The sequence below is a fragment of the Lethenteron reissneri genome, chromosome 43, assembly GCF_015708825.2.
Source record: "Lethenteron reissneri isolate LAM-NWPU_2019-01 chromosome 43, ASM1570882v1, whole genome shotgun sequence".
In the NCBI taxonomy this organism is placed as follows: domain Eukaryota; kingdom Metazoa; phylum Chordata; class Hyperoartia; order Petromyzontiformes; family Petromyzontidae; genus Lethenteron; species Lethenteron reissneri.
In genome coordinates, this window is record NC_083821.1 from 4,664,049 (window position 1) to 4,724,633 (window position 60,585).

The following is a 60,585-nucleotide window of genomic DNA, read 5'->3' on the forward strand; positions in this document are numbered from 1 at the left end:
GGAGGTTGTTCTGCGGTGTCCGCTTCTGTGGGCCGGTTTACCAACAACACGAAGCTTGGCACTGCTCTGAGTACTCTTAGTTCTTTCGGTAAAGTCACGTAGGTAAAATTAATAAAAATAAAACAATAAAAATCACGACGTTTCGGAGGCAACACAAGCTTCCGTCTTCAGCTTGTGTTGCCTCCGAAACGTCGTGATTTTTATTGTTTTATTTTTTATAAATTTTACCTACGTGACTTTACCGAAATAACTAAGAGTATGAATCTTTGCAGTCACGAAAGCTTCAAATCTAGAACTGCTCTGAGTCTCGTGACGAAGGGAGAGACGATAGCACAATGGGGGGGGGGGGGGAGGTTATAAATGAGGTACAAATTCGCCACTTGGGAGACAAAGGCGCGTGGTGCTGGTCACCCACCACCTCGTGTGCCGTGCCGGCATTCATAGGTGCTCGCGAGCAGCACTTGCCCCAACAGTCTGTTAAGGCTATACGGGGGATCTTTGCCTTTGTTCACATGACCCATTAAATGGACCCACCACAATCACCACGACGTTTAAACAATCGATTCTTGAATCGAATCACGACCCCATGATTCATTATATCACTACGTGACTACTATTTGTGGCGTCAAGCAACAGGGCGCTGAGAAAGCCTTGCGTGTGATTGTTAAGAGTTAGGGGTACGGGCCACAGGCAGGGCAGCATGCCTATTGGTTGACGGTGGAGACCGCTCACGGTTTGGTAGAGCTTTGTTGGGAATCAATGCACAATATTTATTCTCAAGCTTCTGAGTGTGAAACAAAACGTTTTTTAACGTTACAAGTCCAAGGACGGGGCTGACCAAACTCCACTCCCTGTGCGTCATTGTACGGATTCTTTCACTTTACAATCTCTAAATGGTGACAAAACTGTGGCGCTGGGCTGGGCGTGGGAATGAGCGTGTGGGAAGCACTCTATCAGACAGAGGTTATTTTATCTTTTTAATTCGCTATGCACTTTCAAATTTAGATTGAAAACCCAGTCCTTTCGAACTGCTTTTTTGCGTTCTGTTTGTTGTCCTTCCCCCGCACCTCCGACCAGCACGGTTTAGCTATGTACGGTGCGAAAGAAGTTCAACATCCACACGTGCACGAACAATACACACATTCGTCATTCGCCTTGTTCTCCCGGCACGAGCAACTGCCACGTCTTGTGTTTTTTGACGACGGAGACGGACTGCCGCCGCCGCCGACGACGACGGCACAACGACGATGAAGAGGCCGACGTTTTCACCCTCCAGGAGGTGGAGTGGGGGGGGCGGTGGAGGCCTTTCACTGGGCTTCTCCCTCGCACGCGGAGCCCTGCAGAGACACGCCGAGCAAAACGCGTCAATTACTCGCACCCGAACGCCGTCGCGTAAGAGCCGGCGCTGGTGGCGCGCGCGGCGGGCCCAGCGGTAGCGCTCGTTCGCCGCTCGTTGCCCAGAGGTTGGCGGTTTCGGATCCAGCGGCCGCCCTGGTTACTATTTCTGTGGCATGAATTAACCGTGATAACACTGCTACCGCTAACATCTACGACGCGCAACGATTCGGGATCCACGTTTGCCAAATTACGAATGACTCAATCGGGATTGTACACACAGCAGCAATCATCGACTCCTACTGGCAGACTATTTTACAAACAGCTTCCCGTGATCTTTAACGCCCACTGTGAAGCAAGACATCACCTCCTGTTCGGTTAACACACCCGCAGTATTAACCAGGGCGGCCGCCGGGCTTGAACCCATGAACCTCCACAAGAAGCGGCACACGTGCTACCGCTCGGCCGTGTCTCAGCTCGAGAATCATCCGGCTTTGACATTTTTTGGTGCTCACATTAGGCAGAGTTGATCTGCAAGCCACCCCCGATCAGGCGTTCATTCAGTCCAGGCGTTCATTCCAGGCATTCATTTCAGGCTGAGTCAACCTAGCGGCAAGTTTGGCGAGCGCCGCGGGTGCGCAGTGCGCCGGTTGCTACGACGGCCGTGTGCCATCGAGAAATGGAAGCAATATCAGCGAGCGAATGTCGTGTTTATGGCCCCAACACCCACATGAAGGGGCACATGAACATGAATCTGCTGGATTAAAACAGAAAAAATCTGCTGGATTCATGTGTCGCGAGCATGGATCGGGTAATATGAAATGTGTTATCATTATTATGCCTCTTGTCAAATTGTGGCCACCGGCCTTGACCAGATATTGAATTTTCTTCTTGCCATTTCTTCTACACTCGTAAATATAGTTCAGTCAAAAACAATAATTAGCAAGAAATAATGATGATGATGATAATAATTCGAACCTGTGGAGCGCCCTTCATCCAAGGATAAGAAATATCCGTATATAATTACCATACAACAACAGAACGAACATATAAACATTTCGCTGAAAACAGAAAAAAATGTCATGCGTAGTCGTTTTTGCGCCACCAATATTTTTCACGATGAAGTTTTTTTTTGGTGAAATTAATCCCTGATCGCTGTTACGCCACCCAATATTACCCTTGACTCATTGTCCGTACGTCACAACGCTAGGGCTCTGCCCACTTGGTCACGCATCCCTTACAGGGGCACAGAATAAGAGATAATGATAATAATAATACCCTTCGTATACAGAGCAATGTCTCGCAGAGTCTCAATTCCCTTTAACAAATCCCCTCCTGCCGACCCCACCTCGGGACACATTACAGGGGGGGGGCAGGGGGAGGTTAACACTCATCAGTTCCACACAGATGGATTCAATTCACCGCCGCACTTACATCTCCCGGCTGCATTGTAGCACCCCGAGCAGGCTGGCAGGGCGATGGCTTACATTTTTTTTAACCGTCCACATCGGAATTGCCGCAGATTTCTCCGCGGCTGCGCCGTGGGGGGGCAGCAGTCGCGGGGGTGGACATCGCGAGGACGCCCGGATGAAGGCCGCCGCTAATGGCATCGCCGCCGAGGGGAGCTCAGCGGCCGCCTACGGGGAGGCCCGAGCGATTGCTCCGCGGGCGGCGAGGGAAAATAACGAACGGAACGAAGCAATATTCTGAATTATTTATGGCCCAAGCGGAACCAATATGCAGGGGGAAATGGAGTTTCTAACAAAATGAGTGGATGACAGAAAGTAGTTCCTCACCGATTTTCATACTAAATTACGCTGCTCAAACATTTATTGGAATAGCGATGGAGATATACCAGAGATGAGTTTCGGATTCAACAATGTATGTATGTCTGGATATTTAAGAAAGCTTTCGGATATTTTACGTGTTTTTAGTTTTTGATTTTTTTTTTTTATAAATGTATCTGCCTGCCTGCAGGTGACGAAAGTGACATCACTGTTGGCAGGGAAACAGCGCAGGTGACGTCGCATGGGTGAAGTAGCTTCTCTTTTCGGAAATAGTAATCAGAAGTAAAAAAAAATCCGATATTTTCATAGCCTGATTTTCGGATACGTCCAACAATCTGGAGCCCATCCGCAAAATATGAATCCAACTTTAAGAGACTCAGTTTGTGCGATAAAAAAATTAGCAGCACGTGCATGAACTTTTTCTTATCTCTTCTATATTCATTATAACGTGCAGTTTCCACCGTTAAAAGTTAAAAAAAGACTAAATTTGCACTTTGAATGCTACGTGCTTTTTCGATTACAGTTTTTCCAATTTGATCTCGCATCATTTGAGTTTGTTGTCAGTGCCTCAATCGATAAACTAATAGAACCACGGCTACGTAAAGAGCGCCCACAAAAACGCAAAAGACGAAGCACCTCTCAAAAACGTGAACACCGGTCATAAATCACAACCTGCCGTGTGCTCACCTTAAAAAAGGGGCAGCATTCCGCACTATTACCTGTTACCTGACACGCCAAATCAATCTCGCTGCGACTGGCCACTCGCTCAATCAAACGCGCGCAGTTCGCACGGAGCAGACGTGTCACAAACTACAAACACACTACAGGACCTACGTATGTTCAAAGTGCTTGCCACAAATGAACCACAATAAGTAGCTTGCTGATCTCGTCAAGGAACATAAACCAGGCCATCCTCGCAGCGGATGTTGGCTAGCCGTCGAACAAAGACGGTCACAGCATCGCTCGTTTTCAGATGTGCTTCTGCGGCCGTCTGGAACGCTCTTCCTTCCGATACTAGGAAGCCACTGGAGCTGTGCACTTTTAAATCTCGATTGAAAACTCATTTCTTGAAAAGTTATTTTCGTATTTAGTTTGTTGTCCTTCCCCCGCACCTCCGATTAGCACGGTTGGCTACGTACGGTGCCAACGAAGGTCAACACACATACACACGGAATAACTTCAACATACGTGTGCTGAACTTCTTTCGCACCAGACGCAGCCCACCGTGCTAATTGGAGCAACCGAGACGAACACGACCACCGACCACCACGCTGCGGTTCCTCGCCAGGGCAGAGGGAACCAGGGCCCTGTCCTTCGGCCGCTCTCTCCGTCACGACGCTCGCTTCCTTCCGGCTGCAGCCTCAACGTCGTCGGCGACATCTCTGCGAGCGGCCGTGAGCAACTGGTTGCTTAGAAGTCTAGTGACATAGGTCGTCACTACTGTGTCGGCCCGTACGAGGGCTGGGGGCCCCAAGGTGGTGCCTGGGGTGTCACGTGGTGGAGGGACCCTGACCTTCCCAGAGGTGGGGGAAGGGAGGCGTGGCCTGGGAAGGGAGGCGTGGCCTGGGCGGAGCCGGCCACGCCGGAGCGGATATAAGCGGGGTGTGGATGCAGAGCGGGGCTGTTGAACTCCGAAGTGAAGACGACATCATCGGTCCTCAAGTCCCGGGTCGTCGTCCTGGACCAGGCAGCCCGTTGCCTGCCTGGTCCACTCTGTGTCGTGTTCCAGAGTGTTAGTGAGTTGAGGAAGGTGGTCACCACCTCATGTACAGTGTTATATTACTTACCGTTTAATAAATAGTGTTGCCTGCAAGCTGTGTGTGTGTGTGCACCTAATTCGAACCCACTACACAAGTGCAGAGAAGACTCGACAGGGTGGTCCAGATGTCTTGTGACGCCACTTTAATTTTCTAAAACTGAATACGTTTTAAGTAAAGTTAATTTAAACAAATGTTTGGGGTCAATTAATGGGGGGGGGGGGGGGTCACAGTACATCTAGACCACCCTGTACTTTCGAGGGACCCCCGCTCGGCGATTTGTAGCAATGCGTTGCATTCATCGCACACACGTCTTGTGAACTATGAGTGATTGTCACAATCCCACCATAGGTAGGACGGAGAGAAAGGTGGTGGGGAGGTGGGTGCTAACCATATAAGGGGCAGGGTTCTGCTGTAAAGGGCGTTGTCAGATGCCTTGGCCACATCCTTGCTGCGCAACTACTCACTCAGATGTGGACAAAGCAGTTGCGGGCAATAGTTATAACGATTTGGTTGCCAAACTGATTGCTCAAGTCTGATGGACCTGCCTCGAAGCTTTGGTTACTGGTGCACCACTTGCCGTATTAAAGGAGCAAGCAAGTTCTTGATCAGTTTCCGAGCGTTGAAGACGCAGAATCTGCTGGCCCCGTATGATACATGGGGACAACACAAGCCTCGAGCAATTTCAGTCCCGCTCTGAATTGTGTCAGTCCTTCGGATCTTCATCATGGGTCGAGGTACGGCCAGCTGCCCACAATCCAGCATTTTAATCCGACCCTGTTGCTCTATCAATGAGCAGTAACCATGCCTTGTGATGAGCCACATCCGTGGAAGCAGCATGAGTAATTGAACCTGCGCGTGGCTCTATCGTCGAGCAGCAATCATATCTCGTGACGAGCCGCACCTGCAGAGCCAGCCAGAGGTGGCCGAGGCAAAGGCTCCAAATCGGAGGTCGGTGTGATCATTGCAGGACCGTCAGATTAAGAGTATTCTCGAAGTGACTGCAATTATGACACACGAGTGCACCTGATGATTGCTTCAATCTTTACTTTTCCCATCAAGGACTTTTCAGATCTGTGCCAGACTGCTCGGCACATGCAGTCTTGGTACAAAACAACAACAACGAATTTATTACAAGGACTGCCCTATATTTTATTTAAAAATATATACAGAGTTGAGTGACGTTGCAGGCAATGGCTCCTTATCTACAGCGGAGGGATAGCTTCTCTCTGCTTTTGAAAGAGGACCATTTGTCGGAGTGTGCAGTGTTTTGTTTTCTTTGCTTGTGCACGACCTCCAACACACCATCACAATAAAAAAATGGGCCTGTATGATTTTGTTTTCGCACCTCCGATTAGCACGGTTGGCTACGTACGGTGAGAAAGGAGTTTAACACACGTACCATGGTTACATTTCCATTTATGGCTTCAATGAACAGCTGTGGCTGTGGGCTTCTCGGGCGGTGCAGTGCCAAAGGTGAGAACAAATGAATAAAAAAAGCGAGTTCAGTTGCTGAAATGTTTTGGGAAGAGGTACATCAATAATGAATTGGCAATAAATACTAAATGCCGATCCAGATTGGGTTAGTGAGACCAAGGGACCTTGCTCTGGGGAGATGGCGACAAATACAAGTATCACGAGTTACGTGCAGAATGGATTGGAACTCATCTAGCAGCGGATAGATAATGACAGGTGATGGCTGTGGCGGCTGCTCAAAGACATGGACGGGTGAGAGCGAGGTAGAGAGGTCGGTGGAGAGATGTGGGCTCTGATGAGCTCCGCCCCCCTCTCCTCCCCCCTCAACTTGCTTTTAAGGGATTACATCTTGAATCATTGCCTCACTTGATGCAGCAAATCTGGCTGTGACGGTCCCACCTGATGACGGAGACTTGTGTTGCCTCCGAAACGTTGTGATTTTTATTTTATTTTACTTTCATTAATTTTAATGTTTTACCTACGTGACTTTACCGAAAAAAACCTAAGAAGATGTGGGGAAGGCAGAGGGGTTTGAGGTAGGGCTGGTGCGTAGATTTCCACGATTGCCTCGATATGGCAACATTACGATACGTTGTACGTTAAGATATATCTACAATCATAGTTGCGTCCGTTATCAAATTTATCGTCATATTGTAATGAAAGTCGCTCGCTGAAATTTACGTCAATTATTTCATTTCCTGGCAAACTATGTATGGAATACAACAATGCTGTGTAATTAAAGATCACAGAAATACAAATAAACATGCTATCTGTCTCTTCCTCATAAAACATTTAACTATTGATTATAACAACTCATCGGCTCAACGGAATTCTGGGATTGCATAACTTCAACGCCATCGGTTCGATACAAGCAAAACTCTGGACGGGTTTCAACACAAAGGGTCTCATCAGCAGAGTCAGGCTTGCTCGAATCAATGCTGGTGAATCCCTGTCGGTAGACACGGTGGTAGGCAGTAGTCAGGATGGAAACTCAGAATAATAATCTTTATTTAGACTAGAGGAATCTGATGAGCCACGAAGCTCTATTTCACAGATGTCCAGAAACTCATTAGACCAACTTCCCTGCTTCTGGGAAATTCCACGAATTGCTCTGATTCAATTCAAGAAGTTATTCTCATTTTCTCACATTTTTTTTCATTTCGTTTGTATTAAAGGGGAGCCGTAGTGCCCATATGTTTTCTGCCTTGCCTGGTATGCAGGAGTGCATGGGTTCACCCCAGACCCTGACGCCTGTATATTTGAAGTTTGCATGTTCTTACCGTTGTCGCGTGGATTTTTCTCCGGATCCTATGCTTTTTTCCTCCACATTTAGAAACATCCGATGAGAGTATTTGGCTGCTGTAAATTTCCACGTGATAAGCCACTTCGTTGGGATATCATTTGTGGCCAGGTCACTTCTGAAAAAGGGCTATCTAGCTCAGTGGGCCTTAACTTATAAAATAAAAAAAGTTTAGTTTTTAGTTTATTATTTCTCACTATTTTCACATGTTGTTTTAATAGTCTTGTCGCTCCCTTTGTCCAAATGCAGCATTGCCACAATTGTTGCATACGCAGGAATGTGCGTACACTTACAACCATTGATTTGTACCCACGAGATCCCACGAAGGTTATGTGGACCTTAAGGACGATTAATCTTTATACCCCGAGTGTTTAGCCTTCATTTAAAAGTAGGGTTACAATCGACAGAGTCAACACATCTCATTTTCAAGAGAAGACAAAGTAGGGCGGAAGGCAAAGGCGCAGCCCTGCAGCTGCTTGCTCGCATCACTGCTGGCGGAAGTGACCTCTTTTTGAGAAAACCCTCAGAGAGTATTTAGCCTACTATGGTCGAATCAGAATCAGAATATTTATTTATCCTGCAGGAATCCGATGAGCTATGAAGCTCTTTTTCACAAATGTCCAGATGTGGTGGGCGTACCCACAATTTTTATTTCACCACACGTGACCTTCCCATCGACGGACTGCGGTTGTACTCGTTTATTCCGCTGGATGGACAGAGGCGGTGTGGAGGATTCCAGCAATAACCTGCTCCATTGTATTCACCGCCGTGCCGGGAGATCGAATCTAACCGGCGACCAAGGCGTCGCAAGCCCATGGTGCAGACCGCTGACGCCACGGTAGGAGGACGCTGCTGAAATTAAATTTACTCTCTAAGAGTGGTGGGTGGAAGGAGAAATTCAGGAGGAGGTGGCGGGGGGCTGGAGAGGAGGGGGGGGGCACATAGCACGGCGACTCTACCCAGAGACGCTTCATTTCAAAACGGACGATATTTTCTCGCGTAAAAAGATTAACGTACAAAAAAACGGAATCGGCCCGATTGAACCCTCTAATCCGCACGTGCAACGCGAAGGCATTTAATTTCACAAACCGGTGGCTGTGAACTGGCGTCTGTGTTCAGGGGTGAGGGATAGCATTTAGGCGGCATGCGTATGTGACCTCTTGTGCCACCAGTGTTGGGGATTACACGGACACTTGCATCTGGCCTGCCGGAGTAATCGCCTTCGCCCCCCGAAAAAAAGGGCTGTCTGGTGTTTTTATTCCCCCTTCTCCTTTTGTCGGTCCTTTATCTTCCCTTTAAAGGGCATCATATTGGAGCTGCTTAAGCAATTAGCGTCACAGCAAGGGCTGACACGAACCCGCGCTGGGAGTTGTGGGCTGAAATCTTTAGCCCCGGCGACGACGCACGTAAAAGACGGATCATTGTTCCTACCCTGGCAGAGGGAGGGAGAGAGAGAGAGAAGGCGATGGGGGGTGGGAGGGAAGCGAGATGTGAAGGAGATGGGGCAGGCAGACAGATGGACGGACAGACGTCCGAGTGTGACGCGACCACATCGGGCTGGGAATGAGTTTGTGGGTTACAAAAAAAAAACCGACCGACCGGAGACAGAGTGGGAACAGGATGGAGGCAAACCGGGAAAATGTAAATGAATGGCCAATGTTAGTAGCTAGACTCTTGCTTGGCAGCAGCAGCAGCAGCAACAAAAAAAACCCCGTTCTTCTTTATTCTTTCACGAATCAAAGAAAATAAAATTGGAGACAGAGGGCAATGTGTGGAGTGCAGAGGGCTGCATGGGAGGAGGTGGCCCAGGAAAGGGAAGGGACGGCGGGGTCACTGGTGAGGAGGAGCGGGGGTAAGGAAAGAAGACAGCTTTGTAATGGAAATAAGATGAGCCGTCTGCTTTGAGGGCAGCGTGGCCTCCAGCAAGGCCAGGCTCTGGCACTTAGCTGGGTGTCGATCCGGGAATAATGAGCGCCTTTCCAGCCGCCCTGCCAGTAACGCTGCCTCGCGGCGTCGGGGCCATAAACTTTTTAATTAAACTGTGATGGACGGAGCATTAATTAAGAGCTGCACGGCTCGGCAGGGAAACAAAGGCGAGCGAGCGAGCGGCCGTGCGAATGCACACTCCGACGCGGCGTATGTAGATGTATGTACGTTGTGGGAGTGATGGTGTGTTTACGAACCCGGCGACCCCGAGTTCGATTCACACTCACGGCCAACACCGGTGGCGATTATCTGAACTGCTCCTGGGCCTCCCCTGGGTAGCCTCAAATGAGTACCTTGTGCAGTGATTAAACATCGCCACTAGGGAGACAAAGGCGGCCGGGCGTGGTGCTGGCCACCCACCCCCTCGTGTATAGGTGCTCGCTAACAGCACTTGCTCTAACAGTCTGTTAATAGGCTACACGGGGGAGGGATCTTTGTATTTGTATGTGTGTTGAATTTCTCTCGCACCGTACGTAGCCAACCGTGCCAATCGGAGGTACGGGTAGCGATGCACGCGCGCTGACACCGGCAAACGCACGCACGCATGCGTAAGGCGCGTGCCCATCAGGTCCCAAGCGTGACGAGGTGAACGAATGCTTCCGGTCAGGAAAGCTCACCGGTCAACGGGCCAAAAATGTTGATCGTATTTTTCTTTTTTGTCACGTGGTAAAAAAAAAAGACAGTTCCCGTCTGTTGATAAATGCAGGTTACAACAATCAACGTGACAGGTTATTTTACAGCCGTTTGTCAATGCAGCTGTCTTTGCATCCTTTTTTTTACGCGGCCTGTTGCGGAGATGAGCAACTGGTGTTTGGCGAAATAATCCACTGCCGAATGAAGGGCTCTTGCCAATGCCATGTCGATCACACGGGGATTGTGTGACCATACTTAACCACGCCGGTCAAGGGGTGCCCAAGTCCCGGTTCTGATATCTCTAGGTACTTCTTCTTGGTTCTTTTCCGTAAAGTCACGTAGAAGGGAAATAATAAAATAATAACGGCCGGGATTCCAACTCATGCTGCCGCGTTCGTAAATCATTGGGCATGAATCACACCGTGTGACCGTTCCAAACCCCATGCCACGTATTCTTTGGTTTTTTCGGTAAAGTCACGTATAAAAATAAAATAATAAATTAAATAATAGCATACGACGTTTCGATTGCAACACAAGCAATCATCATCAGGCATAATGAAATAGCGACATAGAATATAACCAGAAAACTATAGACAGACATATAAGCAGACAGATATCACCAAGATACATAGAGAGAGCAACCCAGGTACAGAGAGAGGTGATCGTCTCTGTGGGGTGGCGATCACCTCTCTCTGTACCTGGGTTGCTCTCTCTATGTATCTTGGTGATATCTGTCTGCTTATATGTCTGTCTATAGTTTTCTGGTTATATTCTATGTCGCTATTTCATTATGCCTGATGATGATTGCTTGTGTTGCAATCGAAACGTCGTATGCTATTATTTAATTTATTATCTAATTTTTATACGTGACTTTACCGAAAAAACCAAAGAATAATTCCTGCAGTCACGAAAGCTCCAAAATTAAGACCCATGCCACGTAGTTTGCCGAAACAGGCGCTTCCTAACAGAACTTGTAACAAAAGATGCAATCACGAACCTTCATGCAACCCCCATCACTTCACTCCTTGCACATTATATGCTCAGCCGGAGAGACATATTGATGTCGGCTTTTATAAGACATGATGTACTATGTCGCTGTGTAAGTTTTGTTTTTCATTTTTAAAAACCTCCACCATATAGAGAGTACATTTTTAAAAGAGCTAAACTCTCCCGTGGAATAAATACATACTTTAAAAACCTTTTCCGAATGCAAAGTGCTACATATGGAGATAAAACCAATTATCTGGAAACACCAATGTCAAATTTTAAAGCCTCGCATACATGTCAACACGCATACGTGTAAACAACAACAATAACATCTGACATTAATCATGAGTGGTGGTGATATCGCCATAGCTATCTTACTAGGAATAGAAAAACCACACACTCTCTCCTGAGCCCTCTCGTGGCTAGCAGACCTCGACATTGGCATTTATATCCTGAACATATTTCCATCATACGCAACAATATAACAAAGTTGTGCCATGGCGAGGTGCACTTTGTAGCCAGGCAAGCTATTGAAGGTAAGGTCACGGAAGAGAACCCAGCATTTTGGATTAAACGACTGAAATGAGCGGCAGATGCACCACCTGCGTTACCCACTATGCCACCTTGTTATGTTTTAGCTGCCCGGCACTCTACTCGTTGTTGTGAGCATCGCTACCCTGCTGTTGTTGATGGGCGATTGTCTTCAATTTTCCCGTAGTGTGTGTTCACAAGCCTTTTCCACGAGTACAATCTTGACACCGCTGACACTAATCATCGGAAAATTATGCAGTTCCAAGTCCTCCTGTACCACATTGGCCCATCTTTTCTATAGCCTATAACATGCTATTTTAGCCATCTTTATCTGGCCAAACAGAAGCTGCTTGGGCATATGGTGGCTGGTCATGCAGGCTACATGTTACAACCGAAGCAGCCTCGCCTGCCGGGGGAGCTCAATCATTGGACAGTGTCCAGATCGTCCATGGATCTGGGAATTCCTCACACAAACCAGTGTGACTAAAGCCAGGATGGATCGTAGGCAGGCCAGCCTGAATGACCCCAGCTGGTGGACGTGCCCGTCGCACCACCATATGAATAAGAAACGGCTTCGACTTGTGGCCATACAGCATTACATGGCCATGACCACCACCAGGAAGGCCCTGAATGATAAGTAGAGGGTTAGGGACGCTGAAAGTGTGAATAAAAGTATAAAAGCCATGGCCTAGTAAATGTATGGTAGGCCTTACACAGGCCAATAATTCCCTTACAGATCTGCCATAGCATACAAACCAATCGCATGGCATCTGTGCAGGACCACCCTTGATTGAAACATCAGTGAGCTCTGAAATCTTCTCAGAATGATTTCAAACTTCCATGGCACGCTGAGGAAGGAGATGCCCCTGTAGTTATTACAACCAGTGTGGTCCTACAGAAAGTGGACCACCAGGACATGCTTCCAATCCTGTGAGACCCATCCTGTGGTTCATGCTTACCCCGAGCTCTCGTACTCTGATGGTGCATTGTCTTTGAGTTGTGCGCCTTTTGGCGTCATCTGGTCCAACCCATGTGAGACTAGGCTCTAAGGAAAGCTGTCTCGGGTGTGGACCAATCAACTTCAAGGACAGTGCACATTATCAGAGTTATGTTTTTTGTTTGCATTATGATTGCAGGTATTGTGGTCTATGCAAACATGACTGCTTGTAAAAAAGGTGTCAGTTTTGTTGCCAGATAGAAGGGTAAAAAAACAATGATCAGTTCTGACGATGTCACGTAAGGGAGACAGCCTGCATACAAGTCGCCATCCTCCCACAGAAATTCAATTGGGACGGGATGGTCATCTCTGCCTGGCGATTTACTCGGTCCCAGGCTCTGAATCGTGCTCCACACCTGCTTGGTCGATGGAACATGAGCCAGCCACTCACGATTGGTGGCTACTTCCTCTACTCTTTGAGGCTCTCCGCACGGTTAGCAGGGCTAACCACCACTTGCTCCATTATTTTATTTCGACAGAGGGCTTCCCCCCTTCTCTTCCAAGACCTTACAAAAATGTTCCGAAATTCTGCAAGGCTGATCTTGAGGGTGAGAGTGCATGTGTATATATTGGGGAGTGGTAGTGCAGCAGTTAGTGCGCTGTGTGGCCCGAGTTTAATTCCTGCCCACGACCACCACCATCAGTGACGATTATCTGAACCAGTCCCTGGGCCTCCCCTAGGTCGACTCTGCCTTAAACAAGTGGTTCGTGCAACGTGTAAACATCAGCACTTGCGAGACAAAGGTAGCCAGGTATGGTGCTGGCCACCAACCCTCTTGGGTGCCCTTCCGGCCTTCAATAGGTGCTACTCGCTAACAGTACTTGCCCAAACATCCTGTTGAGGCTATACGGGGATCTCTATCTTTGTTATAAATACATGTGTAGTGACAGGGTGCAATCTGTTGACCAGGAGGGATAATTACGGGTATGGGTGCGTTATATAATAGTCACCCGTAAGGGGGTGTAACTGGGCTAAAGGTCAGAGGTGGGGTCAGTCGGGAAGCTCCAGGAACCTGCTCGAAGGTTCTAGAAGAGGGCGTGGCCAGAGGCGGGGCTTGGCCACGCCGAGGAGTATATAGAGGGGATGTAACCGGGGGTTCGGGGCTGTCGTGGGGGTCCGGCTCCTGGCTGCCGTCGCTGTCTTCGCCGTCATCTCTTCTTCATCGTCCCGCCGCATGGCCGATCCGCTGTACGGCTCCCATCGTCGTCGTCGCTGTATTAGTCAGCCAGCTATATTGCTAGACGCAGGCGATGGGGCTGTATGAGTGGGGTCAGCTATGCGTAGCCCAGTATATATGTGTTGCTCAGTGATTGTGCCTGTAAAGTGTGAGAAATAAACGAGGGGCCCTCTATACGCAGCGTCTCGGAAGTCGCTCACTACACATGTACACACACGAACGTACACAGCGAGTTAAGCATGTGCAAACATACATTCCTGGAGTTGATACATTTAAATCAACATTAGCTGACAGCAAGGTCACAAGAATAAAGTGCATTCGTGCTCAATTCAACGTCAATAGACCGTCACACAACCGACGCTTTTGATTGGCTGCGGCGATTCAAGGTCGCAATTGTTTCCTTCCTGATGCTCTATGCCAGAATTGCTCTGTGGGTTGATAACCGACCTTCAAGATCCACTGTTCAATGTTCCACTCAAATTGCCATCTGTTAATCCTCGCAGCTTTCCCGTAACACTCTCAGACGCTTTGTACTCTTCGAGTGAAACCCAGGAGTGGAGGACGCCACACGCTGCCATCGCAGAGTGGTTTCACAACGCACCGCCCATTTTGAATTCCGCGAACTTTAATATTCGCCGCTTTTCTAAAGAAGCCATTCAATGTCGGAATTCAACAAAAAATGTCCCTCGCTTGGAGCACATTTGTAAAAGCGGGTGCTTTCTGACACACGGCGGACGAACACAATTCATTTCAGACAAATCATTGCACACTCTGAACGGGCCGATTTCTGGCCGTCTGGAAAGCTTTTCCTTTCCGATATTAGGAAGCCACTGGAGCTATGCACTTTTAAATCATCATCTAGATTGGAAACTCACTTCTTTAGAAAAGCTTGTTGTGTTTAGTTTGTTGTCCATCCCAACCGCACCTCTGATGAGCACGGTTGGCTACGTATCATGCAAAATAAGTTCCACACACATTCATACGTAGGTACCGCAGGGCATAGCAGTGGCTACTGCACAAAGCAGTGGCTATTGCACAGCTGCGTTGCTTGAATGAATGACAACCAATTATTCACGTTGCACATACACTTTAACGCAAACGTGCAGCTATTTTCGTGCAACACTCATACAATATTGTTATTATTATTTTTACGATGCTATTACGTTCGCGTAATGTTATGGTTATGTCTTGCGGTGCAGGTCCTATTAGGGAGCACCTATTACAGCCAAGCTGCAAGGCACGGTGGTGGAGCGGTGGTGCAGCGGTTAGCGCGCGGTGTGATAAATAACTGGTGACCTGAGCACGATTCCCAGCCGTGGCTAGCATCACATTTGAACCGGTGCTGGCTCCCTCTCCCACCAATCCACAATTACCATCATACAGTACGGTAGACAAACAACCCGACTAGAGTGCAGAGGCCTTAATCCAGCAGTGGGTGGGCTAAGGGATAAGTATGACGTGTATTTATTACCGTGGGAACCGATAGGTCTTTTCGGCATGACACCGGTAAATTTGATGCCGAGTAGACCTCTTGGAGACCTTCACATATATGGCTCGAATATAAATATAAACAAAGCTACCTATGATATTTCGACCAAAGCACAGGGCTCGATGCGGTAGATATCGTAGATGCGTTCTAAGAAGAGGGCACACAAAGCAGAACCGCACGAGGAGACAGCTGCCTGCTGAGTAGCACACAGAGTACTCACACACAGTACACACACATTATATATACACACAGTACACACACAGTACACACACACACTACACAAACATTATATATACACACACACAGTACACACACAGAGTACACACACAGTACACACACAATACACACACACTACACACATTATACATACACACACAGTACACACACAGAGTACACACACAGTACACACACACACTACACAAACATTATATATACACACACAGTACACACACAGTACACACACAATACACACACACACTACACACACATTATATATACACACAGTACACACACAGTACACACACAGAGTACACAGTACACACAGAGTATACACACACACAGTACACACACAGAGTATACACAGTACACACACAGTACACACAGAGTACACACAGTACACACACAGTACACACACACAGTATATATACACACACACAGTACACACACAGTATATACACACACACAGAGTACACACATGACACACACAGTACACACACGATACACACACAGTATACACAATATATATATACACACACACAATGTTGTTCCATGTCCGACCGCATATCCGCGAAATCACTCACCAAACCCGCACAACGCGAGGGAAACCTGTTTCGATTATATAATTCAGCGTTTGCAGCAAGAAACATTCTTAGACTATTCATCATCATCATGGGCCATGGACAATCCACTGCTGGATGAAGGCCTCCTCAGTGTGCTGCCACCTCTCACGAGTTCAAATCGTGGTTGGTTGTTGACTTGGCCTATCATCCCTCCGGCGGTCGCTAAAATCAGAACGACTCCATGGAAAAGGTCAATCAATGGTTGCCCCATATGGATGGACTCATCGTCACCATACGAATGTGGAATTTACACCACTGTAAGCGGGAGATAGGCACTGCCTCAATGGTCATTTGAGTGATGCACGCTTGTCAATTAAAATACCTGTACGTACATTTCGACTGAAACATCTTGTAAGCGTGAGCACAACGCAGCAACGTGTGCAGACAGTGCAGGACAGAATAGGGCTGCACACAAAGACAAAGATCCCCCGTATAGCCTTTTAACAGACTGTTGGGGCAAGTGCTGTTAGCGAGCACCTATTAAAGCCGGCATGGCACACGGTGGGGGGGGGGGGGGGTTAGCCAACATCACGCCCGGCCGCCTTTGTCTCACACCGCACCTGATTTTCATTTGGGGCTGAGTCGACCTAGTGGGGAGGGGGGCTGATTGAAATATTCGCCACTGTCATCGGTCACGAGGAGCGCGGATCGAACTCGCTTCGCCGTGTTCGTAGCGCAGCGCGCTAACCACTTGCGCCACCGCTCCCCATATGCACACGCACACACAGGGTTGTGCATACACACACGCACGCGCATACCTGCCCCCCCCCCACTGTCCTTCAAGCACGCCGTCGCAAGGACGCGTTCCGCGCAATTGAAGGGGACAAGCCCGACAGTTGATCACGCGTCTTTTAATGCGCGCAATTACAGCAGGGTTCGTCTCGCAGCAGCGCAGCGGGGTGGGAGGGAGCAGAGATGGAAGCCGGGTGGAGCGGCGTACGGACTCGAAAATACAAAGACGACCCACCCCCACACACACAGACGTACAGACTGTTGGGGCGAGCGCTGTTAGCGAGCGCCTATTAATGTCGCCACGATGCACGAGGGAGTGGTGTGGCCAGGAACCACGCCCGGCCACCCGTGTCTGCTTATGTTTTCCACACCGCACCAAGTCCAGTACGCGTATTCAGGTCTGAGTCGACCTAGGGGAAGCCCAGGAACGGTTCATTTATTCTCCACCGGTGTTGGTCGCGAGCAGAATCGAACTCGGGTGGCTGCGTTTTCGAGGACAGTGTACCAACGACCCAAGTCAACAACAACAAGCTCCCCGAAGCAACGCATTGCAGTCCTGACTTGTGACGGGAGCATTCAATGGCGAGCACTCACAGGGCTCTCTTGCGCACGGCAGCTCATGTTTACTCTATTGTTGTATTATAACAGGCTGAATCACGTGTCTGAAAAGGCACGGAGGGAGGAGGCTGTACAGACACACGCGCGCGCGCGTGCACGCGCGCAGGAATTTTGAGATGAATAATGTATGTGTTATTGTGGGCAATGTACTGCCAAACACGAAGTTGAAATTAAATCGATTTAAAAGTTAAATATTTACTATTTGTATGGTAACTATTTTATATTCGCGGGGGGGAGGGGGGGGTGACTAAGTCCATTATCACTCTGGGGTCGATAAAGTGAGCAACACGTTGCCCTATGGACAGGTTCGCCTCTGCCGTAGGAATGTGGAATGTCCACCACTGGGCCAGGCCTGTAAGAAGGCAGAAAAGCACTGCCTCAACGCTCACTGGAGCAAAGGAATCGCTCTTAATGGGACTGCGTGTGATGCCTGTAACCACGAGTGGTCTCGACACTCACAGTTTGGCTGGGTGCAGTAGCCGCCAGCCTCCTTCAGCAGCGATCAATGAGAGGGCCGCAATGCTCCCTCTCTCCGCTTAGCGAGTCTGAAGGAGTGAGATGCTGGGAGCGAGCCGGAGCTTCCTGCCATTAAACAAGAGCGCGCTCAGTCTCCTGAGACATTCGGTGATTCTCAGCGGCTGCAAGGTCCGAATTTAAATTGACAAATGAGAGCCCGGTCAAACATGCCACTATAGACCAACGTTTTGCATGTGGTTTGAGCCACTGGACCAGCAATGTTGGTCCAACGTTGGCCCAATGGTCCAACAACGTTGGTTCAATGTTCCGTGTTTACTGGGAGGGCACCAAACACGGAGGTGTGTTGACATCTACTTCCATGGAGGCAGAGAAGCGTCCAGCTTTATAAACCTTGACAAGGCCTGAGGCTGCTCAAGGAGAAGGCCGAACACAATCACCCCCTCAAGGCAGCTCAGAAGGGGCGATAAATACTGGCCCACCAGCGACACCCACATCCGAATGAATAGAAAATAATATTCTTAGGTTTTTTCGGTAAAGTCACGTAGGTAAAAACATTAAAATTAATAAAAGTAAAATAAAAAAAAATCACGACGTTTCGGAGGCAACACAAGCTTCCGTCTTCAGGTGGAACAGTCACAGCCACGACAGCTGTATCAAGTAAATGTGTTGCCTCCGAAACGTCGTGATTTTTATTTTATTTTACTTTTATAAATTTTAATGTTTTTACCTACGTGACTTTACCGAAAAAACCTAAGAATATGAATCCTTGCAGTCACGAAAGCTTCAAATCTAGAAAATAATAGTTCGAAAATAAACAACTGCTGCTGCATTAGCCGTGGTACCATCAGGAGCCTGAAGCATGCAAAGTCTTTCACGCCTCATAAAGGCCATGGCCGCATGAGAAGATGTGGCTTCCGCTCGCTCGGGAAGCGCACAGAGCTAATGCTGGGGGCTCTGGTGCGTGGCCTGGGTCGCAGTTTGTTGATCGTTTTCGCAGCTCTTTCAAGGCGTCTATCTGGAGCTTCGTCGGATCTCCGCAGAGAATTGGGTCTCCTCGAGAAAGTCGACGATCTCTGCTGAACGCGTTGCGATCGCTGGCTGTGAGGGAACCAAACTTGAGTATGCAAAATATTTAAGTGCTGCTGGATAAGATTGGAATAGGGAGACAATGGGAAAAGCGATTCTGGATAATGGCAATCATCATCATCAAACTACTCTTCCTTTATTAAATACTGTAGTTTGTTTGTCCATAATTATGCTTATAACTTGAGAAACAAAAGTGGGACAAGGACGAGGGATGCACCACCAAAAATCTATAAATAAAAACATCCCTTTGACAAAATGCAGGTTTGTCTTTTTGAGAGAGCGTGGCCTGAACCTGGAGATCGGGCAAAGACATTTGCACGGACAAAAACCAAAGATCTCAGCGACCAACGCCTCACATGCCACCTGTGAGTGACCAAGCAATGGGTATTGAGCGAATCCCAGGCGGTGCGCAGGAGTGCATGTCTGGACAAGGAAAAGAGGGGCGAGTGGGAATTGCAGACCATTGATCGTCCGTCCATTGTCACCAACAGGCGGCAACTGTGGACACGTCCGCCGTAGCGAAAGGTGACAGCGAAGCTGGTGAGAGTAATAAGAAGATCCCTCGTTAGAGGCCAATTTCGAGCATGGTTTTTAGATTATCCTCTCAGCACGACGCCGGCGATCGCAGCATACGCACCGTGTCAACATCCCGCGCCTCTCCGATGTTCTGCCTGTCTGCAGCCCAGCGACCAACATCGGCCGGCTCAATGGAAGAGCAAAGGTCGCATCCCAAGGCTGTTGCTCAGCAGGTCAGAGACACATTTGTCCAGAGAGAGAGAGCCGTGTCAATACCCTCCCCTTCCCCGGCTCGGCTAATGAGTGAGATCGTGTTATCTTCCAATCTTTCTCATCTCTTTTGTTTGTTTGTTTATTTTTGGTAGGAGACAGTGTTTCCTACCACGTCTCCTTTTCTCTTTGTGCACAGCTCTGCCGCTTTTAACAAACCACAAGCTGAATTGCAGTTGAAGCCGCGATTACAATACCCGGGTTATGCCTTGATGGAGGGGCATCTGTATAACAAACAAAAAACAGTCCCGCATTGCCATCGCATTGAGCCTCACGTCTTTCACACAGGCACGGACTTTTTTTACCATGATCATTTTCACTATTGGGGTTCATCAGCATGCCACGGCCGACTGCGGAGAGTCAAATTGTGCCCGAGATCTGCGGCATAGGAAACAACAGTCCCCGCACACAATAGGGCGATGCAAAAACTATACACGAACGCGGGGTACGGGAGTTGAAGGCCGCTGAACAAATGAACGCACCCACCGGCTCCCGCAAAATGAGCATCAACCACCGCAGCCGGGAAAAAAAAGAAGAAGAGCGGGATGGAGACCGAGGACAAAGGAGACGTCAGACGACGGTTATTTGGTTGTCGACAGAGAAGGTGTCGTCTTATTCAATTCATGCACCCTGGTTCTCGCGAAGCCAGACGTGCCCCCCCGCCCCCCCCCCCCGCCCCCCCCCCCCACGAACGTTCCCTGTCCTCCTTTGTCTGGCTCGTTTGGAAATAGCGCCGGCCAGACACCATTCACGGCCTTGAATGGCGGCGGGGGGCCGGCCGGCGGCGGCGGCGGAGATGCACGACTGCAAATCCCCCAGCGCTGTGGAAGCTGAGGGTTGGTGGCTCACGCACACACACACACGTGTCGCGAAACTCCCCTCCTGTGCACATTCAAGGGGCGACATACCCGGGCTCGCAAGGAGAACGCGGCACACCAGAATTGTGGACCTCTACCTGTCCAATCTCAATAAGATCGTGTTGCTCCCACGCATGGGATTATTCCCACATTCAAACAACTCATTAATTGGCCGATGACGCCTTCATATATAGAGGATCCCAGAGCTTGGGCATTTGTTAGTGGTGCCGGTTCACCGTGCTGGCTGCCTTTCCCGCTCGTCTGTGGTTTCCTGCTCACGCCTCGGAGTCATCCTCTCTCTCTCTTTGAGAGCGAAGGGATAATGGGTGACAGTGGTGCAGCGTCACAAGGTGACATTCATCATGATCGTTATTATTATTGAATGAGGACAATAATCAAGGCTTTGGGCGAGCTCTGTTCAGCAAACTCTAACCCTGACGCTCACCTCGGGAACGTAAATTTAACACTCTGCGCATTTAACGGATCGTTCAACAATGTCAACAGAAGGAAACGTTAAGCGAGGGAGGGGGGGGGTGTAACCATGCATCGATTAAAATCGATACATGCGCTCGCGTATTTGTTGTATGTAATTGGTTCATCTGTGACCCCTGATGCCACTAGAGGCCGCTATATGCAGTGGGGATTGTTAGTGTTTCAAATGTAATGTGTACACTCGTAGTCAATATCACACAGCGCTGGATATTTTTCAGAACACTGCTCGACTGTATGGCTTGGAGTATGGCTTTATCGGCATAAGGCACTACCTCTAGAGTGCAAGGCACGCTTGCTCATAATAATCCTATATTATTCCACCATATATCAATAATCCTATAAACAGATAAAAAGACAAATACCCCCCCCCCCCTGTGTAGCCTAAACAGACTGTTGGGGCAAGTGCTGTTAGCGAGTAGCACCTATGAAGGCCGGCGCAGCACACGAGGGGGTGGGTGGTCAGCACCACGCACAAGCACGCACAGATCAACTGATGAGCAAGTAACCAATTTGCTAGAAGGCTAACGCTGCCTCAAACCAATTCCATGAAACGGACTCACGTGAACTTGTTTTTTTCCGAACTGCGCTTATACATCTGCAGATTGCATTTCAGCGAGTGTGGCTTTCACATTCTATGTAATGCAATTCTGGTCAATGATACGATGAACATCTGAGACATTTTATTTTAATGAAAAAATGGTTTTTTCTATATATAAATAAAAGAGATGGAAATTTAATGAAAGTATAACACAAATATAATTACAGTGCGTAATTGAGACATATTGGTGGAGCAGTGGTACATTTGTTAGTGCACTGCAATCCGAGTTTTGATTCTCGGCTTTGGCTCACATCATTGTTATCTAAATATGCGTTTACATTAATTGGCTGCAATAGATTTTCACGTAATAAGCCGCTTCGTTGAGCTATCATTTGTGGCCAGGTCGCTTCTGAAATATAAGTAATAGCTCAGTGGACATTACCCAGTCAAATAAAAAAGAGTTAAGTTTTCGTTAATATATATAAGTATTGATTTGCTTACCTTTCCTATACTTTGCACTCGTATAATATTTGTTGTATTGTTTTTTATTGTAACATTATAACCCGCCTCTACTGGGCATCTGTGAAAAATCGCTTTATAGCTCATCGGATTCCTCCAGGATAAATAAAGATTCTCATTCTGAAATGGAATCTGATTCGGTCCTGGGCCTCATCTGCACCGACGTGCGCCGAAGTATGAGCTCACAAACCCCCATGACTGACAGCGTTTTTGGAAACCCTCATCCAGCAGTGGATCGATAAACGGCAATCAGCTGGTGCTTTTCCTGCGATGCACTCCAACATTTTTAGATAACTTTCAAAAACAGCAACAACAACGACGACGACAAGAAGACGGAAAGGGGTGAAGGCAACGCGGGTGATGGTGCGGTAGCGTCACACAGACGGCGAGGAGCACGGTGCCCGGTACGGAGCGCAATGCTCGCACTGCAGGGCGCGGCACACATGGGATGAACTCCGTGCCGTGTGCATCACCACGTGCAACTAAATAACGCATCTGTATTGGATTTGTGTACACGGCCGCTAAAATGCATTCTCTCACAATTGTTTGCTAAGATATCTTTGGTGAGTGGCATATAGTCTGAGAGGTAAGCAGACTGAGTGGCACATGGACTGAGTGGCACATGGACTATGTAGCATATGGCCTGAGTGGTAGGCAGACTGAGTGGCACATGGACTGAGTGGTAGGCAGACTGAGTGGCACATGGACAGAGTGACACATGGACTCAGTTGAAAATAATAAATCATTCGTAGATTATATCATAACAATACATGAAATATCAGGGAGCCGCATGGGTTAAGCTGACGGAAGGATGTGGCAGGAACCCGCCATAAAGAGTTTCAGCTGAATCATCTCCCGAAAGCCCCCCGTGCTGAGAAATGAAATGAAGATTTTTTTTTTCCTTTTTTTTCTGCGGCCGGAAAGGTTTGCGTCTGAAAGAACATGAAAACTCAGCGGCAACTCAATCCCCTCCCATCGATAGCGCCCATTAGGGACCGTGGGGGGAAAAAAATTGAATAACATATAGCTCTCACAGCCTCGTGAAGATTCACATCAACAGCTCGTGGGCAGACGTGAAGCATTTACCGCTTGACGGGCAATGTTTTCTTGCGGGGGCTAAATCGGCCGTTTTAAAATCAAAACCGTCTGGCAACGTGCGTTATTATAGTTTAAAATTAATGGATCTCTTTTCACTCCCCCCATGTCAAATGTTCCCCTGAAGTTAATTTCCACTGGTTAGAAACAATGGCTAAGTGATCAGCAAATCCGAGGGTGGTTCGTATTTCCTCCATTTAAATTTAAAATATTACTTCTCCAATTATACATCTAGGAACGTAACATCCTTGTAACGTCAGAGATTCATCCATCCTGTATCCATTAGAGCAACCATGGTCAGATTATTATCGATGGCCATTTTTGGGCACAGGCCCACACGCAGTCAGTATCGGCCCTTAAATCATCGGCTGCATCTTGCCTCCTTGAGCAGATGGCAACTGGAGCAGAAAAGTGATGAAGCATCATCACCAGCTGTGCCCCACAGGCGCGGCTCGTGTTATGGGCCTGGTCAAGATAGGGCCCACTTCCGTGGGTTTAGCTTTGCAGCGGCTGATACCTGTACAGAGGCGGTTTAGGCATCGCTAGATCGCCCGTGACCCTTCTAACCTTGGCAGGTGATGGAGCAATGACATGAGGTCGCGCGTCGAGCTAGATGGACGTCTGCGAAATAGAGCTTCAATGCTCATCGGATTCCTCCAGTCTAAATAAACATTCTGATGGACTGTTGCATCGCGAGACTACTGTGGGAGATGGCGGCGGCTTGGGGGAGACCTGCAACCAGCAGTGGATAGATCATGGCTGAGGATAATAGACATTTTCCAATGTGCTTAAAATCTTGAGTTTGTTTTTACTTAGGTTTTCAAAATCGTTTATGCGCGATTTTCCCTTTTCTCTGCCTGTTATTTTGTTTTAACTTTGCACGTTAGGCAAGGATTTACTTATTGACCCGAGTTCCCCCTTGAAAAAGTGTCTTGAAGTCTGCTGGGTTCTCACCTGGTCGATCAAGCCATTGAACATTTGAACACGTACGTTTTGGCAGCTATTTTATTTTGATTCATGGTTGATTTTTGTTTGAGGCCATGTCACGAAGTCAGGATCAAAATCCAGGAAGTCGGACTGACCACGATATTTACATTATGATATCCTGGACATTGTCTCGATGATGTTTGACGAAGTCTCAAGTGAAACGTAACTTATCCAATTGCTACATTTGATTGTGAACACTTCTTCAACTTAACGGAGTGAGCTGAAACAACATATGACACTTTGTTAAACGCTCGCACGCCACGTGATAATTGTATTTGTTTGGCTATGTCGGGTGGTGGAGGGTCTTGATGAGACAAATCTGTCCAGATCGTCACTAACGCGGCCTAGCAGAAGAATCTACTATGAATCAAATGAGCATCGGAGGACTTTCTTATAACATTTTGGTGGCTGGTTACATAAACACCTCCGCTGTATTATTTACTGCAGTGACCTTTCAAATGTCCTCCACCCACTGCCCCGTACAAATAAAGGACACGTAACAGAAAGAAAGAAACACAAGTGGGCAGACGTCATTAACTTGGCAAGGTTCTGCCTTGATAAATATCTCATGACTCCATCGGGCAATTAAGAGTAAGTGATAATCATTAATAATTTACCAAGGATGGCGAATAACAACTCATGAGATTTTGAGACGTTGTATTTTTGAGCTAAACACATTTTTTCGTGAATTGACAGGAACCCACGTACAATGTTACGTGTCCGTGTATTTCGTCGCCTGAAATTAACACAAAAAATGTGTCTGGTGATGTTGCTGTTGCTGCGCTGCAAGTGGTGCACAAGCACACGTAGTATAACCAATCAACAACATTCGTTACTAACACCGTGTGGCCTTCAAAGAATATGTAGTAAGTGAGGTCTTACGAAATCTAACCTAACAAAAAAAACCTGAATTTTGTATGATATTTGTCGCGAAAGCCTACGCGTTAAACGGGTGAGGTGTTTCGGCAGTGGAACTTCATCATACCATAAAATATGCAATTATTGAAACATTTTATGATGCAGATTTCTTGGAGGTGACTATTGTTTAGCTCATATTTATCTCGAGTCAAACTTTTCACGCTTCATTTTTGATATTTTGCTTGAGTTTACTTTCATATTTTTTACTCACGACATCGTCATTAATAGCTGTAAATAATAACATACTGCATGTGTATGTCCCCAATCAGATCACGTTTAACTTGAGGAATTTACATAATTCTTACGTATTATTATTTGTTTAAATACAATTCACCTTCTTACTTAGCCTCACTGACATTTCCACAAATGTACTGTTCAAGATAGTCGTCTACATTCATTGCGTTAAAATGTTTGTAAATTTCGACTAAAAGCTTTCGTCACTGCAGGGATTCATCTTCTTGGTTCTTTCGGTAAAGTCACGTAGAAGGGAAATAATAAAATAATAAAACATAATAAAATACAATTCTCACGACGTTTCGGCCACAACGCAAGCAGCCGTCCTCAGGTGAAGAACAGGTCTGTCGGAAAGACAGCGTCTGAATGCTGTCTTCTTATTTTATTATTTCCCATCTACGTGACTTGACCGAAAGAACCAATAAGATGTGTGTAAATGTTTAAAAGCAAAATTACTATGCTCTTAATACGTTCTTCACGTAGTCTCTGGCCACCCTTGCAAGGGACGTGATGGTTGTTCCACGCGTCACCACGTGCCCATCACCGACACGTGACGTGCGCTCGCTGTAGAGGGAGGAAGGGGCCGTCATGGCCGTGTGAACGCCAATGCAGCAACGGTGCTGGCAGGTGCGGGCGGGGGGGATGGAGTCGGATTGCCACCTCTGAAGGTGCAAACAAAAAAACCCAGGACACCTCATGGGAAGAAGAATATCTCCCAAGAGCGGAGGAAGCAATGCATTGTCCTGAGTTGTGGCATTACAGTATTATTATCACTACTACTACTGACAATGACTCAGACTTTAATGTCTCGGGAATTCTTGCAGATTTCCCAGGACAGCTGCCTGGGAAACAAGCGGACAATCCTGGGAAAAGCCAGGGCAGGTGGTAGCCCTAACGGAGGGTGGCCCGCGAGCGATAATTCAATATAATCGTCTCGACAAGACGCAATCTGACTTGAGGCTGCTGCTGCAGCCCGCCTGCTGTGCCCACGACATCACGACAAAGTCACCTGATCCCACAACGCTCGTTGCACAAAAGCAGTGAGCCGATGAAAAGGCAGAATGGGATTAACAAAACAACAATTGTCTCGTATAAACAATTAGCGATCTAACTTAAAGAAATGCAAACGACAACGGCTATAAAATAATCCATAAGAGGTATTTTTTTGGGTTAGATCACGGAAATAGAAATGTGCCGTTAAACCCGTCGCCAACCCGACACAGCCAATTAGTAAGATTTGTCACGTTAACAAAATGTGGCAATGAGTTACTAGTTCAGCACACCGGTGTGTTGGACAGTAAACCCACAACATGTACATTTGAAGTACGACGTTTCACCGGTAATTACAACGAGCGTCATCAGGCAATGGCAAGAGAACAAAAAAAAACTCCATTCTGGACAACATTGGTCATGAAGGCTACGTGTTAAAGCAGCTCTAAAATAAATGCGTCAATGTAGTTAGACAATGCAGGAATGAAGCTACCTGAAGGTGAGAGGGCTAATGCTGCGTTAGGGCCGTACGATGGTACCGCTCAGACCGACGTTTCCCATATGGGCAGCCGGGCGTCATTACATTTGGTTCTCAGGTGCAGCGAGTTGATGGTCTGCGCCCAGTCACCAAGGACCGTACAGAAGCATCAAACACGAATTATATTTAATGATTTTTTTCGCATGGACAAAAACACAGCTCGAAGCCAGACATGGCTACGCCGCAATATGGGGTATGCTGGAAAAGCCACCAAAATGTAAATTGCTAAACGAAAAGTGCAACCGGACAACAGATTCGAGCGCCAATTACCGTATTCTGTGGAGATGCATTTTTTATAATACGTAAATGTATATATTTTTCAAATTATGGCAAACTCAAAGTTGGTGATACGTTCTATAATTCGGTTTGTAGCTTGAAACCTGGCACTTGGAAAAGCAAGTTACAATCGAGCACGGTGACCAATCTACGTGACATTGAGTGTACATGCACTTAGTATGAGCGTCAATTAATCTGTGTGCCACTGAGTCCGCTGGACGGTTTTTATCAACTGACTGGAGAGAAACCGTTAAGTTGGTAAGGTACAACAATGTCATTCCGCTACGGACGGTGTCACCCACAATGACTCAACGACAACGCATAATGAGTGACTGCACGTGCCCTGTCCCCACCACCTCTGTTGCTTGCGCACAGCCTTCCTATCAATCAACACGCACAGTTGTGCCTACTTTGACTACCCCCTCGATCACTTCGTAGAACCGGTTGGCTACGTACGGTGCGACAAAAGTTAAACGTATATACATACAAATTTAGGCATTGATGAAAAAAGTTAATATTCTCAGCTAAACTTTGGAATGTTCAACAACGGCTTCCTTCGTAAAGAATACCGAGCACCTGCGAATACTGCTCTTTCAAGGACGCTTCAAATGGCATTCTTATTTAGCGAATAAAAGTAACCTTAATTCATAGCAATGCTTAACATTGTTATTAACATCTCAATTTGGAAAAAAATCACAAATGATAAAATGTAAAAAAACATACTTTGAATCGCATAGCTTAATTCGTATTTAATCACAAACGTCACGAACCAATCACGTGCTTGTTCTGTGAGGACTGAGTGACTGACATATACAGTATTCCAATGGTGTTATATAAGGGCTATGGAAAATGCTAATTTGGTGCATCTAGAGTCGAGTCAGAGATAAAAATAAAATAAAATCTGCTCTATTTTGTATATACACAAAACTTCGCCAGCAAAAAAATGTACAGCCCAGAGGTTGATTGGATATCTTCATGTTATATACATTGGTTCAGACTTATGCTACACACTTAAAAAAAATATATGTGAAATATGATTTCCATCATTGGTGACTCAAGTAATTAATTTCCCTATGGAGTGCGACGCTAGATATATATTTAAATCATCCCGATTTAATATCTCTATGTCTAAACAATATTGGCTAATAAGGTGCTGTAGTTGTACGAGCATAATATTTATATATTTATAATTGCAAAACTGTGCAGTGTCCTTTTTAAAGTGGCGTTTTTATATATATATGTGTGTGTGTGTCATTTCACATGGGAAGTAAACATTAAATAAAATCGATTAATAGCATTGTCTGTGCATGGTGCCAGATGTGCTGGATGATAACAACTCCAACACAGCATTAGCTGTCAAGATGCTGTCAGGTACACTTGAATTTAACTCGTTCACTGCACAACCGCCCTAGCCAACGCGACCCTTGGGAACACAAGCAGCCTGGGTTCCGTGTCAACACAAATAAAAAGAGTCCATCAGCCTATCGGCTTTCCGGAGCAATATTTTCAAGCCGCAGTTGTTTAAGCGAGCAAATTCTGGACCGCTGGGTGGATCTCATCAGCAGCATCACCGATTACCAGATTAACCGATGCTATCGGCAACAGCACTCCATATAACATATGGGACCCCGTTCAACGGAAAGAACAAGCGTTTCAAATTTCCAGCGGATGAAAATGTTGCGACCAGGAAGACACTGACCCACCACCTCCTGCAGACCAGGCGAGGTAGTTAACACCTCGCCACCGCATGGGGCCTGAGTGATCAAAACATTACAAAAGCAAAATATCTCAAAGTAGAGCGAAGTGAAGTCATGGATATGGTCTAAAAAAACGCACGGCAGTTGGGAGTAATGAGCCCTAAAAATGAAAAAAAAACATCTGCATGGCTTCAAACGAAAAGGGTTTTACGCGCATCTCCTATGACAGACACTCATGCGGCCCTCCCCACCCCAACCCCCGCAGCTTTCACCTGTGGTGATAAGAGCGCCGCCCTTCCTTCGGAGGAAGAGACCCCCGTGCGATGGTAAATGTCACGGCCGGGGTGCATTCACTCCCGTCACCGTTGCAGTCACCACTCGGGGGAATGAAAAGGCTCCGGATAGAATGTGCCACTCAAAGTCTACGCGCGAGGTGCGTACGTGTCTGTGGGTATGTGGGGGAGCGGTGATGCAGCGGTTAGGCCACTGCGCGACGAACCCGGCGACCCGAGTTCGATACCTGCTCACGGCCAACGCCGGTGACGATAATCTGAACTGGTCCTGAGCCTCCCCTAGATCGACTCAGTAAATACCTGGTGCGGTGTGTAAACATCGCTACTGGGGAGACAAAGTCGGCCGGGCGTGGTGCTGGCCACCCACCTCCTCGTGTACCGAGCTGGCCTTCATAGGTGCTCGCTAACAGCACTTGCCCCAACAATCTGTTTAGGCTATACGGGGGATCTTTGTGTTTGGTATGAGGTGAGCGCACCGTGCTACAAACCCGGCCTGCCAAGTTCGATTCTCGCTCATGGCCAACATTGGTGGCAAATATCTGGGCCTACCCTAGGTTGGCACGACCTTTTTATCAGTGCTTGGGGCTGTTCGTAAATACAGTATGAGCACTTGGGAGACAAATGTGTAGCCCAGGCATGGGTGCTGGCCACAGCATGTGATTGTTTGCTGTTCCAGCCCGGATATGTGCTCGCCAACAGACCTCGCCCTCACAGCCTGTGCAGGCTACACGGGGGATCTTTGTTGTGATAATCTCAGCTCTTATGCACCTTCACATCCATACCTTTTAAAGAGGGCGTTTGGGTCCACAAACTTCAATGTAATTCTAATATCCATAAGAGTTTTTTTTTGGGTTAGATCACGTAAATATATAAATGTGTCATTAAACCCGCCACCACTCAACACAGCCAACTAGTAAGGTTTGTCACCTAAACAGAACGTTGCCAATTTGTCACTAATACAGCACACCGGTGTGTTGGAGAGCCAAGCCACAACATTTACAATCGGAGTACGACGTTTTGCCAGTAATTACAACTAGCTTCATCAGGCGACAGCCAGATTTGTGAAGAAGTCCACCTGTTTCGTTCCTTAAATAGAGGCAACCAAAAAGTGGTCCGTGCCAAGTACAGGCTCCCATTTGCCATTAAACTGTAACGGAAAAGCATCACTGCATGCATTACCCCATAGATTAATAATAAACAAACAAATAAACATACAACGCTGGCATTTCACGTATAGCTGAATGGAATAATAATTCAAACCTCTAATGTAAAAACCACGTGAGAGTCCAACTGATTAAAAATTTTATTTTTCAAGTGGGTCCTGAGCCAAAAAAATGAACACAATGTGGATGCAATGCAAGGCAAAACAAATATACAGTACGTGCAATACAATGTTTAATATTAAGTACGGCACCACCGATTAGCACGGTGGGCTACGCGTGGTGCGAAATAAGTTCAACATACATACAGCAGAGCAGGGGGGGAGGAGACATTCAAAATATTTCGCGATTAATAAACCCCCCCACCCCATATAGAATAAAGTCGAGGTGAGCTGGTGGCTTAGTGTTGACGGGATGGCTCTGGTACCATTGAGATACCGGGTTCCAATTTCCGGCAGCCGTATGTGATTAAACTGCATTTCCAATCGTAGTGCGTTGATGGTTTCGGTCCGGTCACCAATGCCTGGACAACTAAAAAAATCTAAAATATATATAGCTGCAATTCTTTTGCCAATTTCCAGCTCTGAGAACGGAGAACATCAGTTCGCGTCTGACGTGTGATGAACATTACTCGCGGTGGCATGGCGCATGGGAAATTGCTGCCCCCTACCCTGTGAATCAGGCGTCATTTGTAGCCAAACTGTTAGCGCGGTTGGCTGCGTACGGCGCGAAAGAAGTTCAGCATACATAAAAGAACTGCCTCTGTGATATCTGCTTCTGTGCACCATTCTCTAACTGTAAGGGTTGCCCTGCTCTGTCAGATATCGCAATAAACACCTAATTTCATGACGCCGATAGCTTAATTGGACAATAATTAATGGACAAGATGGAGAAAAGTAGTACTTAGATTAAAACTTAATTTAACCTTCCAATAAAAATCGTTTCAAGTGAGATGTGCCTCCAATGCACTTTCATTCATATTAATCAAGAGTCCAATGTCACAATCTGACAGTGTGGGGATGCTTTTAAATGTAAGAGAGATGCAATGCTCCTCAAATAATCCAAAACAAAACGCAGGTCTCTGGAATCTTAGAACATTGAACTGCACATCGGTACAATTGACCAAAAACAAATACTACTCAAATATGCCCTGTGTTGCACCATAAACGGTTGTGGCAAGTGTTGTGAGCAAATACCATCTGGCCATGTGGTCAGCCCAGAATTCAATGCCTCCCCTTCGCCGTTGTTTATGCTCCACGCAAGCTACTCATGTAAGGCTGAGTCAACCTTGGGGCGGACCAGGAGAAGTTGCGTTACCACTTGACACCGACATTATCCGCGCCCTCGAATTGAACCCAGGTCGCTATTGCAGTGTGCCGATCAACTCTACACCAAAATCGAAGCTTTCCTAACTGCAGGAATACAATTTCGATTTAAAGCTTTTGTGACTGCAGGGATTCATCTTCTTGGTTCTTTCGGTAAAGTCACGTAAAATGGAAATAATAAAATAATAAAAATAAAACATAATGAAATAATTCTCACGACGTTTCGGCCACAACGCAAGCAGCCGTCCTCAGGTGAAAAACAGGTCTGTCGAGAAGACAGAGTCTGAATGACACACCCCAGGCTTGGAGCGTCTATTTAAGCTGGGATGGAGGGGGAAGAGCGCCTTGCAGGAATTAGTCATGTAGAAAATCAAATCAAATAATAATGGAATATGACGTTTTGTTTGCAACACAAGCAACCATCATCAGGTAAGAATGAATGATAAAACGTAGACACGGGAACAGCATAGGCAGACAGTATTACAATGCCATACCCCGTGCATTCATTTGGGAGAAACGCAAGCCATTAACCGTTTAACCTAAACGCCACGATCGTGCCCCTACAGTCTTACTCGGTGTATCACAGCCCCTGCCGCAACCGAGACCGGCAAGGCATCTTATCCGCCCGTTACAAACACGATGAAGGCCTATCGTTAAAGCGCTGAAAGGGCTGAAACTGCGTGGAACGCCGGTGCGGAACGCGCAGGGTTAATAAAACGACACTCTTGACTATTAGCTCGTTGTTACGGTATATATATTTTTTTTTGGGGGGGGGGATTTTTTTTCCGTACGATAATCCCACAATTGAGACGGCTAACAGCAAAGCGAGAGCGAGTCTCCGTTGATCGTAATTAAAAAGGTGCGAATGAACGCGAAACACAACACGCGAGCACATTCACGCAGACACACGCGGCCACAGCTGACAACGGTGCATCCGAGACGCTCACACGTTGACGGGACACCACTCATATTCTTGGTTCTTTCGGTAAAGTCACGTAGAAGGGAAATAATAGAATAAAAAATATATAAAACACCACTCGTTAACACGGTTGACAACGCAACGCAGCCTCCCCTTGATCGGCTTCCACCGTGCGTGCAAGTGGAGCGGTGCACACAGAGCGCGGTGACGAAAATAAAGAAACACATGATGAATAAATGGATGAACAGAAACAAACAAAAACTCCTCTTGTTCAAACCCCTGCACGGCGCCGTACGGAACGGAACCCGAGCACGGCACGCTCCGCCCGTTCCCCTACGACCTTCAAAGCCCTCCGACTGCGGCATCGCGAAACTTTGCGCATCGCTCCAAGACAAGAAAAAAGACTCGATCCGTCGGCCACGTCCGCGCCTCAACAAAGGAGCCCGCCGCTGCCCTTTCATTTCCCCCGCCCCCAGCCCTCTGGTACGTGCCAGCTGAAGCAATGGACAGGATGCTTGCGAAGCGGTGCCAACCCACCCACCGCCTAACAGCCCACCCCGCACACTGGCATCTCGTGGAAGCAAGCGGCGTCGATCGCTGGTCTCGTGGTCAGTCGTCCACGAAATGCCCCCCCCCCCCCACATCCACGATCTCGTGCGATCTGGGAATCCTTTGGAGAGTTGCGCTTCGTGAAGCACTTAGGACAGCGGTGGAGAGACTGGCTGGGAACGCCAGGATCTGCGGGGCTTTGGATGCACGGTGGCATGGAGGCGGCAGTCGAGCCAAATGGATTCTTGGATCTGTCTGCGCAGAGCTTTGAGTGTTATCCCGTTGCAAGCGCGGGCTTAATTTGGATGTTCCATTTTCCCCGCACCTTCGCGAATGGATTATGCCAAACATTCCAATGCAGGACTCTCATGAAACAATATTGAGACTCAATGAGGCATTGCAAGGAATCAATGCATATATTATTATTATCATCATCGTTATCACCTGTCATGATTGTCATCATCATTGGTGAATCAATGTCGTCTGTAAAATACATGACGCTCCAAGTAAAGGTGCCGTGCTGCTATATATTTCTCACGACACTGCTGGCGGAAGGACCCCCACGATGGAAGCGAACCCGAGAGGGTATTTGGCCTACTCTTCCACGTTAACCAGATGCGGTTTTTGGAAGAGGGTTAGGAGCACCCACACTTTTGCCCCCAGCCCACGTGACCCTGCCGAGCCGACTGCCTTTGGCGAAGCCATTAACACTGCTGAGTGGATAGCGGTGGTCGGGGGTGGGCTGGAGGAGTGGTACTTACGAAACATGCCCCCACCACCCCCATCCATTGTTTCAATTGCCAGACCGGGAGATCGAATTGCGAACAGCCCACCCCTGTATTCTTGGTTCTTTCGGTAAAGTCACGTAGAAGGGAAATAATAAAAAAATAAAACTTCTACGTGACTTTACCGAAAGAACCAAGGATATTAATCCCTGCAGTCACGAAAGCTTTAAATCTAAAGCCCACCCCTGGATTGCAAGTCTGGTGTGGAATGGTACCCAGGAGCCGGCGATGACGGAGAAGACGGACAGCCAGAAGACGGTGGTTATGGAAGTGCCACAAAAGTCCACAGAGACGTCAACTACCTCGCCTGGCATGCAGCAGGAGGCCGCGGGATCGATCCCGACCCTGACGCCTGTGTGTTTGGAGTTTGCGTTTTCTCCCCGTGGTCGCGTGGAATTTCCTCCGGGTCCTCCGTTATTTTTCCCCCTCCACATTCAGACTCAAAATGCGTTTTAGAGTATTCGGCTGCAATACGTTTTCACGTGATGAGCCACTTCGTTGAGCGATAATTTTTGTCCAGGTCGCTTACGAAAAAGAGCTACGTAGCTCAGTGGGTCTAACCGGGTAACATAAATAATAGTTCATTAGTTTGTTTACTGGAACGAATACAGCCCTCCAGCCATACTGTGGCCTCTAAATGCAGACATTGGAGCTTGAGTGCCAAATGTGACATCGACCAGGGATCTGGCAGAAAGGAAGGAGGGATGGCAAAGCCAAGGCAAGTTGCGGTGGCATCAATGTTATTGGTCGTGATGACCTTTTGTACCTTGGCCTAGACCAGCGGTCGGGAACCTATGGCTCGCGAGCCATATATGGCTCTTCCAGTGACGGCATATGGCTCCCAGACAATTTTGAGTTGAAAAAAAAATCAGTTTGGAACTGATTTTAAAATACTTGTGATATTACTTAATAATACTGTGTCGTTTTAAAGTAAACAGAAATTAGTTTTGAAGATAAATTTCACGGTTCACGCCTGCATGAAGCTCAACCTCACCACGTATGAACCAGACTACAAGGCCATCAGCAAAACCATGCAGCACCAGAAGTCGCATTAAAAGTAATACATATTTAATTTATTATACGTTAAAAATACTATATGGCTCTCAATGAAATATATTTAGAAATATTTGGCTTTTATGGCTCTCCCAGTCAAAAAGGTTCCTGACCCCTGGCCTAGACTAATGTCGACAAATTTGAACACGTAAGCTGTTTAAACATGTATGCCATCAAACATGAAAACATACCATCACACCCACTGGTTAGAGTGGGGCGATATGCAACTGGGTATGAATACCAGTAATAAAAACATGACGGTTTTATATACCGGAAAAATAAAACAAAAATATATATCACATTTACGTCTGCGGAGGAGATGGAGCAATGATATCAGAATTATTACATTGGAGGATCGTCAGAGAGATGGCGGCGGCGTTGTGGGAGCCTTCATCCAGCAGTGGATTGACCATGGTTGCTGCTACTGCTGCTGACAAGTTTTCCATATACCTCATCGAGGTACTTACATTGTATTCTTGGAAAAAAAAAGAAATCTACGGATTGTTTGTTGTTGTTGTTGTATTAAAGACACTGCAGAGTTGCACTGTCACGCATGGACAACAACACCCCAGCTGTGTGCTGTCTTATTTACCGAAGCCAACCTGCGGAGATGCCACCTGTTAAAATTGGCGTAGGAGAGGGCCCTATCAGACGCGACGCGGACGAACGCACACAGTGCACAGATGCAAAACAGTCTCCGTCTCGAAGCAACCCACATGCCCAGCAACCCACATCCCCACCCCATCGCGCCCATGTAATTACTACCGCCATAATTTTCTCTCGTGCGATCGTGTGCTTCATTAAAACGTCAGGACTTTGGAGAGAGAGCCCACGTGAGTTTGATGTGCAGCATCCTTCGGCCGTTAACGACAAATTGATTTCTCCGACTTTACGGTGGCTGCCACCCTGCAAGCTGCTACATACTCGTCAATCAATCGCAGGCCCATGCTGAGCTCCATTCACCGCTGACTTTGAAGCACTTAATTAGAAGTAAATTTTATATATATATAAAGGGAGCGCGTTTTTCAAGTGTTGTGTGTGTGGGGGGACAGGGGATTTTCACACACACGCACACACGCAATGCTTTTTGCATTTGATCGTATTTTTTAAAATTCTGCGTTTATATTTTACTTATGGTGCATGCACAGTCTCGCCAATGAGCCGATTTTATTTCGCCCAATAGCGTTGACGGCTCGCCTCTTCCCATCTCGCCACTTGAGCGATGCATGGGACCAGTGGGCCCCCCCGCTCTGCACGTACACACAACAACCAGAGGCAGCAGCGACTCGACGAAGGGCGATAAATTAAAATCTGCATCGCTCAAGATTAAACGTTAGGATCAAAGACAGCGATAACGGCTGCTGAGACCGCACGCATAGATAACGGCAATGTCGAGATCAACGTTCAAAGCGTAGATAGCGAAGAGCCGCTTTCCATTTTGGAAATAATGAACACTTACGAAAGCAATTTACAACCCATTGTCAATCCGCTGCTGGTTGAAGACACTCCCGACGCCGCGTCTGTCGAAGGAGCCGCTTATCGATACTTCACCGTGAGAGTTAGTGAAGGTTGTTTCAAATAGCACTTGCCACTGGCTGACTATAGCCGTGGCCAAATCACTTTGCTGGGTTCATAGCTCTGTGCTTCCACCCCCCACCCCCACCACCTCTACCACCCTGGGACGTATTATATGAGGCTACATGAGGAATCTTTGAATGTGTGTGCAGATGCATGCATGGATGTGTGTGTGTAGGGGGGGGCAGGGGCGGGAGGTGGGTGGACGTGCGGTGGTTAGCGCACTGCGCTCCAAGTAGGGCAGCAATGCGAAAACTTTCCCGTGATTGTTGGCTACTGTGATTGTTAACCTTGCGCAGTGGCACATCGGATGCTCCCCTTTGCACGACATCAGCCACGCGTGGACTGTGAAACTCGCTCCGAAACGTGCAGGAGAAATGAAGATGAAACACATCCCCATCGTTTCACCGTAAAGAAAAAATCAATGCCAAATCGACAAAAAACCTAATATCTGCATTCTAATATTAGCCCGTACACAACCGCAGTTGTCCATTTATCCCTAGAAAAATGGTTATTGTAAGATACAAAAAAGCGGTACATTTCGATATTGTGATTAAATAACAGCCGTGAAAACATAGTGTGTTAAAATGAGCAAATACATTACTTTGAGCCATGGGTGATGCATCTTCCTCAACGTTAGGCAAGGAAAATGCGACAAACTCGCAAAACATCACTTCACAGTTCAAGCCCAGACAACTCATTTAATTAATAGCCGGCTCCTGGCAGGGAAATTGTCAGTGGGAGTTTCTCTTCGTGAGGGACCTGATTGCACCGAGGGGGCAGAGCAAAGGTGCTTTTCAATCAGTTCGGAGTGAAGGAACTGCTCAGCTTAATTACCTGATAGTAGCAGTTTTATGCCAATCAAGGCACGGGCACTTCCCCTTGGATGAGTTTAATATATGAGCGGCGATAAACGCCTGTAATCCAGGGTTGATAGATCACACCAGGCTTTTAAAATGCATGAATTTGAAGCTGATATTACGGTGCATCGTGCTAACAACGACACCCCTTCTCCACACACAAAGATCCCTCTCATACATCCTAATTGCCTAAGGGTCCCAATGCTCTTGGTGAGCATCTATTAAGGCAAGCAGGGCTTGCAAAGAAGTGTCATGGCACTACACCCTTAATTTCCCTTATGCTAATATTTACACATTTATATCGGATCCACCTTTATGGCTGAATAAACCTGGAAGACATCCAGGACAAGTTCAGATACCACTTGGCATTGACATGAAATGCTTGTATGCATGTTGAACTTCATTTGCACCGTACAAAACCAACCGTGATTGCTGTATTCGAGTGAAGTGAGCAAACCTATCACTTCACACACACACGCAGGATGAACTATGTGGGTGCATGTGCGCACCTGCATTGAGGCCTCTGTGTTGTCGAGCTCCAGGTGGCTCTGGTCTCGCGCTGAATCTCTCTGCTCCTCGAACGCTGGGCCAGGATGTCCCTTGCTCTCCGCTCTGCCGTCTCGAGTTGGGGTCACCACGGCATCGTCTCCTCTGTCTCTTGACTCGTGTGACAATCCTCGGACACTTCCAGGGGTTTGAGGCCGACTAGAGATGCCACTGGGATGATGGGACAATCCAATTTGATTACTAGGGGTGGCAGGTCGACTGCTTGTGGAGGTTCTAGTTTGGTGAGATGTTGGACAACTACTGGTAGGAGTGTGTGGTCGACTTCTATTGGTACCAGGCTTCTGAAACGTCTCACTGCCACTATTCGGAGTTTGAGGCCTACTAGACTTACCAATGGGATGATGGGGCAGTACACTCTGATTATCATAAGTGGCAGGACTGCCGTCTGTCATATTTCTAGTCTGCTGTTGCGTTTCATGATCATTGATAGGTGCTTGTGGCGAACTTCTGTCGATATCAGAATGTTTAAATGCCTCACGCTCATTACTAGGAGTTTGAGGCTTACTCAGCCTTCCAACTGGACATTGGGATAGCTTACTGTTATTAGCAGGAGACTGGGGTCTGCTACTTGCAGTATTCATAGTGTCTTGAGATGGTAAAACACCACTGATAGGAGTCTGGGGCCTACTATTGCTGCGGCCAATCTGCTGAAATGCCTCACTCCTAATGTTAGGCGATTGAGGCCTACTAGGATTGCCGCTCGGCTGTTTGGACCCTCCACTCTGACTGATGGGGGTCTGTGGTCTACTTGTTTTGGTATTTGGCCTTTGGAATGTCTCAGTATCACTCGGATGGGTGTCTGGCATGCACCCTAAAATCTGGGATTGTGGAGATGTTTCCCTGTGACTGTTGGGGGTTTGTGGACTACTTGAATGGATCACAGACTGGTGGATGGGCTCACTCTGACTAATGGGAGTTGATGACCAAAACGTATTGCTAGTCAATTCTTGGGATGACTCATTCTGATTAACAGGGGTGGGTGGCCTGCTGCCTCTAATTCTCGATTGTTGTGATGTACCACATTCATAAGCGGGGGTATTAGGTCTACTGTTGTCGTTAATGGGCTGGTGGAACGTCTCACTATGTTTTGTTGGGGTGTGTGGTCTGCTGCTTTGGTTTCTGGAAGTCTGGGATATTCTACTCTGGGGTCTACTGCTATGCTTACTAAGCTGCTCAAACAAATCACTGCAGTTGCTAGGAGAGAGAGGCCTAATCAAATATTTAGCACTAGCAGATACGTTCCCAGTGGCACTCAACGGATTTTTATTCGGTTCATTTGCAAAACTCCGAGGCTTGTTTCTCCGTGTTTTATTTGAAGACGCACTGGAAGTTTTGTTTCTTGGCTCCGGGAAAAGCTTCTTAATCTCCAGGAATGGCATCTCATTTCTGGCTCCTGCACCACGACCTGCTGATAACTGTGTGGGCCTAGCTGGACTGCCGTGCAACCCTTTCCGTGACCGTCCTCCATCAAAGTCCCGTCGATCTTCCCCGCAAAGCGACTTTGCCTTGACGTGCTCGGCCCTGGGAAGGTCGCCCTTCACCATGGGGCTGCCAGGAGATGACGCGGGCCGTGATCTGGAGACGCCTTCCCACTCAGGACCTGGCAGGGGGCTATGGAGGACTTGCTGTGTCTGCATGGTGATGGTATCACTGACACGAGTGGCCCACGGTTCGGTTTGTACATCGGTGGTGAAACGTGGAGCTCTGGCGGAGTGGTCGGTGACGCGAGAAGTGTCTCCCTCTGTATCCCAGATGGGATGTCTCTGCAAAGGAGGCGAGACAATCATGTGAATTAATATTGACCTTCGGAAGCTTCAGAATAGATTGTGGATTAAGCACCGTGGATTTATGAGGCTAAACATATGACATATGTGTATAAGTCCATTATGAATGAGGTGGGGTAGGGTTGCCACCCGTTTGGGTTTAACCTGGGCACTGCAGGAATTGGAATCTGTGTATCGTGGAAAAAAATGTTTCGTACCAAGTTCTGGTGAGATTGTGTTGCACTCTATTACAGTACCTCCGATTAACACAGTTGGCTACTTACAGCACGGAAGAAGTTCAACATACATATGTTCTGAAAGACCTAATGTTGACTGAGAAATATATCCTGGTTTTAGTCGAGAGTGGAATCGGTGGCTATATACGTTATAACAGAATGAAACGTGGTCGCTGAAGTGCCAGCTGCCGAACCGTCTTTGCCACATCAAGGTCAAAGTGTTTCAATAGGTTCCTGACAAGACGAGTTGAGTCACTGCACTGGGCGAGTGAAGGCTCTGGGTTCCATCTCCACGGCACGGCGGTTCCAGGCAAAAACATTACCACATTTGACGTGCTCTAGCCCCCGATGACTTTGTTTCTGAGGCATGAAAACACTCCTGACGAAATATTATTCCACAGCTCCCAAGCCAATACATGTGACTTGCCCAAAAGGTGCTGCCCCCATCGTGTGACCTCTCACCCCAGCGTCTTACTGCTGCGCAACTCAGATGCATCCCTTTGAGCGACTTATCCATTTCTTAAATCGTTTCTGCCCGAGTGTAACTACCGAGTTTTAATCAGAAATGCAGGCACTGTTTGCGGAAAATACAGAACAATAATTGAAACAAAACAGAATCAGGAGGGGGCGTGGAGTGATGTGATAGGAAGGGGGCATACAGCAAGAGAGAGAGAGAAAAAACAATCCCATATATATAGAAAACAGGAGCATGTGTGCTTCCAGCGCTCATTTCCGCAGATCCCATGACGTTCTGTTACAGGGCAGGACTGGCGTCGTGTGGAGGGGACTTCAAAGCCCTCGCTTCCACAATGTGGCCATTCACGACTTTGGTGAGAACTTCATGGGGGAAAGTGGAAACCGTGAGGGGGAGGGTGGGGGGAGGAGTACGGGGTGGGGGGCGGATAGGGATCATGTGGTGGGGGGTGAATGGCAGGGTGGGGATCTCTGTGGTCAAGACGGCCGTGAGAGCCCGGGCGAACGTCGGATGTGGCGCAGATGGGATGTCAAGCGGGGGGCTCGGCTCCGAGACTCCCAAGGCCACGGCAGAGCGACAGAGGAAGTGATGCTTTTCTCTCGTTCACCCCGAGGCTAACGACAATGCTTTATTTAGCGATTGGAATGCCTCATTTACGGCGTACGCCCCACGTACGGGAAGCTCGATGTGTATCTTTTTTATCGATCCCACGCATTTTACAATTTCAAGCCTGTTGCGAATTGATGGATGGTAACAATTCAGTGTTCTCATTAAATGCAAGAATTTATTATTTTTGTCTTATTTTTTGCATCTCCTTTATATGGCTCATGTATGCCCTGCCTTGTCACACTCATCAATTCGCCTAACGGTGCCCTTTGTACAGCTTTTGAATGAATTGTAAACAATATTCTTACATGCACGATTTTATGCCTGTGTCATGAACAAAGAAATACCTTTTAGTGAATTCATTAATCGTTGAATGTTTGCGTTGATGGTTATGTAATGTATAGATCCAGGGGATCGAGTGGCGCCAAAACGGTTTGCACACAGCGCCGCAAACCCAGGAGCCTAAGACCAATTAACGGCAACAGCTAACAATGAAAATGCTGAGCGATATCTGAACCTGTCCTGAGCCGTTCCCTTTACCGACCTACGCTGAGCATTGCAGCAAAATACGGTCAAAACGTTCCCGTGATCGACATGACGTGGGGAGGCTTTCATCCAGAAGTGGATTTACAAATGGCTGGATATTTTTAAATCCTTTATATTAAGTCCGCTTGCTTGCTTGCTTGCGTGCTTGCTTGCTTACGACCGTGCAAATCTTTCGGTCGTTTTTTAACCCACTTCCCGTGATCCAATCGAGCTGACGTTTTGCACACAGACTCGTTGTGCGAGACAATTAATGTTCGTGAAAATTTTTTCCCAAAATTATACACTGTTTAGGGAAAACAAATTAAATATTTAATTACCAATTGCTTAATACTGGCAGACAATCATCTGACCCATAGGTGGCAGCCATCTTAAGCCAGAGGACGAGAGGACCCTAGCCGCCACACATATAAAGGATTTATAGTGAAAAACTTTGTTTTTACGGGTTATACTTGTTATTAGTACTATCTCACTCTCTCTCTCTGTGTGCCATGTTTCTTCTCAAAGACATCAGCGATCGTGACATTTCCTCCATTAAGGTATAACCATATTACTCAAGAACTTCGCATTAGTTACTGCCATTTACATCCAATTGTTCAAATGGCTTTTGTACTCGATTCGCCGTCTTCCACGGCTTCTTAATACAATGCAACAACCGCTCAACCAACTTACCTGGGCAATACCATCCACTCACGTGGACCATCACGAAATATACGCTCATCTAGTATATGGACCTGCTGTGTATGAAATCCACTCAGCTTCGGACATCAGAACGGAGCTCCCCATCTGCACCCGCGGTAGTCTGAAACGGTCCGCCAACTGAAGTCGGCTTCAGTCGCGACAATCTCTGCTTTTAACACTGGGCTAAAAACAATGGTTTTGTCTTCCACTCAAGTTGATTGTAACTTTCTCAGTACCATCCGCGCTTCAATCTCAGCCTTTTGTCGCATATGGCGGCACGTTACAGAACTCGGATTGAGTGATATACATGCACGTAATTCACACGGCTGATTCCACCGACACTCTTTAAGTCCAGGATTTTCACGGGCCTGTGCTTTACTAATCAGACTAATATGAACATAATCGGCCAGCGTAACTCACCGGGCCGGTGACTTGAGATGCACTTTCAAAGTCATCGCTTGACTCGTTCGCTAAATCCTCCACAATAGTGTCACCATCATCATCATCACCGTTGCCATGGTCACCTCTCTCCTTGTCATCGATCCTGAACAGCCTGCTGACTGAATCGACCACAACAGACGGACAGGTGCATTGAAACATGGAAATAGGAATGGGCGGATGGGCACAGACGAACGGAGGGACGGGGAAAAACAGACGGGCGGAGGAAAAATTGTTGGCACACTGGACTTGCAATCCAGAGGTCAGCGGCTCAAATCTCCCGGCATGGGAGTTGAAACAACGGGTCCCCCCCACATCACTGTCCAACCACTAGTATGCATCGATGTGCCACAGTTGATTGACAGGTCGTGTGTGGTGTGGCTTAAAAGTGTAGGGTGCAGGGCGGAGAGGAGCCCTGCCAGCAGCCAGCCAGGTAACTCGAGACATCGATGACTTTTAATGGCAGTAATTATTTTTATCGATTAACTAAAAAAAAGGTGCAGGTTAGCCTTTTTGGAGAACCTCGTAATGACACAGCTTCAGTCACATTTGGCTACGCGACAAGTTCTAGTTCAGCAGGCAGTGTGGTTCGTCACCAAAACCACCCGCCCCTCCACCACCATCAGAGAAGAATACATTCCGCATGTATCCAGGTCTCTCAGATACGCGTCGTGGCTCCAGTTCAGGCTGGCAACACGCTCCGCCGCGGGTTTATTAAATTGCAGGTGACGTGCGCAGGTGCAGTAGAAGATGTTGCACCAGTGGGTGCTGGGGCTACCATCAAGACACGTTCTCGCGGGAAGCCGTAGGCGACGGTTGACAGGCCCGCCCATGTCTGGACATCTGTGAAAAAGAGCTGGTGGCAACCGCAGTCGACTGAAAAACCTGAACCGGAATCTACGGCCCACCGCCTGCCGGAACAGGAGCCGCGGCTCACCACTGGGGCGGCAGGGAAGCCGCGTCGACTCACGTGTGTTGCTGACGGTGGCAGAGGAAGGAGGAGGAGAGATGGAAGGGGTGCTGGGTGTCGACTGGTCACCGTCTTCAAGAAACCTGCGGAGGGCCACACCACGGGAGGGGGGGGGTGCGACATGGATGAGTAGCCGATCGCTTCCCGCTCATTTTCAACAGTGTGCGGTTCGAGGCACCACGGCCACCCCGGTTAATACCGTGGCGTGCGCAAACCGCAGAAGTACTACGCGCTGTCTAGTTCACGGTGGAGGTTGAATCATCCACGTGACGTTATTCGGAAAAAGGGTCGGTCACGCGCGCATGCCGGTTTCTTGCTCCGAAATTTTCGAATCCAGACTCGCAGGTGACATGAGCGGGTGATTCATTAATTACGGTCGAATAGGAATAGGATGCAGCTCAATTACGGCCACCTGTTTGCAACGGAAAGCAATGTTAATATTTTAATTGCTCACCCATCATAGGCATCATTAGCATATTTAAATAATCATCAAGATGACGGGGGCCCTTCACTTACCCATCTGTTACATGCATCCCTCCTGCCTGCGTTCACCTGTCATTAAAACAGATTCATTTTGAATGTCATTTTAACGAAACCAATTAAATGATGGCGTTAATCAGGAGCTACTGGAACCAGCGGACGATCCTGGAGTCTCGTGCAAAAAAAATCCCTCAAATTTCCTGTGACCTTGTCATTACAAAGTAAAACTCCTCCTATCTATGCTTCCTCTCATCTGCAAACCCAAACTGATCAGTGTCAACTTACATCATTCTAAGGTGGAGCACTGCCTTCCTAGGGTGTAGAATCTTCAGTGCCACGAAGACCTGAGTAGTTGTGCTGAATAGAGGCAACCCTGCCCAAGTCAAGTCCCCAGCGAAAGATGACGTAAAATGTGCTCTTTTCACCGTCCAGTACTGACCAGCGTGGTCAAGTATGGTCAACCCCCCCAACCCCCGCTATGACTCACGCACCTAAACCATGGCTCTCTGTTCTCCAGTGGCTCTGCATCCATCAGCCATGGCGTCGGTTGGTACAGTGAAGGAGCAGGTGGCGCTAAGATTTACTGGGAACGAACAGGGCGCCCTTTGGGCTTTACAATCGCTACGGACGACACACGCGGACTCTGTCTGGGGGTGAATCGAACCTGGTTGAAACTGCAAGAGGGATGGGCAGAAATAAACTGGGATGAAGTTGGACTCCATCACAGGATCGTGAGAGGTGGCGGCATCTTGGAGAGGCCTTCATCCAGCAGTGGATTGACCATGGCTGATGGCGATGAAGCTATCTTCACGCCGATTCTTCCTATTATCGGAGCTTTCACGCAGAGAAGAGCGGTGATGCAGAAGTGGTGCAATGTCTAAGAGAGAGGGCCGTTACCTATAAACATCTGGCAAGCCTGACTGCTGATGAGATGCTGAACGTCGAAACTGGTCGAGAGTTTGCTTGTATAAAACCGATGCTGTTGAAATAATTCACGGCCAGAAAGTCGTGCGGTCGATGGAACGTGTAAAAAATAAGATGTTTTTTTTTTGTGTGAATAGATAATTGTGTTCTGGAGGTGTATTGTCTCCCTTTGTGTTGGTCGGCCTACGGGCTCAGATGCCGCATTGTAAAGCATTTGTTGGGGAACAATATACGTTCAAGACCTTGGGCGCAGTGCATGCTTAGCAGCAGCGAATATCCCTCCCCCTTCCCCACAATTCACTTGCCCAGGAGCCTCATTTTTAGGTGCGATGGGCAGAAAACTAGAAAAAAAAGCAGATTGTGGCGTGAATTATTCATGAGACCTGGGGAATAAGAGAAATAAATAATATGCTGCAACATAAATAACGATTTCAGTGTATGAAGCGTACCATCAAATATGGCCTTGAGCTAACGGAGAAATGGAGGCACGGGGGTTTGGACGGAGAGTGGGGGGGGGGGGGGTCGTCAGGGGAAGGGGGAAGCTTCCCTCGTAACAGCTTTGCACTCGCAAAAAAAAAATAGCTTCATGGATCCTTGTGATTATGACCACGGGCAAGATGTATCGGTTTGAGGAAAGTTAGGAAATCTGACAGCAGCATACATCATTCCTCATTATTCAATCAACACTTATATTTATTTATAATAAAGGTGCCAAATAGTGATACCGATGAAAAGTATTCTAAATTTCATCCTTCTGCCGTTCTCCCTCCCCCATTATTTTTACAGTTGCACGCCGCCATTTCGAACGCGACGAATCGCTGAAATGTTTCAAGCGGCGTCAACTTGAGGAGCAGAAATTCACATGAGGGAGCGTGAACATGAACGGTCGCGTTCATTTTTTTTTTGACATCAGCTGAAATTGCCATCGTACATCTGGCCCGGGATGGTTCATCGCTCGAGTGGCTGCCAATCGGAGAGGTTCTGAGTTCGAGTCCTGGTTGAGGGCGATTGACTCAACCCATTATATCTGCCTGGCCAATTTTCTTTTTTTTAATACATACATCATGAGGAAGTCAACATTGGTTGTTGTATGGGTAGACTTGCCCCAACCATACAAACGTGGAATTTTCAATACTGGCTCTGCGCTGTAAACTGAAAATGAGCAGCCTCTCAATGATCATTTGGGTAGAAACTCACCCCTAACTCACGATGCCATGATGACATTTAGCATCATATATACATCACGGATATAGCTACGCAGGTTTAACAGCCTGGCTGGCTTTTAAGCGGTGGGTCTAAATCATGCAAATCGTGATCATTTCAATCTAGAGGAGCGGAAACGCGGTGTGTTGTTGTTGTTGTCGTGCTGGCGGTGTTCATCACGGTGTTGTTTGCCATTTGCATCGGCGGGTCCTGCTGCGCGTACCTGGTGCAGTGAGCGCACATGAGCAGAGTGGGTCGCGTCCTATTCCCGTCGCCCGCGCGAGTTCCCCCTCTGTGCAGAGCCGCGTGGGTGAAGCCCCTTGCGAGCCATTCGTCCAGGCCACCTGCAGCAGGCCGGGGAAAGGTGAACGCTGCGCCTCTTTATCTGCACCAACAGGACGCACTTCTCCATCCCTGCATGAGGATCGTTCGTGGCGTGTCAGTCAAACGGGAAGTGTTTACGTTCGAGAGCCTGAAGAAGGAGGTCGATTTGGCGACCAACAAATATTTAATTAGACGTTGTTTTTTTTCTCTCTCCGTGTCCGTTGTGTTTGCGATAATTTATTATCGAGCTGAGACCATCGACTCACTGCAGTTGAGAGAGCGGTTTAGTCGCAGGCGGCCGCCCAGATTCAAATCCAGGAGGATCTCAGCAGTGCGTGCCACCCAGTGCTCCGAAGCGCCGAGCCACCCCGGTAAGCATGCAAACGTTGGGTGAAAGTTAGCATGCGATTGGAACCATTGGGCCCACGTTGGCCGAACGTTGGGGCAATGTTGGTCCACGTTTACTGGGACCTGGCCACTTATCTGCAATCCTTATGTGATCCACGAACCCAACCTCTGAAATGCTAGGTTATAGGGAGTGCACCACAACTGCCTGGACAAATGCAGATGTCAAGTGACACAATGGAGCGCTGGTGTTGAAACAGAGACCTGAAAAATGCGACGAAAGATGTTGAAATAAAAGCATGCAAAGTGCTTTGAGCATGGTAAAGAACATGATGGATCATTTCAAACAGAAAACATGGAATTTCACGGCTTGTGTTGCAAAGAATATTTCTCATACCCGAGGCTCTCAAATGACTCAAAAGCCACCCCTTTTAAACATCCGCAAAACAGTCCACTTCAAAATCACTCTACTCCCACACGCAGCAACAGTCAGTCAGCCACGCTCAGTGAGTCTACGTGTCAAGGCTGCGCTTTGCACATTGCGAGCTAAACTATAAAAAAAATATTTTTAATTCTACCAGATAAGGCCCACTGAACTATAGAGCTCGTGTTCAGAAGCGACCTGGCCACAAATGATAGCTCAAAAAGTGGCTTATGATGTGGAAAGGTATAACGGCCAAAATCGGAAGAAAAAAAACGAAGGACCCGGAGAAAAATCCACGCGACCACAGAGAGAACATCCAAACTCCGAATATACAGACGGCAGGGTCGAGATCGAACCCACGTCCTCCTGTATACCAGGTGAGCTAGTTAACACCTCGCCACCGTGGTATCCCACATTTAATTTCTTGAGCTACATTTGCGAGCACGAATTCCACGCCTGCCAGGCAGCACTCATGCATTCCGCATTTCAACGCCAATGTAAAGAGGACAGAGGCGCGGCCCTGCAATCGCTCGCTTGCATCACTGCCGGGTCGAAGGGGCCTCCACTAGAGGGAGCTCTGGACAGGCGCTCTACAGAGAGTGATTTTAGCCACTTCTTCCACGCTGGTCCGACGTCTTGGAAGACATGACAGTAACCCACACTTTACTCCATCGGACTGTGGCCGACGTCAAAATTAAATATCTCATACAGGACCCTACCATCGAACCTCCTGGGTTTCATCCTTCCACGCCGCCAATGATCGACCACCAACCGAATCGGGACCGGGCCACGTGGCCGATGCGGCCACCTGATGCACAGACGGCGCCATTAAAGATTCGGCAGGCCTGCGAGTGGTGGGTCAACAAATACCAAACCATTGACCGCCGCATCGTAAACACTGCGCAGCCTTCTTTAACGGAGGAACGGACGAGATCCACCCTGCTTCTGAACAGACAATTGATTGGATAACAAATCTAAAATTACACCTTGAATCTGCTGCTATTAATCCACGCGAAGGAAGACGACTCTATCGTACGCAGCCTGCCGATCGGCAAACTGCGGTGTGCCCGCGTGTACTGCTGGGTCGATAGGCGCCGTGGGGGGATTTAAGAAACTTGCCCCACGTTGTCTCAGCTGCTAAGCCGGGAGGTCAAATCGAACCGGCGACCTCTGGATCGCAAGGCGGCATCCCACACGCTTCCGTGTTATTTGTCAGCAATGAGTTTCAGCAACATTAACAGAGACCTCTCTAAAGCCTCATAGGATGTACAGTGGCAAGTGCTGTCAGTGAGTACCAATTGAGGCCAGCAACACGCGCGCCTACGCTCCCTTTGTCTCCCCCAGTGCCGATGCGGACCACACTACAAAAGGAATTAAAATGTAGGCTTTGTTCACCTACGGAGAGGCTCAGGCGAAATTCAGGTTACAATTGTCATTGCTATCATGCACGCTGGAAACATTGGCCATTATATATATTTTTTTCCTTTTAAAGCCACAGCATTATTGACGGCCGCGTTCCGTTTTTTTTTGCTCTGTTGTGCTTGCGCACCACTGCCAAAGCGGCATAACCGAATAATGAGATGTTTAAAATGCACAATCGTAGTAATACTGCAGGGCGTGAACTGTTCCTCTATAATGTTCAAACCACAAGCATCCATGGCGGAACAATCTCGAACGGCTTAATAACCTCGATAGCCACATAGAACGTTGCTAATTTCACCCCGCCATGCGAAAGATGGGAATAAGCATCCAAATGCACCCGCGTGTCGCCCCAGCGTTTCCTGCGATTGAAGAGCATTGCTTGCTCTGAGTTTCATTGTCCCCCCCCCCCACCACCCCTCCCACATCCCCTCTCTGACGTGATCCGGTTGGTACCGCGAGACGTTCGCCGTAGCGTCCGACGATCCGCTCCGCGTTCCTCGGAGATTTCCAGCAGGAAGCCGAGTGAAACGTCGGACAAACTAAAACGAAACTTTTTTTTCTTCCCAGGTAAGGCCCGCTGAGCTGTGTAGCTCTGTCGCGTGGACATTTATAGCAGCAGCCAAAAACAAATCATGCCGCACGACAACGTGCGGTCCAACCACCGACAACACGTCGGCGGAGAGCGGTCGCAAGTGAAAGTCGGAAAAAAATTGAGAAAATAATGAAACGCGTCGTGTTTTTTTTCTCACTCTCTATTTTTTTTTTTACCGCTGAGCCACTTTTTACCCGCGTCTATCAAAGCTGTCACCGCCGTCCTGCGTGTGCTACGCGTCAACGTCTCTGACACCACCGAAGGGGACCACGTCCGGAGGCGCTGTTGCTCGTGCCGCTGGGACGCAATTGCAGTGGAGGCGAGCGGTAACCCTCCTGAAAGAGCACAGCGCCTATCCCAGGGACGACTGACAGAGAGACGGCTGTGGCGGAAATACCCGAACTTACATCTCCGTGACATTAACAAGGGGAGGGGAGGGGGGGGGAACAAAGCAACCCAAACAATGTATAATGAGCAAACGTAACAAATTAAAGAGAGAAAAAAAATGATGAGGAATGGCAATTAACTTGAGGTGGCTCACTCTTTGGTTATTTCGCGAAAGTCACGTAGAAATAAAAGAAAATTAAGCTTCAAATCAAGTTTGAGGTTGCTCGTTGGTCTCTGGAGGGTGGTGCCATTGTTGGAGCACTGAGCCACGAGTACTTTGATCACAGGTTTCTTCATAGGCGACCTCCTGCTGTTTGAACATTGATAGCCCTATGGTTAGACTAGTCCCTGCCATCCGATTGTGGAATTTCAACAACTGGGCGAGGTTGGCTCCAAGCAGGAGATGAGTGCCCACTGCACGTTTGTTCGAGCGGTAAACCACTTTGGCTTTTCTACGTCGATAAATCTGCGATTAAAACCGGGTTCTCCATTGTTGCCAGTTGATGTGCTCAGCCTGGTCACCAATGGCTGCACAGAAATCCCATTATATCCCAGAGGTTATTTAACTCAATTCACCGTAGCCCAGCGCTGAGGATTCGACGATTATAAAAGTGAGTTGACTGACAATGAACCACTCTTAACGGAGCATGAAAGAGCGCTGCCTAGCGTTGGGTGATAAATGCTCATCGCAGTGACTGCCGAAGTAGTTCTACGTTGTCGACCTTAGCTGGGCAGTGGTTGTGGCTCTGCACGTGAACTGCCTGTAATCCAGCACTCGGGAGGTGGCAGCGAGGGTTAGTGGATCACCAAACACAAATGTTGTGAAATGCCCTTCCTGTGGGCGTCGAGGAGGAGGCATTCCCTGGATCGCCAAGAGGCAGTACAGCAAGTGGACTAAACGCTGTCTGTGAGAGTGTTTTCCCTCCCCATCGCGAAAGGAGTGGGTTTTCTCCGGGCGCTCCGGTTTTCTCCCGCGTGGTATGAACACTTATTAATTGGCTGAAAACCAATTAAAATAAACAAAAAATTGTACAGGATAACAGAGTCCTAGGACCCAGCGTGGCTTTCCTGGTTAAATAAAGCAAATTATTATAATTGGACGTGCTTTTTACTTTGTTGACTTATTCAAAGATGAGCTTTATTTATTTAAGCATCTATCATATTCTCCGGATCATGAGATGCACTGTTTTTTTCCCTGTTTTATAAAGTAAATACTGGGAGTGCATCTTATAATCCGGTCGGTGTGTGTGTGTGTGTGAGAGAGAGAAATCCGATGAACAAAACGTTATTGACACCAGGCACATATTTTGGGTTGCGGCTTACTTTCAAGAACATCTTACACTTCTGGGAATACGGTGACTCTGATGATGTTGTCGAGATTCAAATGAAAATACATAAAAGTGAACTCTAGGAACAAATTAATAAAAAAAACAGGCCACCATGGTGTCGACGCGTTGTTTGGCCGCCTTCTCACCTTCTGACCCTGGAGCATCATGGGAAATGTTATGGAGCAAAGGACTGTGGGTGGGTAGTGCCGCCCCCTTTGAGAGCGTGATGGCAAGAGTCTTCGTGTTGAGCACCTGTTTTTCACGCCCTTGTCTCCATCTGCAAGCAAAGCCACTTGAGACAACCCAAGGCAGAATGCAACATCTCTCTTGAACTCAACAAAGTTTACACCACGACATCTGGCAATCCAAGTGGAGATGCTTAACAAGCATGACTCTTCTAATGAGGCTCATTAATTGAAAGCCAATGCAAATTTCCCCCTGCTCAAATAAATGCTGCCAGAAGACATCACACCACGAGGCTTATACGCTGATGCACAATAAAAGAAAATTTTATTTAATGTGGAAAGATTACTTTTAAAGTCGAAATAAATAGCATTCCAGTGAAGCGCCTGACTGATATCTTGTTAAGATATCAGTCAGGCGCTTCACTGCTCATACATATACTGGGTCAGCACTCATCTCCATCGCTAGCCTCATGCAAGTGGTGGAAATTCCTCATTCCCATGGCGAAGGCCAGCCCTCCGTGGGTAGCCACCGTTTAAACAAGGTGGCACTCACCGCATCGATGCTGAAAGGATGACAGGAGAAGTCATCCGCCAAACCAGAATATGAATCTCGAACCTTCTGATTGTGAATCATGAACTCTGACCACCAGTTCAAAGTGTCTCTTTGGAAGCATTGTTCAGGATTTTGTTTCTATTTACCATTAGTCCAAATATGAATTCATGGCAAGCACTCAGGGTTGCAAATGCGAACAAAGATTGTATTAAGGGTTTCATCTCTGGACCACAAACATGTATCATGGCGCGTTCATCCTGGTAGCTATATATGGTTGGATTTTGTTAAAGAAGGGTAGTATAGTATATTTTAGAGAAAATTTAGTTTTCAATAGGAAACAAAAAATATGATGTAAAATCAACAGGTAAATAAACATATGGTGTGTCTATAACAGACATGGTATGCATGCTAAGATTGCTGCCTCTGGTGGAGACTTCCCGTGGTGGACACTGCCCAGAGTGGATACTGGTGGCATTTGGCATACCACGTGATAGCGAACTAACCACCTTTTGCTCGTGGGCTATAACAAATCCACTTCTCTGTGTTATTCAATGGCAGGACTTTTGGATATTGCTTCATTCCATTATGCATGGTATGTGATGCCATCTGCATCCAAACGTACAAGCACAGCTTGCCATTATAAGCGCTCATTATTTTAAGTCCAGGTGTAGGGAAGGGCTTGTATTTATTCATGCATCAACCACATTTTGTGAAAATCATTCGTGAGATTTTGTGGCGAGATTTCTCATCTTGATCATCATCAACTGAAAGGTGCTCAGACTTTATTTACGAACGCGCATCCGAACTCTCCATTGCTCACGACGAGACAAATCACACCGAGTGTTTTGGCCACTTTGGCAAAGATAGGAATGTGTGTCCTTATGCATCAATGCACCTGCAATGGACAATAAGTCTGGTTCAGATATAGAATAGAGAGGAAATAAAATAAATGTCTAAAAAAAAAAATACTTTCCCACTGATAGATTGGCCCAAGCAGAAACAATGTTATTCCACAGCATTTGTTAAAGCAAGCAAACTCCCGACCGGGTTTGACCTTCAGGGTCTCATCAAGCAGAGTGAGCCCCGTTAAAGAACTGCTGTTGAGTTGCCTAATATAGCAACGATCGCTTCACAATAACACCAGTTCCCCTCCGGTAGTTATATATTCATTGGCCATGATCCTCTACGACGGCTCACAATGCGAGCCAGAGACGATTATTTTCAGAGAGCCCAGGGACAGGCACGTGTGTCTCCATGCAACATATGCATTGCAGAGGGAGCTTCGGATTAACATATCTGCCGAGAGACTGTACCTCCTCTGGCATAATACCCAGTAGGGCTGTGCCGAGGCATCTGCTTCCCTCTGCATTCTGGTCTCGAAGGAAGACTGCTCACTCCTGAGCATGGGGCACCATGACAACAATAATTTCAACTTGTAATGCACCACAAGGTTTTTCGCTCGCTGTCAAAGGCAGAGGACGACCCAGAGACACAAGTACACCGCAGACGAGCGGGGGAAAAGCCAACAGCCAGCGAGTGAGCCAGTGCCGAATTCCACCCTCGCCAAGCTCCGAGGTCCTCTATATATTCACGTGTTTGTGTTTAGCTGTGCCCGGTGTCAATTGAGTTGTACAAATGTTGTCACACACACACACGTACCGGATTAGAAGACGCACCCACAACCATTGCTTTAAACTACAATGGGAGGGAGGGGCGTCTTATAATCAACGCGGCTGCACCGACCAATGTTGGTATATCCCCGTGACCGAAACGTCTGTGGACCGGTAGGGCCTTCAGCCAGGAGTATATTTAGAACTGCTTTTTGCATTTTGTTTCTTGTCCTTCTCCCAAACGCTCGAACCAGCACGGTTGGCTACGTAGGGTGCGAAAGAAGTTCAGCGTACGCAGGTACATACATTATCGGCCAATCGAGGAGTGCGGGAGAAAACCGGAGCACCCCAAGAAAATGCATGCATATGTGGGGGGGGGGGGGGGGTGGGGAATATTCATGCCATCTCATACAAATGGAACAGATGGATATTGCTGTACCGCCTTCTCCTGGCGAGCCGGGGCATGGCACCTCATCGATGCCCCAACGGGAAGGGAATTTCGCAACATTTGCATGCGATTCACCTACTCTCGCTTGCCTCCACAGCGTGGAGGATTGCAGGCCACGTAAGCCACCCCCACCCCCTCCCTGCACTCCTCGGCTACAGAAGCTATCGCCACCACTGTGGCTGTCTACCAAAGCACTCGCCTGGCTCAAGCCCGCTTCGCCACGTTGGCGGAATGTTAACTACCTTGCCTGGTATAGAAGAGGTAGTGGGTTCGATCCCGAGCCTGACGCCTGTGTCATTTGGGGTTTACGTGTCCTCCCCGTCGTCATGTGGATTTTTCTCCAGGTCTTCCGGTTTTTCCCTCCACATTTAGGATCAACATCTCGCGTTTAGACTATTTGGCTGCGATACATTTTCAGGTGATGGTAAGCCACTTCGTTGAGCTATCATTTGTGGCCAGGTCGCTTCTGAAAAAGAGCCAGAATAGCTGTTAATCCTGCATAATGCGCGGGCATAATGACTTTAAACCTCTCGCCAAACCTCCTACGCATTTCACAAGTAGTACTAATCGCATATCGGCATTTCCCATAAAAATGCTAAATTCCTCTTGATATGCAAATTCTTTTGTCAAGGCGCTCTTCGCCCCTCCATCCCAGTTTAAATAGTCGCTCCAAGCCTGGGGCTTGTCTTTCAGACTCTGTCTCCTCGACAGACCTGTTCTCCACCTGAGGACAGCTGCTTGCGTTGTGGCCGAAACGTCGTGAGAATTATTTTATTATGTTTTATTTTTATTATTTTATTATTTCCATTCTACGTGACTTTACCGAAAGAACCAAGAAGAATAGCTCAGTGGTTAATAAAAAAAAATAGTACGGTATATTTTGAACGTATGCTCTGTGGCTTCACCAGTTACAGATGCCACCGATGTTCTAGTTCTTAATGAGCCTCAGGTGTCAAAGTCTTTGCTCTTCCTTGTCTGCCCAAACACCTCATCGTCAGTACTGTCGAGAAAACGTCCAACAAATAAAATTACTCCAAAATATGGCATTGCATTGTGCCGCGGCAGCCTCTCGCGAATTTGCAGGCATCACTCACCCAGTCTGCAGCCTGGTGGTGTCATTGTTGGAGTCATGACCTCCATCTCCTCCTCCTCCTCCTGGATCGACAACGAAGTGGCTCTTCCGTGTCTCGCATGATCGCGCAGGAGCCACCGCGGAGCGCAGGGGACTTCCAGATTTTACCGCTTCCTTCCGTGGAAATAAATAAAACTTTTCATTAAAATTGTCTTTATTTATTAGTTGCTTCCTCACCCCCCTCCCTGATATTTCCAGCAGTGCGCGCGCGTTTTACATGCAGATAACTCGCAAAGTGTCAAGGATTTAAAATTGCACAGATAACGGAAATTTCAAGCTTGGGATTTTTTTCGGGGCACAGCCTTTCAAGGCATTGGTTAAATTGTGCATAATCTGAATTCGCGTTTATTTCTCAAATTAAAACACGGTTTAACTTAAAAAACAAAGAAGAGAAGCCGATTATATTTTCTAAAATACCATCACTAAATGCTTTTTTTGTAGGATTCTGATACGCTTTGTTGACGAGGACACGCATTGCTTTAATTGAAGAACTTGATGTGGGGAAAGTCCATTACGTAGCATCAAATCATTCATAAAACGGAGATGGGTGGTAGGGGGGGGGCTGTGTATCTCTTGAATGCATTTATCCCGGGACCACATCTTTATTTTATTTTTTTACAAAAGTGATGTCCCAATGAACAATGGTAAAAAGAAAACATAAAGAATTCCGAGATTGTTTTTGTTGTTTCGTATTTCTGTACAGCACACATGAAGTCTGGACAATCTGACCCCGGGTGCTTTCAGCCAGTCGCCAAAATATTTGTCCAGTCGGGCAATTTCACTCAGATCGAGCAACCGATAATAGGCATTTATGTTTACACGGCGGCGGCCACTCGGCAAAGGGCAAAATTGGAGGCGTGTGTGCTCGCGGTATCGGGGATGTTAATCGGCCTCTCCCAAGAGCGAGAGGGGGAATAACAGCGGCATGCGGTTGATGTGGTGGGCCCTACCTCGTCGGAGCCACCGACGTTTGAAGGATACGCAGCTGGATCCAGGTCCCCCAGCACCATCGCTCCGTCCTCGGCGCCACCGTATGGCAGGGCCCAACCTGGCAGGAGAGGCACCGCCGGTTGCCGAACGAATATATTCTAAGGTCGCACTCATTACACACGAAGTGCTTGCCGCAAATGAATCCTTGCTGATGTCGTGGAAGAGCAAAAAGCATCGCGCGAACTCCGGTAGTCATCCTCTCGGCGGCTTTTGGATGGCCATTGAACAAAGACGGGGGTCACAAGCATCGCGCGCTTTCAGATGCACTTCTGCGGCCGTCTGGAACGCTCTTTGCTTCTAATATTAGGAAGCCACTGGAGTTGTGCGCTTTTAAATTTAGATAAAAAAACTAATTTCTTTGGAACTGCTTTTTGTGTTTAGTTTGCAAGCACGGTTGGCTACGTACGGTACGAAATAATTTCAACGTATATCGGTGTTCTTTCTTGCTGCTTAAGTCGGATTTAAGGTGAAGGTGAAGTGGCTTAAGGGTGAGGTCCTGGCCTCGTATATCTGGGTGTCAGCCTCCTGTGATTAGACCAGGGTTTTCGTGCGTTGGGAGAAGAATGTTTGTGATTGACTGCACATACACAACAACAACAATGTTCATGCCGCGTTTACACGTGTGTGGATTTATTGTCCTTCCCCCGCACCTCCGATCAGCAAGATTGTCTACGTACGGTGCGAAAGAAGTTCAACATACGTATACGTACACCCATGATGAGGTTGCACGCGTAAATGTCCTGTGTGGTGTGTGCGAGCCTGCGTTGCCCTTTCCTCAGAAGGCCTCTTACCTGGTGGACCACACCTGGACACCTCCAGCTTGGCCTGCAGGTGATTGATCAGCCACGGGATTGGCTGATGGGGCATCTCCAACAACAGCATGGAAAGCATCTCCTTGTGAAGGCGAAAACGGAGCACAGCAATCAGAGTACTAATGTTACGATCGCACAGAGTATTATCGCGGACCCACCAATGTAATTACTGTTTTATTTTTATTAATTTTTATTAATTTTAATTTCATTTTTTACCTACGTGACTTTACCGAACAAACTAAGAGTATGAATCCTTGCAGTCACGAAAGCTTCAAATCTAGAATGTAATTACCGTATTCGCCGGATTATGACACAGTTCTCGGGAAGTAACATGCACCCCGTCAATTATATTTTGGATGTGTAAAGCGCCTTTCGCCGAGGCGCTTGACAATGCTGACCGACTGCGGTACAAAATGGCCAAATAATGGAAGGGTGGGTGCGGTAGTACGGCCATTTAGCAATCGGGTTTGGAAGAGGAATGAAGATTTCGCAGCAGGGGAAGGAGGCGATGGCGCATGGGGTTGAAGGAGGAATCGGTGGAGCGTGACATAGTGGATGAGGCTGATAGAAGGGGTTGCGTGAAAGAGTTTTACAAATCTTGTCACACACACACACGTGCCGGATTATTTGGGCCCGTCCATAAATGACGTCACGCACCTAGGGGGGGGGGGGGGGGTCAGACATTTGTGACGATGTGTGATGTGGGGGGGGTTGAGAAATGTGACGTCACGTCAAAATGCGTAACTTTAAATAAATATAGACAACACGTTCTACTTAATTCATTAGACTTTTTAATAAATGTTTTCTCCTACAGCATCAGAGTGCAGCGCCACATTAAATACGCACTACAATGACAACAGTTTAAAGCGATTTGAAGCATGTTTTATTTATTTGGGGGGGGGGGGCAGAGCTTTGTGACATCATATTTGAGGGGGGTCTGACTCTTTGTGACGCCGTGTGACGATGGTGGGGGGGGGTCAAAAATCGTCCAAAATCGCGTGACGTCATTTATGGTCGGCCCCTTAGACGCACCCTCGACGGTTGCTTTAAAATTCCCGGGCAGTGCGTCTTATAATCCGGATAATACGATATTACAACTGTTTCCTGTGCAATCCTCGTCACCGACGCGGCCGAACTGACTAAAATTAGGGAAGTATGACGATCAAAGTACAGTATACCCCCCTACCCCCCCATGCCCGAAATGGCTGTGAGCCTGGAGGGTCTTCATCCAGGAGTGGACTTACAAATGGGATGTGGCCTAATAATAATAACATTACATTATTATTGCATACATGTCAACCCCTTAACAGTGCCTTCTTATTACAGACCAATTCAGACCTTCTTGGTCACCCCGTGTCCCTATAAATCTCCACGTGCATCCTACAAAGTCCCATCACGCGGGAGAAACACAAACAAATAGGCAACACACAATTGTTTTGCCCGTACTGAAACGGCTGTACGCAGTGTATGGACCTGAAAAAACTCAATGTCCCTGTACAACAATACGGGTTAAACCGTACGGGTTGACAAGGTCTGGGCATTGTCCTTAACGCAACGAGTAACGATTCACGGACTCGATGATCACGTACGGAGAGCAACTAACACCGCAGCATTGTCATCCCAGGTAAGTGGACTCACCTTGAACAGGTGATGGACCCGGTGTGACTCCATGTACGCCTGCACGTTCACTTGAGCCATTGGTGGTGGCAACCTTCACTCGCCAGCAAGCGGCGTCTTGTCTTCTCTGCCAATTACAGTTTCCGTAATCGGCCCTCCTTTGTTTACAGCCAAATCGCAATTTGCCGTCACACCTGTGGCAGGTACGTTACAATGAAGAATAACACGACTTTCACTTCTGCTCGAGACTCGAACGATGGGACGCTACGTTCGGGTGATGTTAGCAAGCCACTGGATGTTGTGTGTATGTGTAAGATGTGTGTGTGTGTCCTGTGATTTTAGCAAGTCACGTTAAGGTGTGTGTGTGAGATGCATGTGTGTGTGAGATGTGTGTGTCTGATGTGTGTTGTGTGTGGCCTGCGATGTTAGAAAGTCACGTTAAGGTGTGTGTGTGTGAGATGTGTGTGTGATGTGTGTGTGAGATGTGTGTGTGTGTGAGATGTGTGTGTGTGATGTGTGTGTGAGATGTGTGTGTGTGTGTGAGATGTGTGTGTGTGATGTGTGTGTGTGAGATGTGTGTGTGTGTGAGATGCGTGTGTGTGTGAGATGTGTGATGTGTGTTGTGTGTGCTCTGCGATGTTAGAAAGCCACGTTAAGGTGTGTATGTGTGAGATGTGTGTGTGTGATGTGTGTGTGTGAGATGTGTGTGTGTGTTGTGTGCCCTGTGATGTTAGAAAGCCACGCCTAGGTGTGTGTGAGATGTGTGTGTGGTGTGTATGTGAGATGTGTGTGTGTGAGATGTGTGTGTGTCCTGTGATTTTAGCAAGTCACGTTAAGGTGTGTGTGTAAGAAATGTGTGTGTGTGTGATGTGTGTTGTGTGTCCTGTGATGTTAGAAAGCCACGCTAAGGTGTGTGTGTGTGAGATGTGTGTGTGATGTGTGTGAGTGTGAGATGTGTGTGAGATGTGTGTGTGTGAGATGTGTGTGTGAGGTGTGTTGTGTGATGTTAGAACGCAACATAAAGGAGTGTGTATGTGTGTGTAAGATGTACGCTGTGGGTGTTGTGTCCTGTGATGAGGGCGTACGTAAGCTGGCCTCAAGTTGACTTCCACGCATCACCAAAGCAACCGAACACACACCCGTCAGCAATATCCATCCCACCATGATCTTGTGCAACAGCGTCACCTTGCGGATGTTTGTCTCTGTGTCTCCCGGAAATGTGACGTGAGAAAAACCTGAAACAGTTTTGGATTTGGTGGTGATGCTGCTGCTGCTACGTTGGCAAGCGATGCACAAGTATAATTAACGACAATTGCCCTTCTTCATAGCACATGCATACACTTTTTTAAAGGACATTTTTTTCTTTCAAATGTAATTCTTATCAGGCCCTAGAGCAGGGGTGGGGAACCTTTTTCTGCCAAGGGCCATTTGGATATTTAAAACATCATTCGCGGGCCATACAAAATTATCAACTTAAAAATTAGCCCGTTATATTAGGTCAAACATTTAATTAACTCGCCCCTAATGCGATGGCTGGAAATGCTTCTCTTTGGTGAGGCGCGTGTGATATTAGCTGGTATTGATGATGTTGCTACTCGCAACTGCTTTTCCAGGTTAGCTCCTAGATTGATTGAATTTCGAGTCCAGCCTGCGGTTGCCTTGGCAAGGGCCACACCAAATGATTTCGCGGGGCCTTGTACGGCCCGCGGGCCAGACGTTTTCCACCCCTGCCCTAGAGTGTAAATCAATGCAGTCTCTAACTCGTGCTGTCCATTCTGTCTCTCTGTCATCTGTAATTATGTGATATTAAGAAGGGCCATTGCCTAAACAGCATACCTGTCAACCCCTTATCAGTGCCCTACGTTATTACACACCA

At 47.5% G+C, this 60,585-nt stretch overlaps 1 protein-coding gene across 1 annotated transcript; it reads right to left on the reverse strand.

Annotated features, from left to right (window-relative positions):
- Positions 1-288: 288 nt before the first annotated feature.
- On the reverse strand, positions 289-59,782 carry LOC133353266 (mucin-2-like). Its single transcript, XM_061569368.1, has 10 exons — positions 58,731-59,782; positions 57,072-57,174; positions 56,241-56,338; positions 55,253-55,404; positions 51,509-51,639; positions 46,764-46,884; positions 43,934-44,016; positions 42,946-43,085; positions 38,164-39,984; positions 289-1,337 (listed from the first exon to the last, which is right to left on the reverse strand). Exons 1-10 carry the CDS (start codon positions 58,788-58,790, stop codon positions 1,308-1,310), a joined length of 2,739 nt encoding a protein of 912 aa, XP_061425352.1. The 5' UTR covers positions 58,791-59,782; the 3' UTR covers positions 289-1,307.
- Positions 59,783-60,585: the final 803 nt, after the last annotated feature.

What these genes read in the sequence shown, in the direction of transcription:
- LOC133353266 (XM_061569368.1), bottom strand. Translation starts at nt 58,790, where the DNA reads ATGGCTCAAGTGAACGTGCAGGCGTACATGGAGTCACACCGGGTCCAT. An exon ending in ACGTCGGTGGCTCCGACGAG is followed by an intron (nt 55,405 to 56,240) that starts GTAGGGCCCACC and finishes TTTCCACGGAAG; the next exon opens with GAAGCGGTAAAATCTGGAAG. An exon ending in ATGTGCGCTCACTGCACCAG is followed by an intron (nt 44,017 to 46,763) that starts GTACGCGCAGCA and finishes GGCCCTCCGCAG; the next exon opens with GTTTCTTGAAGACGGTGACC.